Source organism: Colossoma macropomum, unplaced genomic scaffold (assembly GCF_904425465.1).
Source record: "Colossoma macropomum unplaced genomic scaffold, Colossoma_macropomum, whole genome shotgun sequence".
NCBI lineage: Eukaryota > Metazoa > Chordata > Actinopteri > Characiformes > Serrasalmidae > Colossoma > Colossoma macropomum.
The window spans coordinates 29,335,219-29,403,019 of NW_023494802.1; the positions used below are offsets into that span (position 1 = coordinate 29,335,219).

Consider the following 67,801-nt stretch of genomic DNA (forward strand, 5'->3'; position numbering starts at 1 on the left):
GATTAAAACACATTTTAGGCCAAAAGTTTATCACAAAACTACCTTAAAACAATGTGTCAGACAGCAGGCTGAGTATCCATAACTATTTCATGTAATAACTTTCTGTGAGCTTTAGAGTTGGACGTCTGGATCCTATCACCCCATCATGACTGGATTTTCTCTAAGACGGAGCATTTCACACCAAAACACTCTCAATGATTCTGTTAATAACTTAACCATTTAATTATGTAGAAAATTTGAAAAATCAGTTTTGCCCTTTAACCTCCTTTATCAGATCCCTATAAAGGTAGAGCGTTTCATTTATGTGAGAGTGCGTTGTGGAGGTTTGTGCAAAAAACGTGTGGGTTTACTAGCTTTTTAACTTAGCTACCAAGCTAACCTGTGGTATGCATTTTGGTGCGTTATACAGCAGCTAGGTTATACCTCTGAATATAGCCTATAAATTATCTTTTGTTTTTGTCATGGTCATTCTGTTTATACTAATCAGTCATAATGATTTTTAATATTATTGGATCTTAAGTCATTTCTTTGTCAGGATTGCTCAAAAAGAAATTTGTCCTCTTTCTTCATACATTTGGTGTCAAAACAAACTTGCACAGGACATTAACTCCACTGATTTTTTAATACTTATATGTAAAAGTGCTTTAGCAACTGCTTTCATTAACACTTAGTTTTACGACCAATTTCTTAGCATGCTGGCCTGAAAAACTTACAGTGGTGCTTTATCACTAAATATTCCTGCGCTTCTATCTAAATGTGCATTTACACATCTGTATCATAGCTATGCTAGTGGTGCCTTGTCACATATAGATATGCATAGAACCTGCATTGAGTCTTCAATTAAAGACAGCCAGTAAGTTGTAACATTGAATGAAGTGCACTGTGGAATTAAACATTAGCCAGTGACACTGATGTGGTGGTGGTGTGTTGCGCAGGTTTAAGTGGATCAGACACAGCAGTGCTGCCAGAGTTTTTAAGCATTGTGTCCATTTCCTGTCCACTTTATTAGACATCTTGGACCTTGTTAGTCCACCTTGTAGATGTAGTCAGAGACAGTAGCTCATTTGTTGCTGCACGGTTTGTATTGGTCATCCTCTAGTCCTTCATCAGTGGTCACAGGACACTGCCCACAGGACGCCGCTGGCTGGATATTTTTGGTTGGTGGACTATTCAAAGTCCAACAGTGAAACTGTTTAAAAACTGATCCACCAATGATTTGACAGTGCAGTATTTCTCCAAAACAAAAACCTATGATAATGTTGTTTGGAAAAAGGTGTTTCAATTCAGACAAACATCACAAATCTCAATGGGGCGTATAGCTTGTCAGTTTTCATAAATGAATACATAGTGTTTCTTTCATAAGTGTTTCTAAAACGTCTAGTGAAGTGCTTAGGGCTTGGTGCTGCACTAGCACTGCAACCATAAAAAGTATTGTTTCAGTTGGCCTAAAATATATATATGTTGCCCTAAAAGAGAACATAGCCTCTATGTTCACAGTGAAGGTAGAAGTCTGTTCTGCTGAATAGAGATACTCAGAACAATTACTTGAGCCATGGTTTCAGACACCGTGTAAAAGAGAAGGTCTGGGCCGACAGCATCCAGATCTGTCTGGGCCTGCCTTCCATTGTCAACCACATACACATGCTGCTGTGGGATACAGACACCAGGCAAAACAGTCTTTAAATCAGAACGCCATACATTATCTATGAGCACGAGGGCCGCATGATTCCTTTTTGCAGAGGATGACCCCATATGAGGACCCCTTACTCAGGCTGGCTGATTCTTTCGGCCCCCTACTCAGATAGAGAAACAAGCACCCCATCCATCAATCATAGTGCAGTTCCACTGCAGCAGTGGAACAGAGTCACTGAGGAGAATGGGCACTTGTACCACAGGGCGTTTCCCTCTGCTGGAGGTTAAAGAAATCCACCAGCTGCTCCTACTAATGTCTCTGAAAGAGGAGGTTCAGCAACAGACTGTAATTAACATGCCAACAGTTTCACAATCACATGTAGTCAAGCAAAATATACATATACAAAAATAAAACATCCAGTTCTCTAGCTGCTAGCATGCTCATAATGCTAGCTTTACAGCTTCTGAACAATGCTTATGTTAACTTGGCAAACTCTTTACCTTGTGATGGACTAATTAAAATATCAGTCCAGTTTACATTCCACTGCACCTAATGTTTATGTACTAGTGCTTGGTGGCTATGTCCTTGCTTGAAACAGTAAACAAAAGCTAAATAAGGCAGCTTAGATGAAAGACAGCAAGATGAAAGAAAAGTTCCAACTGAAGCCAGACAGAGCTTGAGCTCAAATACAAGTACTTATTACTGTTATTTCACCCTTTATTGAGTTTACATATGACTCATGATGTGTTTCAGTGAATGTGTTTCTATTTTCTTCCGTTATCAGGAATTAGGAGTCAACTCCAAAACTTTGGCCTTATTCCACACAGTGATGTTCAGGCCTGTCTGAAAAATCCATCCTTCCACAACTTACACATTGATGGTCCAACTGTATTCTACTTCAGACAAAGTGGAAAACAAAGTAGAATGTAACATTTGTAGGGAAAAATTGGCATAAAATCAAACAACATAGTGCATATACAAACCTGAAGGAGTTGACAGAGGAGAATCAGATACAACCTAGCCAGCTCCCGTTAGTTAGACAAGTTAGCTAGGATAGTGCTAGCTCTCAAATTTTTTTCTTTGGTGTCTGTCTAGATGTCTTAGTTTTTGTGTGGAATCATGACTCTAAAATGTCTGGAATCAAACACCCTATTTGTTGGCACTACATTGGTAGTGTTGCTAGGGTATGAGGGTGACATTTAATGGTGTAAAGTGCCACATGCTGCTTGTCTTGGGCGATGCTTGCACATCACATTTCGACAATGGGCATCAGTCAGTCAGTCAGTGACTCAGTAAAAGACAGTATGGCTCATGGTCTGTGCTGCTGGGTGGTCCAACAAACAGAAGACTCTTTTGCTGTATTTTTGAATGAAACTCGTACCAGCACGCTTGTCACAATGCTGGGCTCTTGTGTAAAATATGTAGGTAGGCAGGTCTGGAAACATAATGTAGATTGGATGGAAGGGTCCCCTTGAACTTTCATGACAAGAAATCCCATCTAATGCATACTTTTTTTAACCTCAGAAACATGACTGGATGTCAGATGCTTCGGTTAACATTGTCTTCTTTTTTGGATTTTTCCTTTAATATTTAGATACTTACCACACACACAGGCACACACATGCATGCTCCCAATCACACATCACACTTTATCACTGTAGGTGCACAAAGACAGATAACAGAGGCAGAATATGAGATTTTATTACATTATTCAAAATGTACATGTTTACAAAAGAACATGTGTCACTACATAGGGATTGCACAGACTCCAACATCAGTAACCTCTGACTTATTCAACAATTCACAGAAAACGACCTAAACAAGTCTCTTAGAAAAGTCTTATTGCATTCTGTCTAAAAATATTTCTCAAAATCATTTTTTACTGAACAAAGTGCAACGCTTGAGCAAAAAATTGCACATAATCATGTCCGTCCATGATTCAAAAACAAAACGGAGGCATGTTCTGCTGATTGCATGAACATACTTGTCTAAAAGCAGCAGCATTCGATTTAGCCATTTTGTATTATCACTGCGTAAAGAGCAATCATTCAGGCCTGAATAGGCAAAGAGTAAATGGCATGAGTTATTCTGTGTCCTGTTGGTTTTTATAATGGACAACTGGAAAGGGAAAAAAAAACAGAGTTACAACCTAAACTAAAATCTACAGAGCTGAGTACTGCAAACCTGATGCAATTCAGTACAACAAACACAAAAGAACTAGAAAAAAAGTGTTAAATACAACTAAAATCAATATGGAATAATAAAGAAACCATAAATAGGACCATGCTAAAACTCCAGTATTAGTCAACAATTTCCCAAATGAGAGAGATAATTATATGACATCAGTGTTTTATAGTCAACAAAACATCAAGTTTAAGTGCAACATTGAGAGCTTCATTTACTTCCTCATCTATCTGAAGGACAATTAGTAGAAGACATTTCTCTTGTTTTCAGTAAATTAGCACTGTTAAATGTAGGCTTGGTACATTATGCTCATTTTTAGTGAAATCAACTCATTCTGGAAGGCCACTTGACACTGATGCGTTTTTGTCAGTTATGCCTCATCAAATTCACAACAGGACAGCTATGAATGAGGTAATTGGTAGGTCTCTGTACTGCTGAACACTGAAACTTGACTACTTGATATTAGCTCTTATACCCACTTATACATTGTGCTGTACCCCTGACTGTGACAGTGTTCATACCTTTGGTAAAAAGGGGGCCATCTCTGCTTGACTCAGGCTTTTGAGTCTCGTCAAAAGAAAAACACGATTGTGTTTCATTTAGCAAATAGTTACATTTGAAGCTGCAGTTTAAAAAAATTGACAAAATGTATTAAAATGCTTGGTTGTAGTGTACTTCATAGAGGTTCTTTTGAAAAGAGCTAGAAATGTGCGCTTGCAATAGCAGCAATTCCTAAGTACTGATGCGACACATATTCAGCATTCTGTAGTGTGTATTTGCATATAAAACCACTTCTGAGATACTGTATCCTTAAAAAATGTTAAGAAAATGAAAGAAAAAAGTACTTGCATAGAATAAGACTGTATAATATGCCTTTCATGTAGTTCAGTAATAGCCAGAGAGCCATTACTGAGAACATATATGGCCATTCTTAATTCTGAAGCGCTAAAATACAGATAATATATAAAACCCACTGGAGCATAAAACACTTGGCACATGGGGACAGTTTGGGATAAAAAGCATTAAAAGTGGAGCAAAAGAAAATAAATGACAACATTTAACAAAACACCTTCCTCCAAATAATCTTCAGTGTCTATGGGCAGTCACTTCCATCATAGATGACTGGCTTCTCCGTGGTCAAGTGGTAGTTGACTTTCTTGGAGATAAACCTAGAGATACAATTACAATGATTGTATGAAGGCAGAAGAGACACTGATATATAACCATGTAGGGTGATAAATTCTCTAATAATTATCACAATTATCACAAAAATGCTGTAATATGTGTGGAGCACAGAAACATAAGCACTGACAGGAGTCACCACTAAGTACCTTTTTACTGGAAACTTTGTGCTTAACATGCTTGTGTCCTTGGGGAGCGTACCTGGAGAAGGAATTGTCGAAGATGAGTGAGTAGACTCCAGGGTTCCTGGCTTTCAGCTGACCCTGAATGGTTTCTTTGTGTGCGTTACAGCGAGTCAGGGGGATCAGAACCTAAAGTACAAAACAAGCAATCAGTGTTCACTGCCATCTGTAATGATAAAAGCTCCAGGGAGGGTTCTTTGAGCTCTCTAAAGGTATATGTTTATTAGCTGGACTGGGACTTCCAAAGCACTGTGGAATCAGGTTGCAATATGATAGCTATGAATGCAGTATTTTTATAATGGCATTCAGTTGGATTCTCATAAAAAGCATCAAAGTAGAAATGTTTTTTAAAGCTTCTTTAAAGGTGCAGCATTTAAGATTCAGGGGCATCTATTAGCAAAAATGGAATACATATAATTATTAATGTATAGTAATATGTTTTCATTAATGTATAATCACGTATAATGTCAACTACTTGTGTTTTCATTAGCTTACAATGAGCCCTTAGAGAGCGGGTCCTCTTCCAACATTTTGCGCTGCCATGTTTCTACAAAAGCAGAACGGACGACCAAACATTGGCTCTAGAATGCCTTTTGTGTTTTTATGTTGAATTTGGTGGCACGGTAGCACCAGAATGAAGATGTAGAAAGAAGAAGAAGTATCAGAGGTTGCTGTCTGCTCTGGCTAACCATTTTGTATTGTGACATATTTTGGCTTATGAAGGATTATACTTATTATTTAGCATAAGAAAGAGCAAGGGAGTGAGAATCCTCACTGTCAAAGAAGCAAAAACATGAAGAAGCAAAATGAAATCAGAACAGGATTACGCCAGAAAACCTGACAGCCACCGTAGGTTCTACTACACGCTTGGAAAGTGAGGGGTGAGGGTGGGGTATTCAATTGGTTGCAATCTGCTAGATGCAATTAAATATTACACACTGCTCTTTGAATAAATTTGATAAATTTTGATGACATTTTCTGCTTAGATGCATGGGACCAGTCAAATTATTACCGCACTGGCCCATATTTATTTAAAGAGCATTTAGATCACTCAGCATCACAGCCAAAAAGTGAACTGAGCAGAAAGTAATACATAATAAGCAGTACACTATCCATTACATACAATCAAGCATGATCTAGTGATCATGAGTATTCATAATTGATGTTAAGAAGTCTAATAGCTGTAGCCCTTTTTGTCTGTTAGTTCTTGCAGTAATGCATGTCAGCTGATTTTGATTCTTCAGGCCCTTGCCAGCCCTTTCTCCTCTTTTCTGTGGCCTGAGTGCCATTTATAAACTTTATAGCTGCTTTCTGTCGTCTTAACTGCAGTGAGTCAGATTTTGCAATAATACTGATAGGTCTTCTGGACATGTTCAAAAGCAAGCTCTTGTTTCTTTGTACAACCCACAAATAACACACCAGCGTATTCCAGACACGCCCTAATCACTGTGTGAGCAGGTCTTTCTGAGGAACCTTGTTTCTGTCCATTACAGTAACAAAGTGCAGGCATTTGGAAGCTTTTCTTACAGACTGGTTAATATGAAGGTCACTGCTTGAAGTGTTTTCTAAATGACAGCCCAGATATTTTGCACTATTTACCACCAGAACTTTCTCTCCTTATAGAATTAAAGGGGCTGGTTGTGGGGCATTTTTTGAAGAGCAGATTCAGAGTTATTGATAATCACTGATAATTATTGATAATTAGACAATTTAGCATTTTGGAGTGATTCTTTAAGATACACACTAATAACAGAATTGAGACAGTATTATTAATCTACATCCTCCAAACTGTGAACGCTTATTACTGAATTAACCCTTCTGGAAGATGACCAACAGAAGTCAGCTGTCCGTGTGTGTGTGAGTGTGAGTCACCTTGGCCTGCTCCACAGGCGTGTTGATTGATTCTCTGTAGACGACACTAAAGGAGATGCTCTTTGGCTCGGAAGAGAAGACCCAGCCGACAGTGGGGCTGTGGTCGCCAACGGTAACGGAGATGACACTGTAGCAACTGGACTTGACGAAAAGCTCGCGTGAACCGTCACCAAACTGGGAGATCTCGTCGATGTGCAGTAGCACAGTGGAGCTAAAGAAAGATATTGGAATGCAGTTACCATGACCTTTACCATTTCACCACTAGAGATTGTTGTTATTTGACAATAAGGATGTCTGAACTGTCTTAGTATTTGTTCACGCACTTAGATATTTAAATAGGGTGTACTTTGGAAGAAAAAAAATAATTGTGTGTTGTATGTTTTTCGCTGAGTACTTGATGTAGAACTGCACATAATGTCAGGTCACAAGCTGATATTGTGTCCCAAGTTAAGCAAAATGGTAATATATACAGTAGAACTGTTTATGGTAATTTTTTTAAAAAGATGACATTTGAACAATATAAAGATGTGCAACTCTGCATTATGATTCTGTAGGCAAGCTCACTGTATGTAAAATCTCATAAGCTAAATCTCACAAAGATAAATCACCACTCAGGCACGGATCACCTCTTTTGCTAGCTGCATTCAAAAAATGAATGCTAATTTTTCTGTTTTTGTTTTTTTATTCATAGCAAGCAGAATAGCAAAAATGGTTAAACTGCCTATTCTTAAGTAAGCACATTAACAACAGCAGTAGTAATCAACAGCTGAATAGAGTTACAGCTAGGACTGCAAGATATTGACATAAATGGTGATGTTCGATAAAGCTATCGGATATCACAATGACGATATAAGAAGCAATAAATTACTATTAAAATAATGTGTCTCTGGCCGGATGTAATGCAAGTGCAGACTTTTTTGGGATGTTTAAACAGAAATCTAACTAACCTCTCTTTAAACCCTCTTCAAACAAATACAAAGCAAAATACAAAATGACAAAAATCACCATTTACTATTCTGTAAAATAAAAAGAAATGAAATACTAACAACTTACATCAGAACTACAAGCGCATTTTTTGTGCACTGAAGGGCTGAGAAACAGCATTAACTCAACAACTTTTTCTATATAAGGCTACAAAACCAAATGTATGTATATATATTTATACATAGACTCATAAGAACAAACATATTCTTGTTTCTTTTTTTTGTGCGCAAATATAACAAATTGTGGCATCAGAAAATCTGGGCTGTATTTAGTTTAAAAATAACATTCATGCTTTTGGCTGAGTGTAGTTAGGCACTGTGTTCTTAGTTGGTCTGTGACTTTTATTTTGAAGGACTTTGGGGGACGTAAAGTAGCAAGCTTCAGTAGCCCAGCTGGCTAGCAAAAACAGTAGAGCCTGAGCTAGTTTGTGTGCTGCGTATTATCCCCTTTGCTGCATGCTGTTTTGAGTTGAATTTCCATTAAAGCTCAGTTATGGGCCAACATTTTAAAGTCCCAGCACAGAGCAGCAGGCTTGTAACGGTTTGTGCCGGTAATGTGATGACGTCTCTCTGGCGCTGTATGTATGAGGTAATTAGATCTGTTATGTCATCGCCGCTCTAACGATGCGTGCATCACGGAAACTCATCGCGATAACAACAAAAATATAATTTATTGTGCAGCCCTAGTTACAACTATTAAAGACCCATGAAGGAATGGATTAACAAACATTTAGTACACATTTCAGTTTGGCCCAAAGTGCAGAAGGAGGCTCCACTTCATTTTAGTTAATTTTCACTCATAGGTTACACTAAATTCAGATTCTCTACTCAGACATGATCTGACATAAAGATTGCTAAGCGCATAGATTTTCACTGACTATACGCTGATAAGTGTTAATGGAACTCAAGCACAGACCTGTGAACCGAGAACTTTAGGTCTGTAATCCCTGGCTAATGGATTGCGCATGTATTATGCATATTCTCACGTGATTTCTCCAGATTTGAGGAGGTTAATTTCAGTGTCTTGAACTGTCGAGGGCAGCTCCTCCTGTTCCTCAGCAGTCATGTCACCGAGGGTGCTCCTATGGGAAAACACAGGACTGAATTTGCCAGATCAACTATATCAATGAATCCATTTAGTCCTAATGTGAACTACTGTTACTATTACTTAGAGCAAAGCTAGGTTGTTTTTAAGTATACTTAAGACAGTGTGTCCACTGGTAGTCTAATTTAATTAAGTTCTTTTGTCATTTGACGTATACTGCCGGCTTTAAAATAGATTCATATCTTAAGTGTACACTAGGGGCATTATCTCACAGGTCCCTAGTGGGTCTGCCCTCAGTCTCTCCCTCCTGTGATCCTGCGGTGGTCTGAGAGAGTGAGTCACTGTCATACAGTCCGTTCACCTCCTCCTCAGTGATGATGTCGAATGCTCCATCTTCCTGCTTTGCATTCTCTTCAGTCACTGTATCACAGACAAAAGGGCAGACAGAGAGAGAGAGGAGAGGAAAGAGGAAGAAGGGTGGAGAAAGGAGGAAAGTAGAAGAAAGGGAAAAATAAATCCAGAAGCTCACAGTCAACCAGACTGATCAGTAACATGTTATTGGCTAAAGTATATCGGCTTTATGAATGAATGAATAGTTGTTTGTTTGGACAAACTTATGTATTATGTATGTATCACCAAGCCATTTTATCAACTTTGAAGTATGTATTTATTTGTAAGCATGGCATGTAGCTGCCAGAAGAGCTCAAGACAATTTCTCACACCATCTAAATATGAAATAGGTTTCTTGTTGAAGCAGATTTAAGCTACAGCATTATCTCAGAATGCCCTGATGTCTCGAAGTGTAGTTCAAAGTCAGTGAGGATTCGCCAATAAAAGTACTATAAAGGGAAACAAGGCTAAACGCACATATATGAAACCACCTGAGCCTGTTTACTTGGGTTTATTGGTAAAGCCTTCTTGAAAGGCAGGCAAAGACAGGCATCAAGCAGAATGACACCGAACTCAAGTGTCTCTCCAAATCTTCAGAGACTGAAGGGAGAACTGAATTTTAAATGAAGCTGTGATGACATTTCCAAAGAAAAACTGTTATTGTGGACGTGAATGCACCACTTGTTTTCCAATCTCGCCCCTTATCCAGAGGGGTTATCAAATAAAAAACAGTGCTCCTGCTGCAGGATGGAGCTTTTGTGATGAAGCTGTGTCCTCCCAACAAAAGCTGTTCCCAAAGGAGTCACTGACATTGTGCCCCTTCAAAGAAACTAACATTCACATAAGCAGCTACCCAAACAGAAGACATTACTAAGAAAAAGAATGACAAAAAAGAAAGTATAAGACTGGCCATTGGAGAGTTAGGTTTTACGGACTGTTGAGTCTAAAACTGAGATTGAAAACAAGAGAAGGCAATATGAATGCTTAGTGCACATCATGTTCCATATGTTCCATATGTCTAAAACCACAGAAAAACAAGAAATTTAATTTTTTTTTCCATCAGTGACATTTTCACTACCAATAAATTAATGCAAAGTTAAAATCAGACAATGTGTTCTGAACAATTCCTTACTGCTACCATCCTAACAAAGCTTACAAACGATTTAATAGTTAACTCCTGTGTTAAATAAGACAGGTTAGATAACGGACAAAAATGTGAAGAGCATGAAGTGCACAGTGCTTACAATGGGAGTCACTGTACCTGTAACTCTGGGTGTGGGTTTATATGGTGGCGGTGGGCTGGCCGTGTGTGAGTGTCCTGGTGGTGCTGGAGGTTCTTGTGGGCTGTTGAGTTCAGCACGGGTGAATCTCTCCACTACGGCGCTGTGCTGTGTGTAACACTCTCTGCAGCAGCGCTCCTTCTTCCCCCCGTACTTCGTCATTACAAAATTATTACTGCAGTAGTAGCAGAAAATCCGTCCACACAACCTGACACACAAACATATATTAGACAGCTGATTTTATCAACCAATTATTATAAATATTTCACCTTTACAAAGTGTACAAAAGACCAAAAAAATGTAACCAAGTCAGACAAGTCTTCTGTTATATGTTCACCAAACAGGCAAGTAATTAAAAAGAAGTCTTAAAGGGCTGCTTGTGGGTTTATTAAGATTTCTGAATGAGTCAGTAAAGACCAAGAAGCAGTACATGTTTCCCATGAAGGCTAGATATAGACTCAAATGTTATAATAGTAACACAACTGAGCCAGACAGTGTGGGTGTCAGTGCTGAGTGAATTTATTCCGAGTGGCCACCTGCAGTGATGCCTGCGGAGCCACCAAGTGAACTGGCTCTGGCAACCAAGACAGTGTGTGGCCTCTTTGTCGAGCAGCCACCACTGCTCCTCAGCCCTCAGCTTCTGCTCGAACTCCAGAGCGTCTGACTTCTGCCACAGAGCATCTTTATCCCTGCAGGAGATTTCACACAGGATGATAATGAGAACTCTAATCACTATATGGCATCAGCTATAGAGGAAGATTGTTGTTGTTTTTTAAAGCAATAAAAAGGACAAAACTAAAATGAACACAACTAATTTTTCTCTTACTATATACAGTCATATGCAAAGGTTTGGGTGCCCCTGGTCAAATTACATGTTTTATTGATATTTTAAGTGAAAACAAATTAATACATCCTCTCACTTTATTTGCACCTTTTCACCCTGTTCTTCAATGGTCAGGACTCCCATAGGACCACCACAGAGAAGGTAGGTTGGTGGACTGTTCCCATTACAGCAGTGATACTGAGGTGTTTCAAATCTCCAGCAGCACTGCTAAGTCTGATTCACTTGTACCAGCACAACACACACTAACATTCCACCACCACCTCAGAGCTGAGAATGATCCACCACCCAAATAGTACTTGCTCTGTGGTGGTCCTGTGGGGGTCCTGACCACTGAAGAACAGGGTGAAAGGGGGCTAACAAAGTATGCATAGAAACAGATGGACTACAGTCTGTAACTGCAGAACTACAAAGTGCTCCTGTATGGAAAGTGGAGCTGATAAAATGGACAAAGAGTATACAAAGATGTGTTCCTGATAAAATGCTTGGTGAGTGTGTGTATATATACACTATATGTATAATAAAGTATATTGACAACCCTTCTAATTATTAAGTTCAGGCATTTCAGTCACACTCATTGCTAACAGGTAGATAAAATAGAATAGTAAATAGAGATGCAATCTTGATAGAAACACACTGGCAAGGCCTTGCTAGCTGCAAGTAAGAAAGCAATCACTAGAAAATGGCTGTCTGTTGAACCTCTTCAACTGTTTGACTGGTATGACATTGTTCATGAAATTTATATTATGGAAAAACTAACTTATTCCTTAATAATTCAGATTGGCAAATTCTGTCAGATTTGGTCTAAGTGGCAAGTATTTATAAGACCCCGGCGACCAAAACCTATATAGGTTTTAAGGACCTACTTTTTATTTCCTCTCCTCTTAATTAAAGAACATGTTTCCCCTTTTGTAATGTAAATGTGTGTGTGTATGTGTATTTATTTATTATTTATTTATTTATTCATTCATTTATTTTCTCCCTTTTTTCTTTATAATGATTATGGATCTGGATGGTATTATCAAAATATGCTTACCATAAGAAAAGCAAAGACTAGAAAAAGAGATGGGTGTGTATGTATGTAATTATGTATTTATGCATATATAGGTTTATAAAAGTATACAAACATTGAAAGCAAAGCACCTGAATAGGCCCTTAATGGAACTGTCCTTAGATAACCATAATTGTGGTGCTAATCGATAATTGTAATTTGGTACTTTCTTCTATGTTCTTTTCAAACGACTTTCCCCAATAAAAAGAAAAGAAACACACACTGGCAGTAGAATGGGTCACACTGAAGAGCTCCGTGACTTTAAGCATGGCACTGTCATAGGATACCACCTTTGCCACAAGTCAGTTTGTGAAATTTCTGTCCTGCTAGATCTGCTCCAGGTAACTGTAAGTGCTATTACTGTAAAATGAAAGTATCTTGGAGCAACAACAGCTCAGTTACAAAGCTGTGGTAGTTGGGAGCGTCATGAAATGAGCAGCTACACACAAGCCTACGATCTAAATGCACAATGCCATGTGTTTTTCAGGGTTTGGGCTTGACCCCTTATATCCAGTGAAGGATATTGTTAATGCTACAGCATACAAAGACATTTTAGACAATTCATATGCTTCCAACTTTGTGGCAAAAGTTTCGGGAAGGCCCTTTTCCTGTTCAAGTATGACTGTGCCCCTGTACACAAAGCAAACTCCATAAAGACATGGTTTGATGAATTTGATGCGGAGGAACTCCAGTGGCCTGCACAGAGCCCTGACCTCAACCCCAATGAACACATTTAGGACAAATTGGAACGTTCATTGTAAGCCACGCCTGCTCATTCAACATCAAAGCCTGACCTCACAAAGCTCCTTAGTCTCAATGGGCACAAATCCCCACAGACACACTCCAAAATGTTGTGGAAAGCCATTCCAAAATGATGGAAGCTGTTATACCCTTAAAGTTCCATATTAATCCCCATGGTTTTGAAATGGGATTTTCAACAAGCTCATATGGGTGTCATGTATAGGTGTCCACATACAGTGTGAGTGTCTACAACTGTCTACAAATTGTCTACAACCTTATTTAAAAACAGAACACGAGTAAAAGTGCTCAGAACTGAAGGCGAGATCTGTAGATCAAAGAAACCCCCAAATTATATCAAATGTGCTTAAATATTGGCAATTACATCCACCAAAAATAGTAGTCTTTTGCATAACAGAGTTATAATACTGTCTCAATACCAGGTTCAACTTTTCAGTATTTGGCAGATTAACCTGAAAGTGGTTTTGTTCCAGCTGGTCTGTAAATCATTTCACAGCCAGATTCCTTTAATGAATACAGTTACAACAAGTGCTTAGAAGTGTTTATTACCAACATGTAAAGTTAAGTATGTGTGTTGTATTGTTCAAGCTACATTCCATTTAAATTTCAACACTGTGTGCTGGGAGAGCTTAGAGCTCAACGGAATAAAACTACAGTAGAAGTTTCACTGTTTCTGTCAAAGTAAAATGTTCCACATCCCTTTCTGATAGTTTTGGTTTGTTTACACATATCAAAAGCGAACACTCCACTTTATGCTCTCTAAGTTATTTGAAAAAGCAACTCTGAAAGTCTGGACATAATGTGGTTATCATTCCAGCACAGGATAGACTAGCAAAAAGCAGAAAGAGTAAGAAAAAGAAAATGAAGAGCAGAAGGAAGATGTACAAAGAATACATATCGTTTTAAGTCCATCTTTTCTTTACATTTTCTGTACTTTTCCTCATTATCCAGCAATTTCTCTCTCTGGTTATTTTACTGTCCTCTTTATTTCTCCTTGAGTGATGGAATAAAGCATCAAAAGCCCATGCAGGGTCCACTGCAGGGTGGTTTCCTGAGAGCATAAAAATCTCCCTCATTGTTCCTACCATGATGGGACTCTGATTATTCTGAACCGTATCTGAACATATCTTTCATGCACTCACTAACGAACAGCGTGCTAGCGGCAAACGCGAGCAACAAGCTGAACAATGAGCCCAGTGTGAAGCCTCTTAACAGAGTATTCCGGCAGCATTGCATAGATCTTCTCCCTCACCTGTACATGCACCTCCAGCCAGCATAGATCCCACCTACTCCAGCATATTTCACCTTTCAGACTTGGTTATAGCATTAATATGCTAATGGTATTGTTACACCACTGTGCTGCCATCACTGAGCACTGTTCAAATGTAAGCAATGTTGCTCTTTCCACACAAATGGATTACTGCCATAAACATTCTGTAATATCTAGGGCTGGGCGATAAAACAATAACAGTAATTGTTGTGATATAACCTTCCTCGATAGAAATAAAAGAAATGTTCGATAAACGTTCGATATAATAGACCATTCTCACTCTTCCACGTTCTAGCGACAGCCCTGGTGGCATTTTCTACTGCTAGAAAAGAGAGCGCACTTCCGAGTTTTTCGACATGATTAGAGAGGGAGGGGGCGACGAGTAAAATGAGCCATACTTTAGCAATGTCTGAAACGTGGAGTTATACATTCCCTATTTGAGTGAGTGATCAGCGATCTGTTCTCCTGTGACCGAGTGTGAGTGATGAGATAAGTGGCTTAACTGTACTGGCCTACAGCGAACTCACCCCTATCCTAACATCCTTTAGTGGCGTTAAATCACGTCTGCTCCTCACAACTACAGCGCTCAAACAGTCATAATTTAGTATTAGTGCATTCCCAAGCAACAAAAGTCAAAGAAAGAAGCAGGTTCATGTAAGTTACAGCCCTAATTTAAACAAAAGTAAATTGAGGATGCTGTACGTGAGGCATTGAAGAGTAGGAAAATGCTAGCTTTCCAGGCTAGCTGCTTTTAGCAGCTGGCTAACTTGAAGCAGCACTCCGTCACTCACACAGCACAGCAAATTAATGTTACTCTGGATCAAACAAGACAAAAAAGCGGATGTTGTTTGTCAGGTGCGAGAGAATCACACTGCAGTTAAAGCTTTTACACAGCGAGCATCAGATATATTGCGGTTCTTCCAGTCCTCCAACTACTACGATAGAATAGAGAAATCCAGACATCTCCTAGCTGGTGTTTGAATACTGTGATATGCTCTGACGTGGATGTGGTAGGAGTAATAGATACGAGTAAGGTGGTGTGATCAATCACTGACGTACTGAGCCAGCTAATGTTTGCTGTTCGTATTAAGCTGATGTTGTTGAGAAACTAAACAGTTTAGCACTTGTAACCAGACAGCCTAGCACTCGTCACCAGACAGCTAAAAATAATCTGTTTTCTTACTTAAATTATGAATATTACAAAAATTTTGGCCATGCTTTTCCAGCTGGTAAACAGCTAACCAGAAACTTTCTCCCTCTATACCATGACAGATTTGTGAAATGTTCTGCTGTTTGACAAGTGTTTGTCATGTTCTGACCATAAAGGATAGTTTAAAACAGATTTAACCACTCAGGAGCAAAACTCAGCCTTCAAACTTGAAAGAAATAATGATATGACATTTATTGTGATATGTATCAATATTGACCGATATGAAACTTTTTATTGTGATAACATTTTTGGCCATACCGCTCAGCCCTAATATCCTTTTTTTCCAAAATGTGGCTTGCCTATCTTCTGGCTTCTAACTCAGTAGATAGCTAACTAACTCACTAACTTTTGTTTAACAGACTGAAGATTTTCTATAAGGGGCAGCTATCACCACTCAAGCTTTTGTGCATGCCACTGAAAGACGGGAAACTGATATGAACCCACACAAGCAGGATCTCATTAATGATTATTTGGATGTGGATCCAAATTATGTCGATATGAATTAAAAGATTAAAAACTGTACTAAACATGCCCTACATAAGATTAGAACATAGCTGATACCGCTGCTGTTCACAGATAGGTTGTAGAGATGACCACAGGGGTGCTATGTAAGAGTGGTCCTTCGTATCATTGACACTGTGTATCAAATAAAGCTCTCTAACCAGCAGCTCCTTCTAAAATGTTTTGCAGCAACCCTGTAGCCTCTGTAGACATAATGTGGAATTTATGAAAACCTTTTTGTCCTTCTTCATGTACAGTATTGTTATCAGGTTTCAGTGCTGGAAAGCCCTTTTTAGCTCGTTATCAAGCCTTTCATGAGTTGAGCTGGATGTGTTAAAGCTGTGTAAATAAATCACATGCAGAACTGGAGTTTGATAATTCTCAGTGTAAAAGAATGAGTGAAAGGAATACAGATGAGAAAGAGGTACAGAAGCAAAATAAACAGACAAGACAATCTTTGACACTAAGAAGCTGTCTGGGATGACCAGTGGGGCTGTCGGTGCATTAGCTGAAGGTGTGTGAACTCACTTGATGAGCTCAATCAGCCGCTCCTCCAGAGTGCTCTTGGTGTGGCTGAGGTCGTCGATCTCTGCAGTCATTTTGAGCTGCTGGGCCTGAGCCTCAGACAGAACCTTGTCCAGATTCTCCCTCAGCTCCTCCTGCTCCTTCTGCACCACTCCTAGAGCCTCCTCAGCCCTGTAGCGAGAAGGAGAGAGAAAGAGAGAGAGAGAGAGAGAGAGAGAGAGAAAGACAAAAAGAGAATGTGGGAGAAAGAAATAAAAAAATACAATAAATAGTGAAAGGCAGAGAGAGAGATGGAAAGAATTTGCAAGGAAAAAACTCAAGGGAAAAAAGGGGAAAATGCAAAAGAGAAAGAGTAGAAAGATTAAAACTGCATAAAGAATTAGACTTAGATAATCCATATAAAATGCAAAACAGCTCACTTAAGCATGACAAATATCACTTTTCATAAAACCTTCATACATCAGTATGCAGACACTGCCTTAGTAGGTCATAGACATACACACCGAGGCATAGGGACCCCAGTGGAGACACTTTCTCTGTCTGTGTGTTTCTTCTGCCATAATACATCCAATCCCTTTAATCATACTGCTGAAATGAGATGGACTGAATGAGCTCGCAACACTCATTATTATGTTTTGTTTGGAACTCCATTACCAGTGTCCTGCTGCGTGCAAAAATCCTGCTTTAATTAGACCCAATCTCAGTCTGCAGTCGAGAGCTGGCTGCAGCAAAGCTGACTTTAAAGGAATGGTTCACGAAAATCAAATTTACACCATGCCCCCCTAACCCAAAAGAAGTCAAATGGCCAAAACAAGTTTGGTGTTTGTAGTTTGCTTCTTTAGTTTAACACTGGAGCTACAAGGATAATAACAGCCTACAATGACAACATCTAGCATAGAGGTACCCAGACTTTGTGTCCCATGGCCAAGACAATGTTTGTGGTAGGCTGAGGGTCAAAAAGACAAAACAGTATACAAAAAGAAGGCATGTAGGTTTGATTACACAGTTGATTACACATTACACTAGATTCTGATAATAAAATACTTCCAAATTTTTAAAGGAAAATAAAAATTCATCACCGGGTGAGGGGGTGGGGTTAGAGCAAATTTTTTGTGGGCCAAATCAAATATCCTCTTGGACCAACTTTAACCTGGTCTACTGTAGTAACACAGTACAAGTCCATGGCCTCCTTTCCACTGTAGGGCCGAAGGTTTCAGTAGCATTTTCACACATACATGGTTCGACACGCATCGCTTACAAACCATGCTCAGCATGGTTTTCTCAACACAGTTAGCTACCTGTGCTCAGGGCCACAGAACCGTTCAGTGGGATGACTTAATGATGTAGTTATTTGCTCACTGGTTCTACATTTACATCTGTATTGTGCCACTTCATCCTGTGTTATTTCAATAGCGAAAACAATCAAATCAGAACATTCTGACTGAGGTGTGTGTAAAGGAGGAAAGAGTCTGAGTTTGAGTTGTGTGAGTTTGTTTAATTACCAGGCTTTAAACAATGCCAGTGCTGGTCACCAGCTACTGTAATCACAAACTCTGCTCACATGTGTCCTGTACTGCTCTGCACCCCACTCTACATTTTCTTCATAATTAGGGTTGCAATAAACAATGATTAGAAAAAGTACAAGGAACAAAAATGAAAACCAAAAACAAAGAGTTTCACAGAATGCTGTGGAAAAGAGGATGAAATCGAAGCTGGCTTCTTATTTTTCAGATTCTTATTCAAATTTTCTGTTCCACCTTAAAGGTGTTGTAGTTACATCTGGCACCAGCGCACCATTAAGGTAACTAGTGTATCATTTAAGGTTGAAGTGACACAGTCAAATAAGAAGCTGGTGAATATGAAGCCAACTTTAGCCTTGTGAAAAGAGGAACATGATAATATCCAGCTTCTCCAAAATGAAAACTTGGTTCCTTTTTAAAGAATTGAAAATGAATTTGAAAATGGCCCCTTTTCAAAGAATTACAGCTACAGTAAAGATGGGATGGTTTAATCTTTAGGATGGTTTAATCTCTGCTATATCCCTTTATCATCAACTCTGGTGCTGTCTTGGTTGAAATTAAGCGTTGTCCCGAAATTAAGTGGATCATTACCAAATAGTGCAGTACAAGTTCCATTTCGACTGGTGCTCATAGAAATGTAAATGAAAAAAAAACTCGTCCTAAAGAGCAAAGCTGAATGTCTGGTGTTGGAGTCACAGACAGCTGAAATTAAACCTATTCCACAGTGTTCTAAGCTAAAGCCTGCTAGGCCAAGCTAACGCTACCATAGTTAGCAGGCTAAAGGTGCCACCCACCACACCACACTAGCTTCTGTTTTCCTCTTTTTCCCCTCTGTCTCTTTCTGGTTGATCATGTTTGAGGAGAGTTTGGGAAAGACAGGGAGATTTAATGCATTTGTGTGTGTACAGGACAGTGTATGTGTGCGTGTGTGTGTGTTACCTTGCCACACTGTCTCTCAGCTCCTGTATTTCATTCTCCCGCTGCCGTATCAGGCTCTCGACCTCAGTGATGTGAGAATCTTTCTCCTCCATCAGACGAGAGAAGTCTGAATTCACTCCCTGGAAAAACAGCTCAAATTCAATGTTAGCCTGCATTCAGCATTTCCTACACGCCCTGGCTTTGACTATACTTCACTACACATGTTGATGATGGTTACAATATAAAAAGCCAAAATCTGAAGATACTCTACAGAAGACAAAATACTTGCAAAGGTTCAGTTAACAATAAACAACTGTTCCCTAATACCTTAGCTTTAACATTCAGCTTCAACATTCAACAAAGTGTCTTTTCTGGCATGAAAAGTAGGTTTTGCCTGAATAATGATTTGACAATTTTTATTTCCAAACTATTGTTAAAAGCAAATACTGAAACTCCACAGGTGGTTTAAAGACTGTCAAGGTTTGAGTGCTCATGAGTGCTGACATCACAAGGTATTATTCCTAAGATAATATGGTCACTATTTACATATCATATCGTTTTCCTTAAAACAAACTTGGTTGGTCATTAATGTATAATGTATTGTGAAAAAAAAACACGCAGATTTGTACAAAAACATTGTGTGATGCTGCTTTTTAAAAGTTTGAGCAAATGTTTAATAAACACAGGCTGTAAATTAGTCTTGGTTGCTTATTCTAGACCTTACATCCTTGTTTAGCCTCAAACTGTCAAAAAGTATTTCTCACATTTAATTTTTCTGGTGAGATAACATTTTGTATAAACTTGGTCTCATTAACTTACATTCTTTGTCTAAAACTCCTTCATCCTACTGTAACCTTGTATTTAGAAGGCAGCAATCATGTGCTTTCAGTGGGGAGTACAACAACAATGACTGTGCTCTTTTTTTGTTTTACAAAGCTTCCAAAACATAGAAACGATTATAATGAGGAATAATTACAGTCACGATTATTCAGTAAGAAAATGACATCAGGTACATCTGCTAATGAGGGCTCGATCATTCCCTGCCATCCCCTAATTATCCCTAATTCCTCATCCCCCTGTTGTGGACCTCAAGATGCTCTATGTATTACTTATCAGCCAACTGAATCAACTGGCAATCCAGTGATGAATCATAAGATCAAAAATAGCTGTGAGGTTGTAACTTCGTCTTTTTAGCTTTTTAGATATATTAGCTTATTGCATACATCATCACTACATTACACAAGTATTTACATCAATATGACAAACCAACAGTGTTAATAAATGGATGATTGGGTACAGGTTTTTTGAAGAATTAAGTTAAAGATGGTAGTTTGTACTTTAAACACTGTAATTTCTTTGTCATGGCAAATACAAAGCTGGAGTTTGGGGCCAAACCCACATGCTTTTGTAGCTCACTATAGGATTATATGGCACAAACCATGACCTGGGTAGATGACTAGCGACACACATTTTAACCAGATTTTGGGCAGCAATCTGAGTTAAAGCAGGAAAAAACATTAATGGTGTAATATCCAGGTGATTTCTCTACATTAATTATCAAACTTGTTAAAAGCAGACTTCTAAGGCCTTTTTAAATTAAGCCCGTTTTCCTGCAAGCACCACAGTGCAAAGTTCAGACCTGATGATAGTAGAGTAAGTATGTCTTTAAACACTTCTAACACTGAAGATGCTGGTAAAACTCCAAATAGAGTTTAGATACAGCACAGTCTCCTTGTTACTTGAACACAGTGAAGGGAGGTGAAACATCTACAGACCTCTAAATCTGAAACTTTGGCGTCCAGGCCAGACATCCTCACTTTTTCCGTCGTCAGCTGCGCTTTTAAGCTCTCAAGCTCTTCATTCAAACTCTGGGCAGAGGAACACAAAACAAAAAAGGTTTTTGAGGTAATGTGCTTTATGTGCTTTTCTAACTCTGACAATTTGTCAAAAGATGTTCTTGATGAAATGTCTTTAACATGAGGGATTCAATAATGTACAAACAAAGAAAGAAAAGCTCTCCTTACCTTCACTTGGCTCTGGTGTGCCATGTTTTCTGTGCTCATCTGAAACTTCACAGCTGTTGTCTCCTCCCGTGCTGCCTCCCTTTCACTCTCAGCTTTGTCCAGCAGTTCCTTCAGCTCCAACACCGTCTCTGGAAGCTTCTCCATCTGCTGGAGCTCCTCTTGGAGGCTGGCATTCTCCTGTCGCAGTGCTGCCATGCTGGCATTCAGCCGGTCCGTCTCTCGCTCACCCTGCTCCTCCAGCTCCTGGATTCGAGTGGCCTCAGCCGACCAGTGCTCCCGAGCCTCCTCTCGCTCTGCAGTCAGCCGGCAGATAGTCATTCCCAGCTCCGCCATCTCTGTATTAGCCCTGTGGAGTCCTTCTTTGGTCTCTGCACTTTCCAGCACCAGTCTCTCATTCTGGGTCTTGAGCTCAGATACCTCTTTATGGACTCTGGCTAAGTCGGCCTCTAATTTAGTCCGCGTAGATCTTTCCGTGTTCAGTTGAGATGATATCTCTGCTACATGTTCCTTTGACTGCATTAGTTCACTCACATGGGCTCGATTCTGCTCCTCGACTTGTTTCTTGAGTCCTTCCGTCAGGGTCTGTAGCTCTTCACAAGATGCCTCTTTGACTTCCAGCCTGGCCTGGACTTTTAACTTCTCTTCTATGGCACTGTGCAATTTGGCCTTCATGTCCACCAACTCCTCCTGGAGCCTAGACACCTCTTTCACATTCAGCCCTAACTGTTCCTCTAATACAGCAACTTTTGAAGCCATTTCTTGGGCTTCCTTTGTTTGACAGGCACTTGTCTCTTTCTGAGCCTTCTCCACTGCTTTCCTCTGCACCTCCAGGCTATCCATCATCTCCTTCTGTCTCACAAAGGCTCTCTCTGCCTCAGTCTTTCCAGCCTCTAGTTCTTTCTCCCTTACTTCCAGCTCTTCCACTCTTGCCTGGAGTTGCTCACACAGCCTCTCTCGATCTTCCAGTTGAGAGTCTCGGTCCTTCAGCTGCAAGGAGAGATTTGCTTCGTTGCGTCTTGACGCCCCAAGGCTTTTCTCTAGATCGGCAATCTGGCCATTGATATTGCGCAGCTCATCCTGCATGGCCGTGAGAGCAACTTTGACAGTGCCATGCTCCTCTCTGAGGTCCCTGTTCTCCTGCTCTAACTTGCGGACTAAGCCCTGGGACTCCTCGGCCTGCAACTTTGTTTTTTGAAGCTTCTCGTCCAGCTCACGGTTCTCCTCTCGCATCCGCTGTTCCCGCTCGTCTACTGTCACTTTAGCATCACTGAGCTGCCCTCTGAGCTGCTTTTCAGATGCTCTCAGCCCAGTCATCTCAATCTCTAATGCAGCCTTACTTTCTGCCAGCTCCTTCCTGGTCTCCTCATTCCTCTTGACCGTTTGTAGAAGCTTGCTGTTCACCTCCACAAGCTGGTTGCACTGCACCTTGTAGTCATCAATCTTTTTGGCCTGATCTTTGGTACTGGACTCAAGTTCTATTACATTCCCACTCAGGCTCTGCCTCTCTCCTCTCAGCCGCTCAGTTTCAGCCTCCAGGTGTTTGATCCTCTTGGCACTTGAGAGAAGTTCAGTCTCTTTTGTCCTGATCTGCGCTGTTAAGCTTTGAAGCTTCCCTTCCAGAGTTTCTTTTAGAGAGCTCAACTTCTTTTGCAGCTCTTCTCTCTCCTCAAGGGACCTCTTCTTTTCCTCTGCAGTCTGCTCCTCCATTGTCTCCAGTGAGCACTGAAGGTCTTGCAGCTGTTTCTGGAGGTTGCTGGCCTCCTTTTCTCTCACTGCCAGCGCTCCCTGGAGTTTATCCACTGCATTACGTTGGTCTTCTGCCCGTTTCTTCAGTTTTTCACCCTTTTCTGTTAAAGCCAATATTTTTGTCTCTCCATCCTTCAGGGCTTGCTCTTTCATTCTCAGCTCCTCTGCCAGGCGTTCAGCCTGCATCCTCTTCTCCTCTCCATCAGCTAGCGCATCTATCCTCCCTTTCTCTGCTTCCTTCAGTCCATCCAGCAGCTCGTGGATCTTCTGGGCTGAGTCAAAGTGGCTGGCTGCCCTTTGCCCTTTTTCCTCAAGCACCCCATCCAATTTAGCTATCAACTCCTCATTCTTCCTCTCTGCAGAGACCAGTTTACCCTGAAGTTCCTGATGCGCTGCCTCTCTGATGCTCTCGCGTCCCCTCAGGACATCCAGCTCTTGGGCCAGGCTCCGCTCCCTCTCGCTCAGCGCGTCCAGTTTGAGCTGGAGCTCCTGGTGGTTAGCCTGTGCTGCTAACGAGATGTCCAGCTGCCTCTGGAGTTCGGTCACCACTTCACGGAGCTCCGTGGCCTCTCCACCAAGCTGCTGGATTCGCTCGACAAGCTCTCGCTGCTTCAATTCTGACTGATCCAACTCTAGACGCAACTCATCCACGGCGCTGCTGGTAGAGTCGGACAATGGCTCGGTAAGGTCAGCCAACAGACTTGGCCCTAAGTCTGGACTACAGGGTAACTCGGGGGGTTGCTATCAGAGTAACAGCAGAGATGGGACAGAGTGTAAGATTAGAATAAGGTGGAGTCACATACAAACAAAAGGCTAGAACCAACGCTTTACTTTATCCACATTAGAGGCGGGCAGCAGCTAGTTCCATCTGCTCAGTCACATATACTCAAGTAACATTTTAACAGATTTATGGAAATTTCAAATTAAAGAATCTACGTTTTACAAGTTAGTTGTTAACACTTAGATAAGTTTCTTTTTGTGCGGCAAGTTTCTTTTTTGTGTGTGTTTTTTATATCCCCAATTTTCTCCCCTGTTTAACTGTGACAAATTCTACTCACTAACTAGGTGTTTCCCCTTATCACATGATGCTACCAAGCTGGGAGGGTGACATCTCTTGGACTCCTTCACTGTGCTACGTTGGTAACAGCATCTGTACCACATTGTAATTGGTCATATTTCTCACTTTGGAGCTTTATTATTTTAGATCAAGAGTGCACCAAAAAGAAGAAACATGCCCAAATAACTTCAGTTCCTCTGCTTGACATTTGTTCCACTGCAGTACTGCAGTTTTTTGACCTGGAACTTTTCTACTTCTACTCAAGTTATTTTTTATAAACTTTTACTTGAATCATGGTTGAACTGAAGTAGACACAGAGTATGGGTTTAGGCTTCTCTACCCATCTATTGTGGAATTTCTAATTTTGGATTCCTTCCATCTCAAATTTGACCACAGTTATAAGCTATTTTAATCAGTACTTGATTAAGCTGAAAAAAGAGCACAAAAATCTACAGGCTTGACCATTACAAGTCATGAGAGCCTTCGATGGAATCAGCTTTTGGTTACTACTGCCATCTGCTGGATTTGCATGATAGGAGTAAGCATTTGACATGATGAAGATAACCAATTTAAAAATAGAAATGTATAAATTAATTAAAAGCTAATAATGTATGCATGTCTCTTTACTTTTGTTAGATCATTTTCTCTATTTACTCTTGTTATACTTCCAGTGTGATTATTTGATTATCTGTTTGCACTGTGAATCCTGTTTGAAGGAGGAAGACTTAGCACCTGTGAATATGTGCTGGCCAGGCTGTTAACGCTGGAGCTGCGGCTGGGTGGTTTCCACATGTGACTGGGAGAGTTAGTCAGTCCTAGAGTCCTCCTGTGGCACAGTTCACAGAGCATTATCAGGAACATGAAAAGGGGTGAGAAGTTATGCCAACATGATGCTGGACTATTCATTTTTAATCACATCCAAAATCGTTCCTCACTAATTCGCTCACAAACTAACTGAATCACTCACACTGTTCTGCTTATTATGCTACAACATGATCACAACAATTATGAAAACAAGCCAAAGCATAAAGCAAAACAAAATACAATCCTTCATGAAAAGGAAATTCAGATTGTTTCCTCCTGATTACCTTGCAAACGTGGGCCACGCTGAATCAAGGTCATGACCTCGGGATGCCAGATCAAACTGGACCTCATTGAGCTCGTAGAGATAATTAATAATGTCCACACTTAGATGAGGCTTTAGGAAGGGACTCCGAGCATAATACCAGTCACTGCAGATAAAGAACAGAGAAATGATGGGTACAGAGCTATTAAATTACAGAAGCCCAAGTTTTGACTCTATAAATACTCTTTCAAGGCGCTCACAATTCAGATTCATCTGCTTGGGGAAGGGATCCGAAGACAACCGATGTTACAAATGTTCTTCCACACAATGCATGCGATTACAAATTTTCCAGCAGAGAGGTCTCCAAATCCCCAAAACTTACATAGTGTAGCTTCAACAATACAACTACACGTCATTGTTATCACATAGCACAGCAAAATTTAACGACAGTCATCCCCAGTAATTTTGAGAATAATAACATGAAACTTCTAAGAGGTAAACAATATTCTTTAAGGCAGACTGCCATGGAACTGTTTACCAAACAGGTATCAACCTCAACAGCTGGGGCAAAAACAGTGCAGTGCTGTCCCTCAAGACTAGGGCAGAGTGTTACTTCTAAATAAAGCACTTGGGCCAGAATTTGGACACTGCAATGTAACAAATATAATACACAAGACCAAATACATGAAACACATACTAAACAGGTCCCTTACAGAACATGAACCACAAACACATGCTTGTTTGTTTACACTCCAACACACACACCTATTCTTCAGCAAACACAAAGAAAAGGGCAGCTTCCACTCTTAGTACACCCTCTGACAAAACACGGAACCCAGTTTCAAGAAGTACAACTCAATAAAGGAAGAGAAAGCATCAAGTTCGACTAATGAAAGTGATGGCTAGAGAGAGCGGTTCATTTACAGGAACATGGAACAATGGAATGAACAATAAGCAAGTAAACTTCCTGGCCTGTCAGACACACACAGAACTCAATACACACAGGTGATGACGCACAAAACTGTTAATGTCACTACATGAGTTTTTTTTTTCTGTATGTCTTTAGGTTCAATTTAATTTCTCCAGAACCATCACGCAGGATTGATCTTTTAGGTGCCACCACAATGGGTACCATGGGCAGGATGTTGTAGAACCCTAAATTCATAACTGTCGTTTCAAATTAAAAGCCCTCTGCAGAGTTTTGTAATTGTGATTTCGTGACATTTCATAAAATTCTGAAAGAGTGGTGGCTATAATTTTGGGCTGGCGCTGCAAAATATAGCAGAAACACTGCCAGTACTTCTATATCCAAATTAAGGTGCTGTCTGAAATCGTAATGCAATGTAAAGTATATAAATGTTACAAAGGAGGCTCATTTTGCACAGTTTTAAAGTACCTTCTGGAGCAAAACAGAGAGCCTATGATCAGAGGGAGCCTTCTTTAGTGGAACTTTCCCCAGTTACAGAGAGTTGACACAAAGGTGAATACAGAGATTTTTGAGAGTGTGAGAGAGCGTGGTTACCTGGTGGTCCTCGAATTCAGGAGGCACTGCTGAAGAGTGTCCGCTAGCCGCTGGTGTACCAGAGAGTAACGGATAAATGCTCGGCCTTTCCCCAGCGACGTCTTCAGCTGAGAATGCAAAAGAGAGAAAGAAAACATTAGCGTCCTTCCAAAGGTTTAACCCGAACTTCTCAGGATGACACAGGATGACTATGTTAAACAGAATATTCTTGCATAGAAGCAAAACTACTTTTCAGGAACATTACTTAAGTAGCAGTTTTTTTGTTAATAATTTTAAACTCATATAAAAGCATTTGCTATATTGTTAGCTAGCCAACTGCATTTTTCTCAGACAAATAGATCTACTATTGGTATTCAATGTAAATTCTAACATTTAGAGTTTGGAAAATGCAAATCTCAGGCTCCGAAGTTTATTAAAATTATGGAAGTTGGAAATGAACTGGGCAGAAATACTGGGTAAAAATCCCCAATAAATAAATAAACCAAGGAAGTACAAGTAAGAAACAAACAAAACAACCACACACAGACAGTGACTACAATACACGCAATCTGTTAACCCTGATTTTGTTAACCCTAATTTTTTTTAAAGCTCATGTTTTTTATGTTTTTTCCCACTTGACATAAACACTTAGCTGGTCTAGAATTCATCTAGTCTTCTGTAACAATTTATGTAGACATTTTCAGCAACAGGAAGAAAGTTTTGCCTTTGCTAAGAACTGCAGTCAGCAAAGGACAAGCAGCACAGACGGCAGTTAGTATTTCAAATGCCCTCTTCCCTAATAGAGTCATTCTCATGACAGCATGATATTTCACAAAAATTTTTCTTTGCAAGCATATGAGAAAGAACAGATTATTTCAGCAGGTCCTTTGTATTTCAAACAGTACAAAAGATAATGAAACTGTAACACACAAAGAAAGATGTTTCTGTACCTGATCTCTTTGCATGTGCAATTAAGATGTTTTGCTAAAGAGGCTCATGCAGTCATACTGAATGTATGTTGCAAGGAAAACCCAAAATAAAACATCATGGATCAAACTCCAGGCAAAAACTAGCAGCACAGGACTGACCACCTGTGTGAATAAGTGAATGTGTCCTACCTCAGGAATAGACTTGACAAAGCGAATGCCATCATTGGCTCCCTTGATTTTGGCCAGGCAGTCATTAAAGTAATCCCAGTAATCTTTCCTTGTACCCAGAAATGTAGTCTTCTCCTTCTGATCAAACTGTACAAAAATAACACTGCATTAGTACCATTACATAAATACATGAAATACAACAGTGTTATAAACACATGAAGCGTAAATTGCTTGATCAAGTTCCTCTATCAATATGTCCAAAAACCACAGGATAAAAAAACTGAATGAAAAATCTATGTCAGCAACATCTACTAGGGTTATGGTCAGTTTAGCACTTCAATTCAGTCACGTTTGAATGCGTTAAAAAATCAAATCAAAAACCAAATTTGCCCATAAACGTCCATTTAATCAACTGAATGTAGTGTGAAGAATTTGTCTGTTCAACTGAAAAAGTCAAAAAGTCAACTGGCTTATATGTCAATGTAGAACAAATGCGCAGATCAGAAGAGCTTAAGTAAAAGTCATAGAGGGTGTCAGCACTGTACTGTTTAGTGTTTACTGGGCCCTAGGCTGGCTTTACATTGAAACTTCCATGCAACCTGTTGCCTGCAGCATAATTTCCATGCAACTTGACTTAACTAGTGAACTTAACTGCCACAAGTGAAAGGTTCACCATGTAAAACTAGCTTAAGAGGTAATTATCAAGCCCTGAGATGATAAAATCAACACTAAATTGCTCAGTGCTGTGCCCAACCACATTCCACCCCTTGTAACTGGAGATTAGGCCTACATCGAAGATGATACATTTATTTATCAGCTGACATTGACAGATGATCTGCTGAAGACAGTGATGACACTTCTTCATTTCTTGTAGTGCTCTATGTGTGCATGTGTGTGTGTGTGTGAGAGAATCCTAACCTGTAGCAGGTACTCCAGTTTGTAGGAGAACTTATGTAGGTTAGAGCTGTCATCTGTGACTGGCTCTCCATTCTCCTTGTACTCTTTGGTTATCTCTGCCACAGCATCTGTTAGGCCCGATAGAGGGCACAAGTATAGAAAGAAAAAGGAGAGGTGAAAAATTAGTGCCACAAATATGAACAAGAACATCTGTAGCTTAAAGCAAACAGTAGTAAACATATATTGCAATTATATTAAAGTAGGCATGCCTCTCAAAGGCTTATATGAGTTACCATGCTTTTCTCCCAAAGGGCCTCTACTAATCATTCTCTCTTACAACTTTCTCATTGTTTAACAACACTATCATAAAGTTCTCCCCTCGATCATTACAAAATGACAATGAAAAATGCTAAAATATGACAAAATGTAATTGAAACATTTTGAAAAAAGACTATTCAAAACAAAGTATGCATATATTAGGTACTGCATACATATATATTACTCAGAAATGTAAATGCGGCCTGGGTTGAAAGTTTCAGATCTACACTTACAGCAAAATTTGAATGAGAAATGACATCACATTCATGTTTTAGGTATTGCAATTTTAGGGATTCAAGAGGAGAAGTGGAAACCACAATGATTCAACCCCTGACTCATCTGACACACGCATCCTTTCTACTTCCAGACAGTCAGTCTATCAGCTCTATGCATCCAGTTGTTTCTCCATGGCTGTGCTCCAGCCTCAAGTCTCTCTATCACTAACTCTTTCTCTCTCACCCACTGTAGGGCTGCAGCTATTGATTCCTTCTATAATAAACTAGTTAAAAGCAGCAATATACACTGTCTGTCACATAACAATGGAATTTCACCATCTTCCTCATCCTATCCACCATTAGATTTTTTGTGCTGTCCAGTAAATAGCTTTCTTGTTAAAAAATTATCAAAAGACTGTTTTCTCTTCACGTTTAACCATCTACCAGTATCTCTTCAGAAAGCAGTCCTCTATACATAAGCTTCATAGCAAGTGATGAACAGTTTTAATCTGCACCTGGCTCATCATTTTTTCATTTTGTCACAATTGCTAAGACAATCGAACACATTTTCTGAGTTCAGCTAGTCACCGTGGTCCTAACCCTCTGCCCTAGCTCCGGTGTTTTCCCTCCAGAAGAATCCTCACACGTGCCTCTTATCCATCTCAGGAACTGGAAAGACGCCACCAAAGGCCGAACTGTGAGTCGTGTCTCTGCCTCAGGCTGCATGTCCCAACTCCTCTTTGCTGACCGTCCCAGGACGAGGACAGTGTCTCTTCACCCAGCCGGCCAGGACAGGGCCCCTCTGAGGGAAAGCCACTAAACATGAAAGCAAAGCAAACTAGCTACTGCTGGAGGTGAATCTGCCTGACATTCTCCCTCTCTGTATCTCTCTCGCTCAGTCTCTTTACTCTCCCACTGTGTCCACACAATAGGCCACCCTCTCTCTCTGTGCTACATACATTCATACACAATCACACGCACAGACACACAAGTCCATGTGTACGAGAGCGTGAGCCCCACATGCAGTCTCTCTCTCACACACACACACACACGCACGCACACACACACACACGCACACACACAGTACCATGCAGATCTCTGATAATCCTCTGGAGCTGTCCCTCGCCAGTCGCTGCACCAGTCGCCATAGTCCCACTCGCTCCCTGGCAACCAGGTCAAGGGGTCATGTGTAGTCTGCTGAGTCAGAGAATCACACACATTCAGAGGCAGCAGGGACAAAAGACACACGACCGCACACACACATTCCAGTACATTAGAGATAAAAAAAAAAAATCCACCATTTTTTTTATTTCTGCATAATTAAATAGTTAACATGTAAACAAAGTCACTCCGAGCGGTGTGATGTGAAGTGCTCCGTTCTAGAGACACTTACTGAGTCAGAATTGTCCACAGTGGTGGTGATAGAAACCAGACGTCTAAAGAGGTCAATGTCTCTAGAAGCTGCCATACATGAAATGCTTGCAGATATGCTGCCTGATACAGAGACATTGTTTTACAATCATTCTGAGACAATATTTTGGCCTAAAATTTATTTTATAATGGGGTACTTGGAGAGCAAAAGGCAAAACAATACCCAAAGAAATCGTTACCACTATTTTATCATTATCAATATTACATATAAAAACTCATGTCAGAGTTTTATGTAATAGTGATAATGGGAGAGTCACTGTAGAGTCACTGATTGTGGTTTGTGCTCTAGACATTGCAACCTGTGTTTTCGATCACCACCATTGTGAAGAAATCTGAGTCTGCAAATTTCTTCAGAATGGAGCATTCACATCAAATTACTCTAAATGACTTTGTTTACATCTCAATGAGACGTATTAAGCAGAACACTTGAAAAATAGATTGACTGAGATCATCTAGAATTTCAGCATTCTGAAATTCTGACTATGAGCTTCTGTACTCATAGTTTACACCCTAAAAGCATAATACCTCATCAAACCTCTACGCTGCCAACTAAATACCAAGAGTTTGTCAACCCGTTAAACTCCATGTCCATTCAGTTTTTCATCGCAAGGTTTCTACTACACTATACATTATTCAGTAACTATGAAACTATGTATGTACGTTAGACAGTTATATGAGTTAAGAATGGAAGGCTGTCATCTTTCCTGGGTGTTTTTAAGATGTTAAAACCAATAGGACTGCATCTCTGCACAGTATACAGTTCAGCTACAAAATCTAACAAAAACTTTTGCAGTCAAAGCAGAAATGCTTGATCAGATATCAGATGCACAAAAGTTAAGAAAGGAAAAATTAGATCTCATTTGGTAACAAATGTAGCCTGGGGTATCCCAGAACTGCTTGTAGCACCACATAAGGAAGTAGGTCAAACAATAAAAACAGTAGCCACATGCAGCCTAATGCTAAAATTAGAACGACAAGTATCGCATTTTAGTATCATATCAGAATTATATCATCATACAGGGAACTTGTGCTTTAGGATAATATAGTATATGAGATGTTTGAGCATGCTACTTCATGCTACTTCCGGCTACACCGGAGCCAACTATCTACTGTCTGTGAAAGCAAGAACTGAACAGTTAGAGCAGCGAGAGACTTTACTGTGCAGCACTAGGCTCACTTCACCACACTACTCAATGTGATAACAAAGTTATCTTGTGCACACTGTCCATTCTGATTAACAAAGCTGGAGAGAAAATGGCAATGTGTGGTTTTACCTTAACCATAATGTATATAAAAAGCTACACAATATTATATGTGATGGCAGGAATCTCCTCTGAAAGCCCCCCTCATGTCACAGTAAAAAATTGTTACACAGACAGAATTCAGGTCACTTTTAACCAGCGTTTATGGTCATGCCGGTAATTATGGTAATGGAGGATTTGTCTGTATTTCTTAATTCTATTTTAGTTCCTCACGCTTTGTTTTCATACTTTCCTTTTGCGGGTTTAATTTAAATTTGTCGGTGCTAAATTTGCATTTGTTCACACCTCTCGCTTTCAAGCTTTAGCATTATGTGACCAAAAATATCCTCAAAAGAGAAGAACAGCACTTCAGTTTTTTCAACTAACAGATGCTGAAAGTCCCAATGCAGTTGAATGGAAAACTCGGTAGCCTATTTGAGAACTTTACTCTTACTTAAGTTGGTTTGTGGTAACTACTTTTACTTCAGTGCGGTTTTAGGTTCCAGTCCCCACATCTTTAATCTGAAACAGAATCCTGTAGCCTAACTGTAGGCTACACGGCAATATTCCTCCATAGCTTAAATTCACTCTTACAGCATGTTAAAGGGGAATTCCATGTATTTTTAAAAATTCTGCATAATCAAATATAAAAAAAGATATAAAAAAGATATAAAAAGATATTTAAAAAAGTTTTTAAAACCCAGTCATGGTGGAGGGGTACATGCAGGCTGTTGTGAGGCAAACTAGTCCCCAAACAAGTTATTTTTTAGATTTACCACTGTTTTACCATCATCAACAGTACATATAAAAACTCAGAAGACAGGTACATAGGTGGTTGTGAACAGCAAAATGCCCTACACTGTAGATATTAGTCTTCTGGTTCCTATCAACACCACTGTAAAGATATCCGAGTAGGTAAGTTTCTCTACAATGAACCATTTCACATTAAACCAGTCTTAATGACCTTGTTTACATCTCAGTGTCTGAATTAAGCAGAAATTTTGAAAAACCGGTGGAAGTCCACTTTAACACTATTGATTTGTCTGTGTACTCGAGCGCTGAGGCATGAACTGTAGACAGTACAACAGGCATTACTGTGAAACTGTCACAACATCCCAGAAACCTGATAATGTCGAGCTTTCACGGCCATTTCCACCTAGACCACAAAACAAAAACACACTCACAGGTGTGTAATGACGGAGAAGATACGACATGGGAACTGAAAACCATGCTGAGGTCTTAAGTTGTCAGCCAAAATTTGGCGTTTTTTATGGCCGAGGATGCGACTTTTAACACTTTTATCCCGTATATATACTCTCACTACTCCTTTTTGCAATAAATGCGACTTGGCGGTCTACTCAGTTGCTATTGTTCACATTTTTGGTCTGAAAACTAGCTGTCTATTCAGTTTTTCACACGAGAAAACCAGTTGTTTTTGTTCAGTGTCCAGCCATGTTTAAAAACACTCCAGTCATCCTCGTCTGTTGAACTGTGCTCTGTGTTTGTCAGCAGCTGGAAAGCGAACTAAGTTGCTGTAAACGGGTAATTCGTCAAGTCCATAAAATAACTACACTGCATTTTAGCTTTTATCACAGCTCCTTGTCTTTTAATCTGTCCAAAGTGACCAACGGTACCGAGGACAACAAAGAAAGTTTAACATACTTCTTTAAGGATCCTGAGCGGCCCCCCTTAAAGTTTACATCGGTGAACAAACTTGCTAGTCTGAATGAGCGCTCTGATTGACGTCGGCGCCAGCCAATCAGAATCTTCATCGCGGCGGCCAGCTTAGATATTGACAAGTAAAAACGTCGAGTTCTTGGTTATGAGGGCGTATATTCTTATAGTGTATTAGTGACTCTAAACTCTAAACTCCACTTAAACCAGTTTTCATTCATAAAGAGATACGCAGCCCTCAGGGAAAACCAGAAACTATGGACGCGCTGACTGTTTTCATCCTTTGTCCCGCCCACTTAACGCTCTAAACCAATAGGCAGCGCCATCGGGTTTGGTTGCAGGACACATCATACGACCGCTGAAGACACCAGCGTTACATGCATGTCAGTCACAGGGATAAGCTGAGTGGGAAGCCTAGCTGTGACTAGAGCATTGTGTCTGCTAACTGGGCCTTTACACCTGAATATGAGCATGTAAAACCGTAAAAGCCACAAACTGCCTCATCACTCAGACCCCGGGGACCATAATGAGGATGTAGGCTTCCATTGAACCAAGACACTGTTTCCACTGTAACCACATGAAGCTTTCATGTGAAGCAGGGCAGTCACAAACTACACTGGCTCATGAAATGTTACTTTATTCTATGTCTGATGTTGACAAAGTAGAAAAGCAGCATGCTTATCTGTAGCTGCAGATTTCAGTTTGTACAGTTGAGATTGTTAATAATGGTGCCGAGCTAGATAAACCCATAAGCATTGTTCATTTCCTATTCATTACGTAAACAGGGATCTTTTTCAGGGTTCTAGGACCGTTACAAAGCCAGACTTTGTAGTTCAATACAATTCAATACAAAGTTCAATGCTGTTCGAGGGTCACTGTTAGTATAGGGTGTCCTGGGGTCTCATCATTTCCAAACCAATAAAATTTTGTTTTGATTTTCCAATTCTTTAAAGTTGGAAAAGTTTATATTGATTATACCGAAGACTTGTTAATTTTACTCAATAAAAAGCACTTTATATTTAGTAATTGCAATCAGACAATGAATCAAACACAAGGTATGTAAACCCTCATGCTTATTCCACTGCACTGTGATAGAACTGACACTTTCAGAGAGGGATCCTGTTGTCCCATCTTCAACAATATTTTTAGTTCATCTCATCTTTTTTTAGTTATGAAAGTTTTCCCTTTTGCTTTTGGAGACATTTTTGGAAATTCAGAAATAGACATCATGCATAGAACACACAATAATGTACCATAATTTAAAAACCAACAAAAAATATCACTAAAACTAATATTAATGCTGTTACACATACACTTTAATATTGTGAAATTTTATTAACTAACCGAGCATTTTATCATGGCAGGATTTACAATTTAACTGTAGATCATTGCTGTGCATGCCGTTTTGTTGGTTATTAATAACTCCATCAATCGAAAACGATCATTTTGATGTCACCAATGTCAAAAGCCAAGGTTTAATATCCCCATTAGGATGGATAAGACCGCAGTTTCTAGACATACACAAAACATTGTAATGAAAATTCAAAACTGAAGATTTGAAATTGTGACATATGTTTATAACTTTAAGAAAATGTGTTACTTTGTTATTTAATCATTTATTACACTGATCACTGAAGACGCTCAGGCTGCTTCCAATCAAAGGTAATCTTAAAGCAAATGCCATTGCACTGATGTATTCATAAATCTTTAGACAGAATAACAGATATTGGTTTGCATTGTTTTCATGAAACCTTAGCTGTCATACTAGGGCAACAAAGGGGACCTCATACTGATCATCTTAGAACAGAAGAGGTGGTCACCGCCAGGCCTGAAGGGTTACAGCTCTGACAGCTCTGGACAATTTAGTGCTTTCTCTGCTGTAACAGATCTAACTGACTAATGAAGCATTTGATAATTGATCAAGTGCTTTAGGAATGTTAATAAAACTAAACTGCATTATTGTGGCCCTCTGGGAGTGAGTTTGATACACACAGTTTATGGGTGTTTGTTGTAATTTTGCACCAGAGCACTTGAGTTTACTAAAATATACTAATTGCATTCTTTTCTAAGTGGGTGAGGTTAGTGAAACCAGGTACAGCTGTGAACACTCAGGCTATTGTTGTCTTTGGTTAGTACAAAGACTGTTATATCATGTTTTATACAGTATTTGCATTGTGTAACAAGAAGCATGTTGCAGGTTGGTTCCTGCTGTGTATACACAGAAAACAGTCAAAGGGGTGGAGTTTAGGGGAGGGGACACCTTTACCTTCAGCGTACAAATTCACCCACTTCAGTCTTATTCACCTCAATCTGCTGACAGAAACTTTCTTTTGACATCATTTATTATATTGTTACTATGTGTTGATCTACTAATAAACCTTCAGAATAAAGAATTCTTTTCAATTGAAAAGAAAAAAGTACTTGGTGGTCTATGGTCTAAAGAGTAGCCAGTTTTGGGGACAAAAATGGGTATGTAAAGCTATTTTTTAAACATTAAGCCAAGTTTGATATATACCAGATATTTTGACTTGATTATTAAGCAAGTTATCATTTAAAGCACTGCATTATGTAAATGTACCCATTACATAATCATGATCTTTTTATTTAGGTATAATAAATGTGGCCTAATACTATTTGGAAGTGATCTGTTTGTTGCATGTTTAACAATCCTATTGTTTCTGCTTTCCAGAAACCGATGATGCAAACTCTAATGGTACATATGATTATGATTTAGATAATATATCAGATCCTAACTTTTGTGACAAAGAAACTGTGGCCATGGTTGGATCCATTGCAGTTCCTTTATTCTTTTCCATTGTGGTCGTCTTCAGTCTTGTTGGTAACACACTGGTTCTTGTCATTCTTGGCCTCTACGAGACCCTCAGATCTTTGACCAACATCTTCATCCTCAACTTGGCTGTCTCTGACCTGATGTTCACTCTGGGACTTCCATTTTGGTCCTGTCAGTACATCTGGGGCTGGACCTTTGGTGATGCAGTGTGCAAAGGGGTCAATTTTGTCTTCTCAGCTGGATATTACAGTAGCATTGTGTTGCTGATGCTGATGACCATTCAGCGCTATATAGCAGTGGTCCACCCTCTCTCTGACTGGGAGAGAGGACAGAGGTTTGCAGCTGTTCCCATCCTTGCTTGGGGGGTGAGCTTTGCAGCAGCAATACCAGCCGTACTGTACAGTGAAGTCATGCCTGACCCAGGCGACTCTGACATGCTCTACTGTGAGTTTAACAGCACTAAAGCCAGCTTTAACACTGCATACCAACAGAACATTTTTTTCATTGCTGCCTTTGTGGTCATGGATTTTTGCTACGTAAGAATTCTTCAAACCATCTTCAAGTGCAGAAAAAACAAGAGACACAGGACTATAAGACTGATCTTCTGCATTGTGGCAGTGTTTTTTGTTGGCTGGGCTCCTTATAACATTGTAATATTCCTGCACACCTTAACTGAGCATCAGATGGAGAATTTTACAGTATGTGACGTCTCCACTCATCTTGATTATGCACTTTACGTTTGCCAACTCCTTGCTTTTTCCCACTGCTGTCTCAACCCAGTGTTTTATGTTTTTGTTGGTGTAAAATTTCGGAATCATTTGAAGATGATTCTGCAGAGAATTTTTCGGAAGCCGAGCAACACGGACCCCCATCGACCACGAATTACAACAATTCAGTCTCAGGGCTCCATGTACTGATACTGAGACAGGAATTCTGCAACTCTCAGAATCTGCGTAAATATATGGGGGGCTGTCACTGTCGTTAATTTTGTACTTTTTTTTACTAATTTTGCACTGATTCAATAGCTATTACAAGCTGTCTATTATGTTTCTGGTTCAAATAGATCAAGAAGACCTACAAGAAAACCTCTGATAAAAACAATGCCAAATGCCTGCCAGTTACTCTCCTGTACTGCTTTGTATATAACAAATAAATATGTACATAGATAATGGGCTTAGAGAAAATTGTGATGAAAATAAATCTAAAACGGATAATAAATAGATTTATATATAATGTGTAGATTTATGTGCTATATATGCTTACTGGAGGACTGGATCTGGGACACATTTTCAAAACAACGACAATCATCCTATTACTGACTGTTTCCAAAAACCATCGCAACTCAGATGGACCACAGTGGTTTGAACCATGTTAGTTGGAACCACCTCAGTTTGAACTGCAGTGGTCATGTTAATGGGATTTGCAGCCAATAAACTGCTCAGATTTCTATGAACAGTGATCTAACTAGTGCAGATAAAGTGGAACTTGCTGTATCATGAACGACTACCAAGATTGAGCTTTAATGAAACCTGTGAAAAGTAAAATTACCCAAAATACATATACAATTCTAGGCCACAACCTGGGCTACATAGATTTCGTTCTTGGTTTAATGACTTAAAATACATTTACTTTGCAAACAGATGTGCTTAATGTGTTAATCTATTTAATGTGGTATATTGATGTGAAAGCTGAGTGGCTCCCGGTTGCAAGTTCTTGAAATGTCTGTATAAATAAATATTAGATGTGTGTATGTATACATAGTATATTGTTCATTTTTTCACATATGAGGCAGCAAGTTATGCCATTTCAAACAATATAATTTGGGAAACCTTTTACTCAAAGATTTTACTACATTTCAAGCTACATTTGATAAATTAATATAACCTAATATTGTTTCAGATTTACTATTTCTTTCACTTCCTGTCTTCTGCCCAATGACCGCTGAGATAGGCTCCAGCACCCCCACGACCCAGAAGGATAAGCGGTTTAGAAAGTGTGTGTGTGTATTTCTTTTACTATTCAGTAACTGTCTTAAGCTTAAATATAAGCATTCTCTGTACTTCTCTTCTTGCATTTTTCCTTGCATTTCTCTGGGATCTTGTATTTTCTGAGTTCATCTTTTGCTGAGCTTTTGCTGTTTTTACTGGTCCTGTGCCACTCTCCTGTGAAATACATACAAACTCTTAGTTGGGTCTCATAAACTGCTGTCATTGCTTAGCTTCTGTAATGCTTTAATGACATTTAGAGTAAAAAAAGTAAAATACTAAAAACAAAATTAAAATAAATTCTTTAGTTTCAAGAAGCTGAGCACTAAAATCATTCGAAGAAAATGACTGTAAAGCATTTACTTTACATATTTGGATCATACATTAGTCTTTCTTCATATGGTCATATCAGAACTTTGAGTGTCATGTATCATAACTAGGGCTGAATTAGATTATGTAATTGAATTGTAAAAAAAACAGACATTTAATTGTGAAAATTAATACTTGATTGTGAAAAAAACAGTATTACCACGGCTGCCTGCCTCATGAGATGTCACGTAGGCCTGGGCTGCTGCACTGAATACACTGTCTGACAGACACAATATCACTTGCAACTTAACTCGGCTGCAGAGAGAGTGATTTGCATTCTGAGCAATCTGAACTCCCGTTTGGAAAAACTTCAGAGCAGAACTTAAAGGTCAGTAGATGGAAAAATTGTGGAACCTTGACAAGCTGTGTAAGTACAGTTAGCCTACCATTCCAGCACTAGCAACCTCTGAGCGCTCCAGAGTGAGTCCAAAATTAATGGGTTAAGATGGAGCATTTGAGCAAAATCATAGTTTATAAATGCTTAAACATTTTAAATATGAAAGAATACATTCATTCCCTGAACAGTATAAAACATCTTAACACCGCCTTTTCCTATATATCAAAAAACATGACTGCAAAACACCAGAAAGTGCCCACGAGCGAGTCCTCAATGAATGGGGGTGAATGGAGATAAATGGCTAAAAACGAGAAGTTTAAATAGTTTCTAGTCACTTGCCCAGAACTCTCCTTTAATTTTAGAAAGTAGAAGGATGTATTTCACTAAAAAAAGCAAAGAAAACTTACCTGCATATTTCCTTTTTTCTACAGCAAATGGGTTTGGGGCAGCAAGACGCTAACGTTACAGCTGCTGAGTGCTGATTGGTTGGCGAGAGGAGCCGCTCATTGGCTATTTGTGCTCACTGACGTCATGGATGTACATGATGCGTCGTCTTAAACTCCTACAACTCGAGTTTAAAAGCTCTTAAAAATATAACAGCAGTGTTTAAATGTTTTATGCTATTCAGTGTTCAGGAAATTAATGTACTCTTTTACATTAAAAATGTTTAAGAATTTATAAATTTGAATTAACTAAGATTTTTTAACCCATTAACATTGACATTTTAACCCATTCATTTTGGACTCTAGTGTTTGAGAAAGACAATACAGAGTGGTAATTTTCCTCTCTGGGCACATCTTGAAAACATGCACCCAAATCCAGTCAGTTCCTTTTTTATTGTATAATCCAAGTCAGTTCCTCCTTAGGTTTACTTTCCCCCTGATACAACACGGTCACGGGCGCACGCATTCACGCAGCAGTGAATGGAAAGCACAATGAGTGAAAAATACCTCAATTTATTAATAAAGTTGGTGACGATGTAAGATTTACACCTTTCTTGAACCTTTTTTACTTTCCGTAGTTGCAGTGTTGTTTGGTACTGGTTTCTGCTCAGTGAATGTGCGCGCTCCGTGGTTAATGAAGGGGAGTGTGAATTTGAGGGGCAGCTGAATCAGATGCGACTCTCTTGTTGTATTGATTTGTCCTCGTATGGACAGTATGCGCAAAAACGGATATTTGAATGGTTGGAACCTGAGCTTTTGTCATTGTGGTCATATCTGACAGCCCTAGTCACGAGACAGATGAGAAGCAAGTGTCACGTGATCAGTAGCTTGAGCAGTAGGGTGAGTGAGGCCAGACAGCAGTGCAGTCACCATGTCAGCTGTGTGGAGTTAGTAATACAGCAAACTTGATATCAGTTATAATAGTCTAGAGGTTGAGTGCCTTAAGATGCTGGAAAGGCTACTATTTTTATGTTAATTAAGTTATGGTCTACAATGCAACTCATTTTTTTGCAGTGTCATTGAGGTATAGGCTACATTGAGTGTTGAAACTTTTGCACAAAGTTGCACTTTAAATTTCCTTTTAAATGTTTGAATGGTGCTGACCAATCAAAATGCTCCTAAAAGTTTTGTGTGAAAATAGTTTAAATAAAAAGAAGCAGCAGTTTTGCATAACTGAGTCATGTTGTCTGCTGTGCAGTAATGGTATTTGTTTCACAGTTTGAGCATGATGTTATTTAGATGGGTAAGTTAAGCAAGGTGCATCCAGACAAATGTATTATCAACAGCTTAGTTGTTTAAGTGAGGGGAAAAAAGATGGTATCTAACTGGTATCGGTACAGCAGATATACAAGGTTGCAATAACGGTATCTGTATCTGACACAAAAAGTGGTATCTAGCCTCCCCTAAAAAACATTATTAGGCATCATTCACATACCGTTCTTAGGAATTTCTTCCCGCAGAGAAGAATACAAAGATTCTGACATTCACCAATGTTTTCTTATTTGGGGCTTGTTGTTAGGCAAGAACAGAAGCTACACAAAAAGGTGTGAACAATTCTACTGTTTAACAACATGTGGTGGTTTTTTAGGTTCTGTATGTCTAGTAAAATGAGCTCTGTGTACCCTGTGCCTTCAGTCACAGTGAACTTAGACTGACCCGTAAGATAACAACCAAATACTGTGTAGGATTTCTACAGGTATGATCTCAATAACCAATTATTTTTTTTAATGAATGTCTCTCTAGGCTGGAGACAAAGGGAACCCTTTGAAGTCATAATTTTAATGAGTGCATTCCAAAACTTAAATTTAAGTTTTTTTTTTTGTTTGGTTTTTTTTTGAGCTAATAGTTTAGAAAATGGCCAAGAAAAATGATACAGCTCCTTTCAGACAAAGTTGGACATGACCCAAAATGAATATGCTGATTAGGACTTAATGATAGCCAATAAGGTTGTGTAATTTGAGAATTAATGGTGCCCATAATATACAAAGATAAATAAAAATGGGAGGGGCAAAGGAGGAGAGCAGGTGAACCCCTCCTTTGCCCAGAGGTGTTTAAAAACGTATGTATCTCTTTGTATGTTTCAGTTCCTTCTCGAGAACTAAGATTAATGCTGTTTTTTCTTGTAGAGGGCTTAATCTTAACTAAACTTAGAAAGTGCCACTTATTGATGCTTTGTAATTATTCCATCATTTGAATGTGAATACAGACGACAGTAATGGGACAGCTACACATTACACCTACAGGAAATAGACATATCTACATAGGCATTAATATGGATTTAGTCCCCCCTTGCAGCTGTAACAGCTTCCACTCTTCTGAGAAGCTTTCTACAACATTTTGGAGTGTGTCTGTGGGAGTTTTTGCCCATTTATCCAGAAGAGCATTTGTGGGTTCCGACACTGATGTTGGACGAGAGGGTCTGGCTCACAATCTCCATTCTAGTTCATCCCAAAGGTGTTTGATGGGATGATCCTATGAATAGCACAACGGTTTTAATGCAGCACAGTGGCATTAATGCAGAATCCAGTTGATCTGTGTGGTCATGTATGTGTATAAGGAATATTTTATTGGCTCTTCTAATTAGATTTGTAAACTAGAACTGCCTCTTTATAAAATAAATGTGGTTTGAAATTCTGTTGATCTTATAAATGATATGTTCTGTGCATAATAATGCATCAGCTGTGAGTATTGTAATTGGTAGCCTGAATTTTTTGGTGAAATTTCTTTGTTCTACAGGAAGGATATAAGTAGTGTACAGAACAGTGTTGTAAATCGGACTCATGACCGCACCTGCACTTAAAGTCAGTCACACCATTTTGCGCTTGTGTTTGTGATGAGTGGCTGCTTATTCCTCACATACATGTTGGCTGGAGGTGGTCCACGGCACAGTGGATAATCCATATATTACAAAGCAGCATCACAGTGGTCAGCAGAGCATTTCATTAAGTTCAATTTGATAAACTTTTGATGTTGCCAGCTGTCGTAAAATAAATCGACTTATTTGGGCCCCACAGATGCCAAACATTTCACTGTTGAAATCCAACTGCACCAAGTAGGCCTACACTAAAAGAGTATAGAGACTGACTTTTCCACCTTAAACAAACAATATACACTGCTAAAACTCTCCTCTAATAACCATTCATTTTTGCAAAATGACGCTGTCACCAAGCCAAAGTTGTGAAGTTAGGCGTGGTGAAGTTTTTTTTTTTAAAAGCAACATGTAAACGTGGCTGTCTTTAATCACCAGAGGCCACAATACACAATACAGCTGTTAGGAAATTTGTTTTAGGCTCCAACACATGAAGAATCTACAGTGAGAGCAGCATTCGACCTTGATCATCGTGTGCACCACCAGCAAAACAGCAAAAGAAATGTTTTGGTAGTACAACAATGTTTCAGTTTAATTTTATTTAAAAATATTACAAAATGATTCTATTTTTAAATAAACATTATGTATATTATTACTGAAACAATTAAATAGCTCTATCAATAGCCGAATATCGAGAGTAAAAAATCCAACTAAAAACATAAATGACATTCAAGGGGCTTTCCAAAAACATCCCAGCATAGTGCCGAGGAGGTTGTCTGGAGGTACCAGAAAAACGTCCTCTGTAAACATTTTTCTGTAAACTACCAAAAGAAAAAAAAGACTGATGATCTCACTGTTTTAAGTTTCTGTAAGAGAAAATGCATGAGACATGCAGTATAAGACTTGGGGGAGGGGACTTTCAAGTATATTTAACAGGATTGTTCTGAATTGTTCACTTCAGCCTTGTTGACAGAAAAAGCTGCTTATCTATTTGTATCTTATTTATATTTTCATCTGTTTTAAACCATCAGATTTCTTTTAAATCTATAAGAATACATACTTATTTTACAATTATTCACTTTAGAGGAAGTCATGTACGTTTTTGGAGGTCTGAGATAAAGCATAACAATAACAGGACAAAAAAATGGGTACGTGAAGGCATTTTTCAAATGTTACATCTAGCTTGGTCACTACTGTTTTTTATTTCTTGGATTTAAAGCTAATCATTATTCAAAGCACTGTACTGTATAAATTTATTGACTTAATGTATTTATGATCATTTTCTTCAGACCAATAAATTCCTTTCTTTATGTGTTATCAAATAATACACCATGGAAACAGATGCAGCGCTGGACAAGGCTGAGTACTGATCTGTTCTTTACTGTCTTTTCTTTCCAGAAAGTGATCCTCTGTACGAGTACAGTGACGATTATGATGAAATATGTCACAAAGAAACTGTGGCCAAAGTTGGATCCATTGCAGTTCCTTTGTTCTTTTCCATTGTGGTCGTCTTCAGTCTCATTGGTAACATACTGGTTCTTGTCATTCTTGGCCTCTACGAGAACCTCAGATCACTGACCAACATCTTCATCCTCAACTTGGCTGTCTCTGACCTGATGTTCACTCTGGGACTTCCATTTTGGTCCTCTTACTACATCTGGGCCTGGACCTTTGGTGATGCAGTGTGCAAAGGGGTCAATTTCGTCTTCTCAGCTGGATATTACAGTAGCATTGTGTTCCAGATGCTGATGACCATTCAGCGCTATGCAGCAGTGGTCTATCCTTTGTCTAAATGGGAGGGAGGACAGAGGTTTGCAGTTGTTTCCATCGTTGCCTGGATGGTGAGCTTTTTAGCAGCAATACCAGCCGTGCTGTACAGTGAAGTCATGTCTGACCCAGAAGACCCTAACAAACTTTACTGTGAGTATAACAGCATTAAAACCACTGTTGCCGTTACATATGAACAGAACATTTTTTTTGTAAGTGCTTTTCTAGTAATGGGTTTTTGCTACATCCGAATTCTTCAGACTGTCCTTAAATCCCAAACAAGGAAAAGACACAGGACTATAAGACTCATCTTCTGCATCGTGGCGGTCTTCTTTATCGGCTGGGCTCCTTATAACATTGTGATATTTCTACAGACCTTCACTTACCATCAGATTGACCCTTTTATGGAATGTTATGTCACTGATAATTTAGAATATGCAGATTATGCCTGCAGACTGTTCGCTTTTTCCCACTGCTGTCTCAATCCAGTGTTTTATGTTTTTGTTGGTGTAAAATTCCGAAATCATTTGAAGATGATTGTACAAAAACTTTTCCATGGGCAAAGCAACATGGACCTCCAACGGCCATGAATAGCAGCAGTAATGACGATTTTAAGGGAGCTGGACAGCTACCAATCCAACTGGAAGGCTGGAACTTTGAGAAAACCTCTGAAAACAATGAGAAATGTCAGCTAGTTTCTTGCAAGGCTTTTTGTACATAAATAATATTGTGTAGAAATATTTGGCTTAGAGCCCTGTGATGGACTGGTGACCTGTCCAGGGTGTATCCTGCCTTCTGCCCAATGACAGCTGGGATAGACTCCAGCACCCCACTGTGACCCAGAAGGATAAGCGGATAGAGGATGTGTGTGTGTGTGTGTGTGTGTATTTGGCTTAGAGAAAAAAGAATGATAAAACCTATAATAATCTCTAAAGTACGCTACATAATAAAATGACTCATGAGAACTTTATGTTGTAGCTGTATATACTGCATACATTTTCTTTTTCTTGTGGGCATCTTTACTTCTTAAGACTCTGACACTTCAGACTACAGGAGATAAGATCACTTAGAACATATGGCCCGCATAAATGTTGGCTGGAGGTGGTCCACGGCACAATGGATAATCCATATATTACAAAGCAGCACCACAGTGGTCAGCAGAGCATTTCATTAAGTTCAATTTGATAAATTTTTGATGTTGCCAGCTGTCATAAAATAAATCGACTTATTTGGGCCCCGCAGATGCCAAACATTTCACTGTTGAAATCCAACTGCACCAAGTAGGCCTACTGTACAACAAACACTTAAAGAGTGTAGAGACTGACTTTTCCACCTTAAACAAACAATATACACTGCTAAAACTCTCCTCTAATACCCTTCATTTTTGCAAAATGACGCTGTCACCAAGCCAAAGTTTGCGCGGTGTCATGCCACTGTCTGTCTCATACTGCTATAAGGCGAGTAGAAGCTTTTTTTTTCTTTAACGGCAACATGTAAACGTGGCTGTCTTTAATCACCAGAGGCCACAATACAAAAACTACTGTTAGGAAATTTGTTTTAGGCTCCAACACATGAAGAATCTACAGTGAGAGCAGCATTCGACCTTCATGTTTTGGTAGTACAACAATGTTTGTGTTTAATTTTACTCAGAAATATTACAAAATGTTTCTATTTTTAAATAAACATTATGTATTTTATTACTGAAACAATTAAAGTAGCTCTATCAATAGCTGAATATCGAGAGTAAAAAAATCCAATTAAAAACATAAATGACATTCAAGGGGCTTTCCAAAAGCATCCCAGCACAGTGCCGAGGAGGTTGTCTGGAGGTACCAGAAGAACGTCCTCTATAAACTTTTTATGACCCTACCAAAAGAAAAGAAAAAAAAGACTGATGATCTCACTGTTTTAAGTTCCTGTAAGAGAAAATGCATGAGACATGCAGTATAAGACTTGGGGGAGGGGACTTTCAAGTATATGAACAGGATTGTTCTGAATTATTCACTTCAGCCTTGTTGACAGAAAAAGCTGCTTATCTGTTTGTATCTTATTTATATTTTCATCTGTTTTAAACCATCAGATTTCTTTTAAATCTATAAGAATACATACTTATTTTACAATTATTCACTTTAGAGGAAGTCATGTATGTTTTTGGAGGTCTGAGATAAAGCATAACAATAACAGGACAAAAAAATGGGTACGTGAAGGCATTTTTCAAATGTTACATCTAGCTTGGTCACTACTGTTTTTTATTTCTTGGATTTAAAGCTAATCATTATTCAAAGCACTGTATTGTATAAATTTATTGACTTAATGTATTTATGATCATTTTCTTCAGACCAATAAATTTCTTTCTTTATGTGTTATCAAATAATACACCATGGAAACAGATGCAGCGCTGGGCAAGGCTGAGTACTGATCTGTTCTTTACTGTCTTTTCTTTCCAGAAAGTGATCCTCCATACGAGTACAGTGACGATTATGATGAAATATGTCACAAAGAAACTGTGGCCAAAGTTGGATCCATTGCAGTTCCTTTATTCTTTTCCATTGTGGTCCTCCTCAGTCTCATTGGTAACATACTGGTTCTTGTCATTCTTGGCCTCTACGAGACCCTCAGATCACTGACCAACATCTTCATCCTCAACTTGGCTGTCTCTGACCTGATGTTCACTCTGGGACTTCCATTTTGGTCCTCTTACTACATCTGGGGCTGGACCTTTGGTGATGCAGTGTGCAAAGGGGTCAATTTTGTCTTCTCAGCTGGATATTACAGTAGCATTGTGTTCCTGATGCTGATGACCATTCAGCGCTATGCAGCAGTGGTCTATCCTTTGTCTAAATGGAAGGGAGGACAGAGGTTTGCAGTTGTTCCCATCGTTGCCTGGATGGTGAGCTTTTTAGCAGCAATACCAGCCGTGCTGTACAGTGAAGTCATGTCTGACCCAGAAAACCCTAACAAACTTTACTGTGAGTATAACAGCATGAAAACCACTGTTGCCGTTACATATGAACAGAACGTCATTTTTGTAAGTGCTTTTCTAGTAATGGGTTTTTGCTACTTAAGAATTCTTCAGACTGTCCTCAAGTCCCCAGCAAGGAAAAGACACAGGACTATAAGACTCATCTTCTGCATCGTGGTGGTCTTCTTTATCGGCTGGGCTCCTTATAACATTGTGATATTTCTGCAGACCTTCACTTACCATCAGATTGACCCTTTCACAGAATGTTATGTCACCGATAATTTAGAATATGCAGATTATGCCTGCAGACTGTTTGCTTTTTCCCACTGCTGTCTCAATCCAGTGTTTTATGTTTTTGTTGGTGTAAAATTCCAAAATCATTTGAAGATGATTATACAAAAACTTTTCCATGGGCAAAGCAACATGGACCTCCAACGGCCGCGAAAAGCAGCTCAGAGTTCTCAGGGCTCCATGTACTGATACAGAGACAACCACTGTCAGACTCTTTGCACATATATAAGTGTCTAAGTAAATGTTAGAAATGATCTGAAATGTATTTTTACTTTTAGTGCAATAAATCAATAAGCTCATGTTACAGCAGTAATGACAGCTACAAATCAAACTGGAAGGTTGGAACCTCTGAAAACAATGATAAATGTCAGCTAGTTTCTTGCAATGCTTTTTGTAAATAAATAATTTTGTGCAAAAATATGTGGCTTAGAGAAAACAGGATAATAAAACCTATAATAATCTCTAAAATACGCTACATAGTAAAATGACTCATGAAAACTTTATGTTGTAGCTGTATATACTGCATACATTTTCTTTTTCTTGTGGGCATCTTTACTTCTTAAGACACTGACACTTCAGACCACAGGAGATCAGGTCACTTAGAACATTAGAGAAGTACCAAACCACAGTGGATGACAATAGCTTTCATCTGACATGAGTCAAGAATGCATACCTTATTTACCCCACCCTAAGGGTTCTAATACACGTAAGAACACAGTTCTAGTAAGTAAGTAAGTAAGTAAAGTTTATTTATATAGCGCTTTTTACAACAGGTGTTGTCACAAAGCAGCTTTACAAGGAAATGAGCATTACAAAAAGAAGTCCGGGTCCGAGCCCCCATGAGCAAGCCAGTGGCGACAGTGGCAAGGAAAAACTCCCTAAGAGAAACTGGAAGAAACCTTGAGAGGAACCAGGACTCAGAAGGGGAACCCATCCTCCTCTGGTCGACACCGGATAGTAAACATTGTTAGTATAAAGTATTATAGTACAAAAAACAGGGTAAAACGTGAAGGAAACAATTAATTTGAATAGTTCAGTTCATGCAGCAGAAGCAGCAGCATCAGTGGGGTCAGGTTGTGAGGGTGAGGTTTGCACGGTGAGCAGTGGCACCCGATCAAGGCAGCAGAGGCAGCAGCATCAGCAGCAGGATGGGCAGCTGTTCAACTCGGCAAAAGTAAGAGAGGAAAAACACAGTCAATGGGTGATTGATTAATTTGAATTAGTTTGAATGATTGATTGGTTCAAGTGAATAATTTTGAATAGTTCATGCAGCAACAGCAGTAGTATCAGTGGGGTCAGGTTGTGAGGGTGAGGTTTGCACGGCGTTGAACAGCAGGAGGCTCAATGTTGGTAACCCGGTCCAGAGGGCTGGCGAGCAGTGGCACCCGATCGAGGCAGAAAAGGCAGCAGCATCAGAACGCACAGGATGGGCAGCTGTTCAACTCGGCGAAGAAAAGAAAGGAAAACACACAGAGAGGAAAACACACAGAGTTAGTTCTGTAATGGGTGACCGATCACAAATTACAGTGTTAGCAGAGACTCTGGCAGGTATAGAACTAACAGGGAAAACTAATTACCAAAGGCTTGAATATACAAGTAGGTTTTTAGCCTAGACTTAAAGACTGAGGCTGTGTCTGAGTCCCGAACATTAACAGGAAGACTATTCCAAAGCTGGGGGGCTTTGTATGAGAAAGCTCTCCCCCCTGACGTAACTTTATTAATTCTGGGTACTAATAGTAAGCCAGCACCTTGTGATCTAAGTAGGCGGGATGGTTCATAGTGAGAGAGAAGTTCACTCAGGTACAGCGGGGCGAGTCCGTTTAGTGCTTTATAAGTCAGCAAGAGAATTTTATAATCAATCCGAAATTTTACTGGCAACCAGTGTAAGGCTGATAAAACTGGGCTGATATGGTCAAACTTTCTGGTTCTAGTAAGAACTCTGGCTGCAGCGTTCTGGACTAGCTGAAGCTTGTTAATGCTTTTGCTGGGACATCCAGCCAGCAGGGCATTACAGTAATCTAGCCTTGAGGTAATAAATGCATGAACTAACTTTTCTGCATCCTGTAGAGATAATGCATTTCTCAATTTAGCAATATTGCGAAGATGCAGGAAGGCTGTTCTAGTAATATTAGTTATATGTGTGTCGAAGGACAGATCAGGGTCTATAATGACACCAAGGTTTTTTACATATGAGCTTGATGCAACTGAGAAATTGTTAAGTTTAAGTGTTAAATTAGACAGTTTGTTTCTAGCTGCTTTTGGACCAAGAAGCAGAACCTCTGTTTTATCTGAGTTTAGAAGGAGAAAGTTACTCGACATCCAGTCCTTTATGTCTTGTATACAGTCTTCAATCTTGCTAAGTTTAATTCTATCATCTGGGTCGCTTGCTAAATATAATTCTATACACCATCATCCCTTGTACTCAATAGCAATGATACAATATGAAAAAGCAGCTAATAAGCAATAAGAGCTGGCAATTTATAGAAATATGAGTGAAGCGATGAGCTGAAAAGGAGCACTGCTGCTATGGCCTACAGACTGCAGCAAAGGATGATGGTGCTTAAGTTACTTAATTGATATCATTCGTTTTGTTTGTTTAATGAAATATTTGTTCCTAGTCAAGATTGAGTGTTGTGTGTTCTGTACTACTTTGTGTGTCATGTCAAATTCTCTAGTCGGCAGCATGTCCAACTTCAGTTCTAAGCTGGATTTACCTATGACAGAAATGAATGAGATTTTTGAATATCTACATTTTGATACAATATTTTGTCCTGCATACACTTTTCCATTAATGTGACTGGATCCTCTGAATTTTGGGATTATTAAGAGATAAATATGAACATTGCCACATCCACGGTAACGGTGATCTAACACTCCTGCACATTGAAAAGACTTTGCATGAAAATAAGTCTACTATTAACCCTTGTGTGGTCTGTAGGACCCACCATATTATTGTTTTTTAAATCAATAAAACCAATTTATGAGAAAAATGTAAATATCAAAAGTGGCCAGCGTAGGGTTCTCCTTTAGCAGCTGTAGCCAGTCAGACCAGTAGCAGACTGTCCATGTTGTCCACCCTCACACACACGCACACATATACAAACACATACACACACACTATAACAGCAGGCCATGTAGGAGGAGAACAGAGTGAAGGGACACAGCACCTCCACACTTTTATTCCCCGCAGGTTCACCCCAACACCACATGTGTAATATAAATGTGTGAACAGTGTGATGTCATTGAAAATGTGTTGTTTTATATGTTCTTCACAGAAAATGAGCAAAGGCCAAGAATTCGGAGGTTGAAATAATAATAAATCGCACATTTTTTCTTTTGGTAAACATTGAAAATGGGTCCCACAGACACAAACACCACACAAGGGTTAAACTTCAACACCAGCTACTCCTAATGTACTCTGCTACTGCCTAAGCAACTTGACTAGCACACTCGACAGAGATCGCTGGTTTCTGTGGGGTATTTTGGGGAGGTTTCCAGTTTTATGATATCAGTTCAGCAGTGTTACCTGTGTGTAGTAAAATTTATATTTCGACTCCTTAACAACCACATAATTGAGATCCAGTGACATTCAGTGAAAAGATGTGATAAAACACATCGTGTTTAGAACCTTTTCTTAAATACAGAGTATAGTAACAGCAAATTTGGAAAATCATATTCATTTTTATCATAGATAAATTCAGCTTAGACCCAGAGTTTCTAATATGGGCATGAGGCTGACAACAGAATGACGAAACAACCGTAGTGGTCTATAAAGCCAAATAAAAAAAAAAAAGATTTTGAGTGCTCAATCATGATGCAAATGACACACATCATCTGTATTTGTTTATTTGTAAGGAGCTGCACTGACCCCTCATCTGTTTCTTAGTCATTTCATTCCTGGTCTACAAACACTTTTTTTGTTTTATATTTAAAGGGTCACATTCGGCCTTTTTTAAGTACTTTATTTTTTCCCCTGAAGCCATACTTATGCTATGTTTGTGGGTTTGCAGAGTTTCCCATACATAGATTATACTTTGGTCATGCACCATAGTATCTGGACACTTGCTCACATATATTTCAACCCATTAAATTTTTCTTTATCATTTTTATTACTTTGTTTAAAAAAGCAATATGGTCTGAAGTTTAATATTATGAGATATTAAGTCATTATTTTTAAAATAGTAAGTAAATATAAAAAAGTAATAATTTCGACTTGTATCATAGTTTTGACTAAACTATAATATTTTGGCATACTGCTGTTCCGTCTCTACCTGGCAGTTATTTAACACACCTTTTCTGTTACACAACTCAAATATACACAGTGAAAATAAATAATGAATGGCTTTCTGTGCTTCTTCTTACAGAGAAACACTTTCTTTTGGCTAATCATCTATTAGAACGACAATGCTCCACTACTGTCAGAAATGAAAGTTTTGTCTCTTGCACTTTGGCCACAGTAATTCTGGGTCAATTTGTTTTGAGTATCTTTCAGCAAGGTCACAACAACACAGCACAATCGTAAGTGTTGAATTATCTCTTTTTCCAAAGTTCATTAGGGTCCAGTTTCACTTCTGGGTGGTCTGTTCTACATGTTTGGCTTATTCACATAAATAAAGTCTTATTTAACAAACAGCAAGCACAACATTTTACATAAGCTTCAGTTTCAAGGGTAGAGTTGATGTTTATATAGCTTCTGTGGCTTTAATTACTGGTTCACAGGACAAGATAACTTTCAACTGATAAAGAGCTGCCTGGCAATTACTAGTCCAATTAAAACTAACTACTTTTTTAAATAAATTAGTTAGAGGCCCAGTAAGAACTGCAAAGTCTGGCACAAACTTCGAACAGAAGCCACAGATAGATAGACGGATATATACCATTCCTTGGCCAACCTGATGACCTAGGTAGGTTACTTGGCCCCTACCAATTTTACACTTGGACAGAATTGCTATTACATTCACCCTTTGTGACTATTAAAACAGCAGAAACCATATTCAGAGCACTCTGGAAAGTAGCAGGAACATTTTTCATGCCGACGAGAAGAACTCGGCAATGGTAAAGCCCATCCAGCGTCACAAAAGCAGAGACCTCCTGAGCCTTTTTCAGGGTACTGGGCAGAAAACGGTTTTGTCATAGTTTTCAGGGTATATTATATGCGGTATATAATTTGCGGATGAAGTAATCTGATAAATCCCCAGTTTACACGTTGCTTCCTGAAACAGCCCAGCTACAAAATTAGAGCACCGATCTGACTGTGCCTCTTTCGGCAGCCCAAAATGTGAAAAAACGTAATCAACCCACCTATGATAGTCCTAGCTTGAATATTCCTCAAAGGCACTGCCTCTGTGAAGAAGTATTAACATCCATAATGAAAAAGGCTGTTCCACTACAGGGAGAGGGCTTAAAGGAGCCACCGGAATCTTCTGATTTGGCTTCCCCACCACTTGGCATGTGTGACATGAACAGCAAAAGCAACCACACCTTATGTAATTAAGGACAATAAAAATGCTTCAAAGTTTTAGCCTGAGTTTTATGTATACCTACATGTCCTGCCATTGGCAACACATGAGCCCTGTGCAACACCTCCACATGAAAGTAAACAGGCAAAACAACCTGATTCATGACTCTCCAATCCTCAATAGCTGGTGCATCTGGAGCTCTCTATTTATGCATTAAAATGTCACTGTATATTTCACCCTTCAGCCCTGACTCTCTTCAACAGAAACAGCCATCTTCCTAAAAGAAGCCAACATAGGATACTTTTTTTCTGCTCCTCAATAAGAGGAGGCCAACTAAACTGCTTGTGATCCATACCTCCTAACAACTCTGAGAAAAAGGTCTGCCAGCTCTACATTAAATTACGTCATATGATACCTTTGGCCTTGCTTTCCCTTTCACAACTGGGAATGAGTTACCACACAAGCAGAAAAACCTCAGGATGCTCTTTCTGGAGAGCCAGAGTTTTAGGGCTGCTACAAGGTATCACCACAGGTGTTACATAGACCTGGTCACCTGCTAAGTCATTGCCTAGCAAAAAATTAACTCCTCTACTGCCAATGAAAGTACTATTCCTGCAGTCACATAACCCATGATTAACTCAGACCTCAGAAACACAGTGACTCTCCAGCTGCTGTTTTACTTCACTCAAACTCCAGCCTTGCCAAATCTATTTGTTGCTCCTCTTGCTCCTTCCTTAAAGCCATTTCTCCTTTACGTCTAGCTTCCTCCACTACCATTTCCCTGTCATACTGAATATTCAGTCTTTAATGCTAACTGACCCTGTTTTACCAAAAACACAGCCTATACAAGAGCCACTAGTTCCCAATATGACAACCACCAACACTAAACATTACATATACAATCCCTAGATGAGCTACCCAACTGTTACGACCCAAAACTCTTTAACCCCTACTCACTAAATTCCCTTTTTCACTGATCTTACTGTCTAAACTAACCAAGAAATGGTTAAGGGGACAGGGCTGAACTTTACTGACCCTAAGTGAAGCAAAGGATGTGAGTGTAACCTAATGTAATGCATTTAATCAAATCTACTGGCTGGGAAACCCACCTGGAGAGACACAAACTCAGGCCCCAAGCTTGGTGTGTCGTCATCGTGACTCAGTTCAGGTTTGATATTAAAATAAAAGGGTGGGGGGGCAATCCTAAAGTAGGTAAAACCAAGCAAAAATCCACAAAGACGAAGAGATGAAGAATCACTGGTCAAAACCTGCGCGCTACCTGGCATCTGACGACGGTTTGTGACATCGCCTGCTCTGCTTCCGGAAAACATCTACATAGTGTTTTGTAGCCAGCGCCTCCCTGTGGTTCTGGCTTGAAATATCAGTCACTGTCCCTAGGGTTTTCCAACACCTGCCAATGCTCACTTCGCAGGTCCAGCAAACTGAACCCTGCAGAGACGTCGGGCCAGTCCAAGGCACCATCAGTGCGCAGGAGTGGATATGAGTCAGGCTTAGTTATAGCATTGAGCCGCTGGTAGTCCACGCAAAACTGCCAACTTTTGTCCTTTTTCTTTGCTAGGACCACCAGTGCTGTCCAAGGGCTACTCGACATCTCGATAACCGCTGCTGCTGCCATCTCCTTTATTTTCTGTTCAGCAGCCCATTTCTTTACTAATGGGAGCTGATGGGAATGGAGCCGAATTGGCCCATGTACAATCCGTCTCTGTAGCTGGGAAACAGGGTAATTTAGTGACTAGGAGTTAAGGAGTATTGGGTTTTAGCAGTTGGGTAGCTCGTCCAGGGATTATGTATGTAATAGTTAGTGTTGGTGGTTGTTGTACTGGGAACTCTTGGCTCTTGTATGGGCTGTGTGGTTTGTACAACAACTGAAAAATTCCCACAATCAGCTAAAACTAACGCACTCTGGTGCCATAACTCATGCACCACTTCCACTGTAGTGAAAACTTCTGCTGTACTCACTGGTGCTGTCCTCTACACTGTCCATTGTGCCATTGATGAAGATGGAAGTGCTGCTCATGTGTGCCACCCACAACCCTTGAGGATCAGTTCAAAGTCTCTAGCACTGCATGTTCAGCTCCTCTAGTGCCAATGACTTCACCCACAAAAAGTTGTGGTTCTCTTGCCATGACATCACACCCAGCCCCTGAGCTTCTGTCCAAGGACACTAGCGCTGCATGTTCATCTCCTTTAGTGCCAATGATTCCCCTCATGTGGAATGAAGTCTTTGCTGCTAGGGAGCTTCGACCCTCCACCTAGATTTCACTGCTGAATTCTGTTCGCCAGTCTCCTCGTCTCCACTCCAGACTCAGTGTAGCTTTCGCGAGGTCAATCATGACTTCTGTCACCACCAGGAAGTCAAGTATGCAGCCTTCTTGTACAGGTGCAAGCCAGAATTCGTGCACCCAGTTTAGACATCTCAGGATGACCGGAAGCCGCTTTCTTCCTCTCGTGTTGACTCAGCTGCTGGTAAGAGAGCCGAGCTGGACTGTGGCAGCCTCGCAGTCGTCTGGTGTATATCTTCCAGTGTGGGAAGGCACCTCTGGTCACAGCAGGGAGATTGTCAGGCCTGTGTTAGTGAGCACAGTGAGCCATTCACGATTGATGCAGCACTCCATCTAAAGCCCTGTCTAGCCGCAATGTTGAGCCATTCGCACTTGCACGAAACAGGGTTCCCAGACACCTTCACCATAGCTTGGCAGTCGAATATGCATTGGTCGTGCCCCACCATGTCCCAGATGGATGCTGCCATCCCTGTCCTCTCTGCCCCTGGCTGCCGCCGTGCTGTATCTTTCATCGTCTTTGCCGGCCACCATTGCGCCGCTTTCTTCCTCAATCAACTGGTGTTTTTTCTCTGCCGCTCGCTTGTAAGTTCACTGAAGTGCCACTCAACTTCTAGCCACTCGACAGCGCTCTCTAACTTCTGACACCTAAATGTAGCACATTGGCAAAAAGAAGATGCGGAAGAGAACATGATCTCTGCTACGAGAAGTGCTCTTGATTAACACCAGCAGAAAAGGCACATAACATAGCTGAGGATAACAGGAAAGGTCACTACTAGCCATAGACCACTGTAGTCATGTCATCATTTTATAGTCAGCACCATGCTCTTATGCCCATATTAGGAACTCCAGGCCCATTTCTCTATGACCAGAATGAAAAAATCGACCCTATCGCACCCTGTGTTAAATAAAAATGTTCAGAACTCGATACGTTTTCTCCTGTGAACATTCTTCTCTCGTATACCACTGGATCCTCCGAATTACGAGGTCATTAAAGAGTTGAAATATGAATATTGCTACATTTAAAGCTACTTACTTTTACTAAAAGCTACTGCGCAATGAATTCACGTCATTAGACTGGCAGTCTCCTTAAGCTGGTTTTGGCAGTGTACATTTCCATTTACAGACTGAGGGCAGATGAGTATTTTTGATAAGGAGTTTTAGCCTATCAAAATATCCTACATGGAGATTTTATTTACGGGTATACCTGTAAATATGCGCTTCGATAGAACATTTCGATAAGGTAGCACAGCTCGCCAGAGCACAGCCACAGCCTGCCTTAGTTTCGTTTAGCTTAGTGACATCAAATTGATGCGCAGTAGCTTTAGCTCGCATGTAGCAATATTAGCATTATAGCTCTCTAATGACCTTGTAATTCGGAGGATCCAGTGGTATTCGGGAGAAAAATGTACACAGAACAAAACGTATCGGGTTCTGAACATTATTATTTAACACAGAGGGCGATAGAGCTGATTTTTCAGAAACCCTATTCTTTCTGGCCATAGAGAAAAATGGCCATACAAATACAGAATGACGCACGACTACAGTGATCTATAGCTCTTCCCTCTATAGTAGATGCAAAGCCACTCTAACTAACCCCAATGCCCAACACAAAATAACATAACATAGACACACCTTTAGCTAATGAACAGCGACATTATAACAACTAACAACATTAAATAAGAGCATTTAACATCCCTTTAGCGAAGGGAGCAGGGCACAAGGCGCAGCTCTGCATACTGAGCTCCCTTCCTGAAACTGGTGCCAGTGGAAGCCACCACAATAGTAATGTGTTTAAGAGCTCCACAGAGCATAAAGCCATGTTTTTTTGTTTTTTTTTTAACAATAACAAAACTTTGGTTTAGCAGCTCACACTACTACATTCTGTTTGGTTGATGTTCAAAATAATCATGTCTTGCAATGTGACACTTCCCTAAAGAGATGATCAGTGCTCTTTAATGGTGGTGATGCATGCATGTGACAGGTTGGAGTTACAGAAAAGAACTACAGGTGGACATTACTGCACCAGAGGGGGCGCAGGAGCAGTGAAGCTTGAGGAATCCATACCAATCCATTAAATCAATTCCTAAGGTGAGGCCGAGCTGACTCTTGCTGAAATGGAACTTGAATGGCCATATAGCACAAAATAATTATATATGCTGATCAAGAGGGCACTTGTACAGTGTAAGGGCAAAAAGGCAGGGGCTCAAGCCCCACTAAGCACTGTCTTTGCTCGTTCCTGGAGGTCATCATGGAGGAAAACGCTTCCCATTAAGCTTCAGATAGTTGCCAATCAAGCTGGAAGATTTAAATGTCAGAAACCTTGCTGTCTGCATCTTTGAGATGTCAAAAGTCTGTCTTCCAATCTTTATTTTCTTTTTAATGTGTACTCCACATTCATATTAGTCTAAATACATTGTGTGGCTTCAGAACATTCGATAGCAGCTCAAGGCTGTTAGCTGAACAGAAAAAGTCATGCTGCAGCCTTCCACACACAAGTTTCTGAGCAGAATTCAAGCATATTTATTTTCTCCAGTTTACTTCAGCTACAGGGTAGAAAGGGTTTCTGGAGAAAGTCAGCGTTGGTGGCTGGAAAACAAGCTCACACTGAGCACTGGTGACACAGGAAAGTAGGACGACGTAGGAAAGCAGCCTGCCCCCTGCCCCCAACACACTGCCCCCTAGAGCGATATGGCAAAAGTGTAATATCACAATACTTTTGAGAAGTTTTCATGATACATGACATTTCATGATACTTATGTTTTTCTGACATCTAACAAGTTGGAACAGACAAAATAGTGGCAAATTTAAAAATACTACATAAAACAATGAATACAATGAGTTTTCTTCAACATTCTCATACTGTGCTGTATAAAATCCATTTAAATGTGACTGCTGCTCTCTTTGTAATCAAACATGCAGTTAAGAAATGTGCTGATGATATCCACAGTATTCTCAGAGAGGTATACAGTGACATAATTTATCACAATGCCAAGCCCTTCTGCCCCCCAAAACCAAACAGCAGCAGCTATGGAGCATACAGTATAATGCACATAATCTTGCAAGCCTACTCCTAGGGCTGTCACAATCATGCTGACGTTTATCATGTAAAAAATTGCGAATAATTATTTAATTGTCTTTTCTTGTTCATTGTTTGCAACAACTACAATACAAGCCTAAACTGCCTGACTAACCACCTTACTTGCTGGCTATATTTACTTAGTAGCAAACACTGGTTGTACTGTCATACAGTGCTATGCAATCACACAAACGTCTAAATATAAGTAAGCAAAGCTAAAAGAGTAAAAAAAAACTGTTTATACTTTACATTTATTTGCCTCTACCCACCATACTCAAAAGAATAATATGACTGAAATCTAACAACTGTGGAAAATGATTCCAGTCAGCTTAAAAAATTGGGACAATCTCAAATAATTGTGATCAAGCGATTATGTAATAATTGTGACAGGCCTACTCCCCATCTGAACTAAACCATGTCTCACATCACAATGTCCCACAGAACAAGTAGTACACTGTTCTCTGGACTGATGAGACAAAGTTAAACATCTTGATAAAAGTACGCAGCATTTTGTCAGGAGAAAACTAAATACTCCAAACCACCACTAAAACATCAACCCAAATATGAAGCATGGTGGAGGGAGGGTAATGGCATTTGTCTGCTCTGCCACCTGTACTGCAGACTTTCAAAAGAAGGTGTCAATTCTCTCACAGCGTTCAGTTCCTGTACGTGAGAGATAAAAGAGCATGAGAAATACATGAAGGTAACGGGGAGGGGATTTACAAGAACAGCGTACAGAACAGAGCTGTTTGGAATTGTTCAGCTCAGTCTTGCTACCTGTAGCTCATTTACATTCTGATCTGACCAAAGAAATGGGTATGTAAAGGCATTTTTCAAACCTTGAGTTAAGTAACTACTTTTTCATTTATTGGACTTAGAGCTAGTCATCATTCAAAGCATTGTACTGTAAATTTAGTAGATATGTATTTATGATTTTTCTTTTCTTCAGAACAAGTTCCTTTTTTCATGTGTTATCAAATAATACACTGCGGAAACAGATGTGACATTGGACAAGCTGAGTACTGATCTGTTCTTTACTGTCTTTTCTTTCCAGAAAGTGATCCTCCATATGTATACAGTGACGATTATGATGAAATATGTCACAAAGAAACTGTGGCCAAAGTTGGATCCATTGCAGTTCCTTTATTCTTTTCCATTGTGGTCCTTTTCAGTCTTGTTGGTAACATACTGGTTCTTGTCATTCTTGGCCTCTACGAGACCCTCAGATCACTGACCAACATCTTCATCCTCAACTTGGCTCTCTCTGACCTGATGTTCACTCTGGGACTTCCATTTTGGTCCTCTTACTACATCTGGGGCTGGACCTTTGGTGATGCAGTGTGCAAAGGGGTCAATTTTGTCTTCTCAGCTGGATATTACAGTAGCATTGTGTTCCTGATGCTGATGACCATTCAGCGCTATGCAGCAGTGGTCTATCCTTTGTCTAAATGGGAGGGAGGACAGAGGTTTGCAGTTGTTTCCATCGTTGCCTGGATGGTGAGCTTTTTAGCAGCAATACCAGCCGTACTGTACAGTGAAGTCATGTCTGACCCAGAAGACCCTAACAAACTTTACTGTGAGTATAACAGCATTAAAACCACTGTTGCCGTTACATATGAACAGAACGTCATTTTTGTAAGTGCTTTTCTAGTAATGGGTTTTTGCTACTTAAGAATTCTTCAGACTGTCCTTAAATCCCAAACAAGGAAAAGACACAGGACTATAAGACTCATCTTCTGCATTGTGGTGGTCTTCTTTATCGGCTGGGCTCCTTATAACATTGTGATATTTCTGCAGACCTTCACTTACCATCAGATTGACCCTTTTATGGAATGGTATGTCACCGATAATTTAGAATATGCAGATTATGCCTGCAGACTGCTCGCTTTTTCCCACTGCTGTCTCAACCCAGTGTTTTATGTTTTTGTTGGTGTAAAATTCCAAAATCATTTGAAGATGATTGTACAAAAACTTTTCCATGGGCAAAGCAACATGGACCTCCAACGGCCGCGAAAAGCAGCTCAGAGTTCACAGGGCTCCATGTATGGATACGGAGACAACCACTGTCAGACTCTTTGTACAAATATAAGTGTCTAAGTAAATGTTAGAAATGATCTGAAATGTATTTTTACTTTTAGTGCAATAAATCAACAAGCTCATGTTACAGCAGTAATGACGATTTTAAGGGAGCTGGACAGCTACCAATCAAACTGGAAGGCTGGAACTTTGAGAAAACCTCTGAAAACAATGAGAAATGTCAGCTAGTTTCTTGCAAGGCTTTTTGTACATAAATAATATTGTGTAGAAATATTTGGCTTAGAGCCCTGTGATGGACTGGTGACCTGTCCAGGGTGTATCCTGCCTTCCGCCCAATGACAGCTGGGATAGACTCCAGCACCCCACTGTGACCCAGAAGGATAAGCGGATAGAGGATGTGTGTGTGTGTGTGTGTGTATTTGGCTTAGAGAAAACAGAATGATAAAACCTATAATAATCTCTAAAATACGCTACATAATAAAATGACTCATGAGAACTTTATGTTGTAGCTGTATATACTGCATATATTTATACCATAATAATTAGTATTCCACCATAAGTCCATTCATTTGAATAGTACGTATAGCACAGTGGCATGTGGTTTTGAATGCAACCTAGAATAGAGCTCTGAATTCGTGTGTCATTCTCTAGTCGGCAACATGCCCAACTTCAGTTCTAAGCTGGATTTCCCTATGACAGAAATGAATAAAAATTTTTGAAAATCTACATTTTGATACAACATTTTGCCCTATGTACATTTGTGACCGGATCCTCTGAGTTTCGGGGTTGTTAAGACATAAATATGAACATTGCCACATCCACGGTAATAGTGATCTAACACTCCTGCACATTGAAAAGACTTTGCATGAAAGTCTACTATTAACCCTTGTGTGGTGTTGATGTATTTGTTATTCAGTAGATCTGTACGACCCACCGCATTATTGTTTTTTAAAATGATAAAAAAAATGTGTTATTTTATAGGTTCTTCACAGAAAATGAGCAAAGGCCAAGGAATCTGAGGTTGAAATAATAAATTGCATCATTTATTCTTTTGGTAAACATTGAAAATGGGTCTGACAGACCTGAACACCACACAAGGGTTAAACTTCAACACAAGCAACTCCTAATGTACTCTACTACTGCCTAAGTAACTTGACTAGCACACTCGACAGAGATCACTGGTTTCTGTTGGGTATTTCAGTGAGGTTTCCAGTTTTATGATGTCAGTTCAGCAGTGTTACCTGTGTGTAGTAAAATTCATATTTCGACTCCTTAACAACCACATAATTCAGATCCAGTGACATTCAGTGAAAAGATGTACGTGGGATAAAACACATCGTGTTTGGAACCTTTTCTTAAATACAGAGTATAGTAACAGGAATTTTTGAAAATCATATTCATTTTTGTCATTGAGAATTCAGCTTAGACCCAGAGTGTCTAATATGGGCTCAATAATGACACACATTATCTGTATTTGTTTATTTGTAAGGAGCTGCACTGACCTCTCATCTGTTACCTAGTCATTTCATTCCAGGTCTACAAACACCTTTTTGTTTTATATTTAAAGGGTCATATTCTGCATTTTTCAAGTACTTTATTTCTTCCCCAGAGGCCTTACTTACACTATTTTTATGGGTTTTTGTAGAGTTTCCCATACATAGATTATACTTTGGTCATGCACCATAGTATCTGGACACTTGCTCACATATATTTCAACCATTTATTTTTTTTATTTTTAGCATTTTACTACTTTGTTTAAAAAAGCAATATGGTCTGAAGTTGAATATTATGAGATATTAAGTCATTATTTTAAAATAGTAATTAAATACAAAAAAGTAATAATTTCGACTTGTATCATAGTTTTGACAAACTATAATATTTTGGCATACTGCTGTTCCGTCTCTACCTGGCAGTTATTTAACACACCTTTTTGTGCTACACTCAGATATACACAGTGAAAATTAATAATGAATGGCTTTCTGTGCTTCTTCTTACAGAGAAACACTTTCTTTTGGCTAATCATCTATTAGAACGACAATGCTCCACTACTGTCAGAAATGAAAGTTTTGTGTCTTGCACTTTGGCCACAGTAATTCTGGGTCAATTTGTTTTGAGTATCTTTCAGTAAGTTCACTGCACTGAGAAGGGGCTGCCTACAATAACACAGCACAATCATAAGTGTTGAATTATCTCTTTTTCCAAAGTTCATTTGGGTCCAGTTTCACCTCTGGGTGGTCTGTTCTACATGCTTGGCTTATTCAAATAAATAAAGTCTTATTTAACAAACAGCAAGCACAACATTTTACATGAGCTTCAGTTTCAAGGGTAGAGTTGATGTTTATATAGCTTCTGTGGCTTTAATTACTGTTTCACAGGACAAGATAACTTTCAACTGATCAAAAGCTGCCTGGCAATTACTAATCCAGTTAAAACTACTTCTTTAAATAAATTAGTTAGAGGCCCAGTAAGAACTGCAAAGTCTGGCACAAACTTCGAACAGAAGCCACAGATAGATAGACGGATATATACCATTCCTTGGCCAACCTGATGACCTGGGTAGGTTACTTGGCCCCTACCAATTTTACACTTGGACAGAATTGCCATTACATTCACCCTTTGTAACCATTAAAACAGCTAATGTACATGCCACATATGGCACTGTATACCACTACATTATCCAAATAAGTAACTACATTCAAAAGTCCAGCAGAAACCATATTCAGAGCACTCTGGAAAGTAGCAGGAACATTTTTCCGAAGAGAAGAACTTGGCAATGGTAAAGCCCATCCAGCATCACAGAAGCAAAGACCTCCTGAGCCTTTTTCAGGGTACTGGGCAGAAAAGGTTTTTTATCATAGTTTTCAGGGTCTGGTGGCATCTCTCAATTGCCCCTTATGATTATGGATAATATGAGGATGAAGTAATCTGGTAAATCCCCAGTTTACACGTTGCTTCCTGAAACAACCCAGCTACAAAATTAAAGCCCCGATCTGACTGTACTTCTTTCGGCAGCCCAAAATGTGAGAAAAGGTAATCAACCCACCTATGATAGTCCTAGCTTGAATATTCCTCAAAGGCACTGCCTCTGTGAAGAAGTATTAAGGCAAAAAGCAACCACATCCTTATGTAATTAAGGCCAGTAAAATGCCTCAAGCTCAATACCTTTGGCCTTCATTTTGCTTTCACAACTGGTAATGAGTTACCACACAAACAGAAAAACCTCAGGATGTTCTTTCTCAAGAGCCAGAATTTTAGGACTGATACAAGCTATCATCAACACCACAGGTGTTACACAGACCCGGTCACCTGCTAAGTCATTGCCTAGCAAAAAATTAACTCCCCTACTGGCAATGAGGGAACTGGTCCCACAGTCACATAACCCATGATTAACTGAGACCTCAGAAACACAGTGACTCTCCAGTTGCCGTGTTTTACTCCAGACTTGCCAATTCTATTTGTTGCTCCTCTTGCTCCTTCCTTAAAGCCATTTCTCCTTTAAGTCTAGCTTTCTCCACTATCATTTCCCTGTCATGCTGAACATCCAGTCTTTAATGCTAACTGACCCCGTTTTACCAAAAACACAGCCTATACAAGAGCCACTAGTTCCCAATATGACAACCACCAACACTAAACATTACATATACAATCCCTAGACGAGCTACCCAACTGTTACGACCCAAAACTCCTTAACCAGTACTCACTAAATTCCCTGTTTCCCCGATTTTACAGTCCAAGGTTCTACCCAAAGAACGGTTAAGGGGACAGGGCTGAACTTTACTGACCCCAACTGAAGCAAAGGATGTGAGCGTAACCTAATGTAGTGTATGCATCTAATCAAAGCTACTGGCTGGAAAATCCCCCTGGAGAGACACGAACATAGGCCGCAAGCTTGGTGTGTGTCATCATCGTGACTCAGTTCAGGTTTGATATTAAAATAATTTTTAAATCCTAAAGTAGGTAAAACCAAGCAAAAATCCACAAAGACGAAGAGATGAAGAATCACTGGTCAAAACCTGTGCGCTACCTGGCATCTGACGACGGTTTGTGACATCGCCTGCTCTGCTTCCGGAAAACATCTACATAGTGTTTTGTAGCCAGAGCCTCCCTGTGGTTCTGGTTTGAAATATCAGTCACTGTCCCTAACCTAGGGTTTTCCAACACCTGCCAATGCTCACTTCGCAGGTCCAGCAGACCGAACCATGCAGAGACGTCGGGCCAGTCCAAGGCACCATCAATGCACAGGAGTGGATATGAGTCAGGCTTAGTTATAGCATTGAGCCGCTGGTAGTCCACGCAAAACTGCCAACTTTTGTCCTTTTTCTTTTCTAGGACCACCAGTGCTGCCCAAGGGCTACTCGGCATCTCGATAACCTCTGCTGCTGCCATCTCCTTTATTCTCTGTTCAGCAGCCCCTTTCTTTACTAATGGAAGCTGATGGGAACGGAGCCGAATTGGAGCAGCATCACTGGTGTTAATGCTATGCTGCACCAAACTGGTCTATGTACAATCCATCTCTGTAGCTGGGAAACGGGGTAATTTAGTGACTAGGAGTTAAGGAGTATTGGGTTGTAGCAGTTGGGTAGCTCGTCCAGGGATTATGTATGTAATGGTTAGTGTTGGTGGTTGTTGTACATGGAACTCTTGGCTCTTGTATGGGCTGTGTGGTTTGTACAACGACTGAAAAGCTCCCACAATCAGCTAAAACTAACGCACTCTGGTGCCATAACTCATGCACCACTTCCACTGCAGTGAAACGTTCTGCTGTACTCACTGGTACTGTCCTCTACACTGTCCATTGTGCCATTGATGAAGATGGAAGTGCTGCTCATGTGCGCCACCCACAACCCTTGAGGATCAGTTCAAAGTCTCTAGCACTGCATGTTCAGCTCCTCTAGTGCCAATGACTTCACCCACAAAAAGTTGTGGTTCTCTTGCCCTGACATCACACCCAGCCCCTGAGCTTCTGTCCAAGGACACTAGCGCTGCATGTTCAGTTCCTTTAGTGCTAATGATTCCCCTCATGTGGAATGAAGGCTTTGCTGCTAGGGAGCTTCGACCCTCCACCTAGATTTCGCTGCTGAATTCTGTTCACCAGTGTAGCTTTCATGAGGTCAATCATGACTTCTGTCACCACCAGGAAGTCAAGTATGCAGCCTTCTTGTATAGGTGCAAGCCAGAATTCGTGCACTCAGTTTAGACATCTCAGGATGACCGGAAGCCGCTTTCTTCCTCTCGTGTTGACTCAGCTGCTGGTAAGAGAGCCAAGCTGGACTGTGGCAGCCTGGTGTATATCTTCCAGTGTGGGAAGGCACCTCTGGTCACAGCAGGGAGATTGTCTGGCCCATGTTAGTGAGCACAGTGAGTCATTCGCGATTGATGCAGCACTTCATCTAAAGCCCTGTCCAGCCGCAATGGTAAGCGGCCATTCGCACTTGCGCGAAATAGGGTTCCCAGACACCTTCACCATACCTTGGTAGTCGAATATGCATTGGTCGTGCCCCACCATGTCCCAGATGGATGCTGCCATCCCTGTCTTCTCTGCTCCTGGCTGCTGCCATGCTGTATTTTTCATTGTCTTTGTCGGCCACGATTGTGCTACTTTCTTCCTGAATCAACTGGTGTTTTTTCCTCCGCTGCTCGCCTGTAAGTTCACTGAAGTGCCATTTAACCTCTAGCCACTCGACAGCGCTCTCTAACTTCTGATTCCTAAATGTAGCGTACTGGCAAAAAGAAGATGCGGAAGAGAACATGATCTCTGCTACGAGAAGTGCTCTTGATTAACACCAGCAGAAAAGGCACATAACATAGCTGAGGATAACAGGAAAGGTCACTACTAGCCATAGACCACATGCCCATATTAGGAACTCCAGGTCTAAGCTCCATTTAAGGTGGAACGGGACAATTCGAACAAGCAGCCGGCGAAAAAGAGGCTGACTTCAGCTTCATGGAGGGTTGAAAGGCATAATACGAGGAGGTTTCACTATTTACGCTTAACAGCTGAGTAATATTAAATTATTTTTGCTGTTTCACTGAACTAAAAGGTCAGTATTTTGTCTTGTTTGCTAATGGTTGTGATAGCTAGTCACAGCTGCTGCATCATTTAATGTGGAACGGGAACATTCAAACAAGAAGCTGCGAAAAAAAGAAGCTAAATTCAGCCTCGTAGTTTTAACACAGGTAGTATAAGGAGTTTTAGCCTAACAAAATATCCTACATAGAGGTTTTATTTACGGGTATACCTGAAATTATGCACTATGGTAGAACATTTTGATAAGGTAGCACAGCTCGTCAGAGCACCGCCGCAGCCCGTTTCGTGTAGCTTAGTGACATCAAATTGATGTGCAGTAGCTTTAGCTCACATGTAGCAATATTAGTATTATAGGTCTTTAACGGCCTTGTAATTCGGAGGATCCAGTGGTATTTGGGAGAAAAATGTTCACAGGACAAAACGAATCGATTTCTAAACATTTCAATTTAACACAGGGGGCAATAGAGCTGATTTTTCAGAAACCCTATTCATTCTGGCCATAGAGAAATGGGGCTTAGACCCGGCGTTCCTAATATGGGCATAACGAGGACTACAGAATGATGCACGACTACAGTGATCTATAGCTCTTCCCTCTACAGTAGGTGCAAACCCACTCTAACTAACCCCAATGCCCAACACAAAATAACATAACATAGACACACCTTTAGCTAATGAACAGCGACATTATAACAACTAACAACATTAAATAAGAGCATTTAACATCCCTTTAGCGAAGGGAGCAGGGCACAAGGCGCAGCTCTGCATACTGAGCTCCCTTCCTGAAACTGGTGCCAGTGGAAGCCACCACAATAGTAATGTGTTTAAGAGCTCCACAGAGCATAAAGCCATGTTTTTTTGTTTTTTTTTTAACAATAACAAAACTTTGGTTTAGCAGCTCACACTACTACATTCTGTTTGGTTGATGTTCAAAATAATCATGTCTTGCAATGTGACACTTCCCTAAAGAGATGATCAGTGCTCTTTAATGGTGGTGATGCATGCATGTGACAGGTTGGAGTTACAGAGAAGAACTACAGGTGGACAAGCTCACACTGAGCACTGGTGACACAGGAAAGTAGGACAACACAATAAAGGACAATGGCAAAAGTGTAATGTCACAATACTTTCGAGAAGCTTTCATGATACATGACATTTCATGATATTTATTTTTTTCTGACATCTAACAAGTTGGAACAGACAAAATAGTGGCGAATTTAAAAATACTACATAAAACAATGAATACAATGAGTTTTCTTCAACATTCTCATACTGTGATGCATAAAATTCAATTAAATGTGACTGCTGCTCTCTTTGTAATCAAACATGCAGTTAAGAAATGTTTAAGTACCGATGATATCCACAGTATTCTCAGAGAGGCACACAGTGGCATAATTTATCACAATACCAATATTTATTGTCACAATGCCAAGCCCTTCTGCCCCCCAAAACAGCAGCAGCTACAGGGCATACAGTATAATGCACATAATCTTGCAAGCCTACTCCTAGGGCTATCACAATCATGCTGGCGTTT

The 67,801-nt window shown here is 39.9% G+C and overlaps 5 protein-coding genes across 7 annotated transcripts; 4 read left to right on the forward strand and 1 right to left on the reverse strand.

Moving 5' to 3' along the window:
* Positions 1–3,314: 3,314 nt before the first annotated feature.
* Positions 3,315–33,715, reverse strand: fyco1a (FYVE and coiled-coil domain autophagy adaptor 1a). Of its 3 annotated transcripts, none has more exons than XM_036592118.1 (18): positions 33,602–33,715; positions 30,355–30,461; positions 28,756–28,862; positions 27,859–27,984; positions 26,762–26,868; positions 25,262–25,405; positions 24,906–24,999; positions 21,371–23,857; positions 21,122–21,214; positions 19,368–19,486; positions 16,912–17,079; positions 11,288–11,440; positions 10,733–10,959; positions 9,354–9,501; positions 9,023–9,118; positions 7,054–7,264; positions 5,201–5,310; positions 3,315–4,986 (listed from the first exon to the last, which is right to left on the reverse strand). In XM_036592118.1, the coding sequence occupies exons 2-18, from the start codon at positions 30,413–30,415 to the stop codon at positions 4,911–4,913; spliced, it is 4,527 nt and encodes a 1,508-aa protein (XP_036448011.1). In that variant the 5' UTR covers positions 30,416–30,461; positions 33,602–33,715; the 3' UTR covers positions 3,315–4,910. The 3 variants fall into 3 exon arrangements, with proteins under 3 accessions (XP_036448011.1, XP_036448009.1, XP_036448008.1); XM_036592116.1 differs by having other exon boundaries at positions 30,355–30,464; positions 33,602–33,689; XM_036592115.1 differs by lacking the exon at positions 33,602–33,715 and adding an exon at positions 29,918–30,083 and having other exon boundaries at positions 30,355–30,465.
* A 2,227-nt stretch (positions 33,716–35,942) lies between these two features.
* LOC118822824 (chemokine XC receptor 1-like) lies at positions 35,943–37,382 on the forward strand. The gene is made up of 2 exons (XM_036592126.1): positions 35,943–36,082; positions 36,303–37,382. The coding sequence occupies exons 1-2, from the start codon at positions 36,079–36,081 to the stop codon at positions 37,319–37,321; spliced, it is 1,023 nt and encodes a 340-aa protein (XP_036448019.1). The 5' UTR covers positions 35,943–36,078; the 3' UTR covers positions 37,322–37,382.
* Positions 37,383–43,491: 6,109 nt separating this feature from the next.
* LOC118822386 (C-C chemokine receptor type 2-like) lies at positions 43,492–57,207 on the forward strand. Its single transcript, XM_036591411.1, has 3 exons — positions 43,492–43,495; positions 43,746–44,267; positions 57,111–57,207. The coding sequence occupies exons 1-3, from the start codon at positions 43,492–43,494 to the stop codon at positions 57,173–57,175; spliced, it is 591 nt and encodes a 196-aa protein (XP_036447304.1). The 3' UTR covers positions 57,176–57,207.
* On the forward strand, positions 46,308–47,556 carry LOC118821953 (chemokine XC receptor 1-like). The gene is made up of 2 exons (XM_036590657.1): positions 46,308–46,311; positions 46,562–47,556. Exons 1-2 carry the CDS (start codon positions 46,308–46,310, stop codon positions 47,554–47,556), a joined length of 999 nt encoding a protein of 332 aa, XP_036446550.1.
* Positions 57,208–58,919: 1,712 nt separating the features above from the next.
* Positions 58,920–60,302, forward strand: LOC118822387 (chemokine XC receptor 1-like). Its single transcript, XM_036591412.1, has 2 exons — positions 58,920–59,021; positions 59,260–60,302. The coding sequence occupies exons 1-2, from the start codon at positions 59,018–59,020 to the stop codon at positions 60,300–60,302; spliced, it is 1,047 nt and encodes a 348-aa protein (XP_036447305.1). The 5' UTR covers positions 58,920–59,017.
* The last annotated feature ends 7,499 nt before the right edge of the window (positions 60,303–67,801 follow it).

Bases quoted from the DNA above. Each gene is read 5' to 3' on its own strand.
- LOC118822386 (XM_036591411.1), top strand. The intron at 44,268-57,110 runs GTGAGTATAACA...TGCATGTGACAG, and splicing joins AGACCCTAACAAACTTTACT to GTTGGAGTTACAGAAAAGAA.
- fyco1a (XM_036592115.1), bottom strand. From the start codon at position 29,993: ATGCAGCCTGAGGCAGAGACACGACTCACAGTTCGGCCTTTGGTGGCG. The intron at 26,869-27,858 runs GTAGGACACATT...TTGCATTCTCAG, and splicing joins TTGTCAAGTCTATTCCTGAG to CTGAAGACGTCGCTGGGGAA. The intron at 21,215-21,370 runs GTAAGGAGAGCT...TCCTCTGCCCAG, and splicing joins CACACCAGAGCCAAGTGAAG to AGTTTGAATGAAGAGCTTGA.